This window comes from Grus americana, chromosome 3, assembly GCF_028858705.1.
Source record: "Grus americana isolate bGruAme1 chromosome 3, bGruAme1.mat, whole genome shotgun sequence".
NCBI lineage: Eukaryota > Metazoa > Chordata > Aves > Gruiformes > Gruidae > Grus > Grus americana.
In genome coordinates, this window is record NC_072854.1 from 54,493,118 (window position 1) to 54,565,206 (window position 72,089).

The window sequence follows — 72,089 nt, forward strand, 5'->3', positions numbered from 1 at the left end:
GACTCAGTTTTGCATAAAGAGAATAGTCCCTTGACTTTAGTGGTTTGCTTCTGTTAACACCTATTTAGCAGTTATTTGCAGATAGGCTAGGTATACAAGAACAAGTGTTGCTAATAGAGCGGCTTGGAGTATCTGCAGAAACTCTCAAGACCACTTCTTCAAGGGTGAGCATATTCTCCAACCTCAGCTCTATTCTTGGATCATTCACAGGGAAACTGGAGATGTTTGTATAGCTGCCCAGGGAAAAACTCAGCTGGCCTCCTTACTTTTCTTTTTCTGGATGCTGCCCACCAAAGCACAGTGTAAATACACAAATAGTGAAGTGGCTGTTCAGTCTGCAAGCTTGTAGGAGCACGTACTTATATGAATACAAACATTTTCTCCCAATTTGGCAAAGGAAGAAAGAATACATACTGAAAAATGGCATTTTAAAATCAAGATAAGCAACCTGAGATAACTGTCTAACATCAATTCAAGAGAGAGGTAAGCACAGGAAATTTTTACTTCCATGTAGCTACATAAGGTCAGACTATGAAGTCCCTACCTGCAGTTTACCTCCAATACCTACCGAGTGTAGAGTCTCCCTGTGTTGGTAGAGGATGGAGACATGTGAACTGTGAAGAGGTTAGTGTAATACATAAAGATACATAAAGATAGTTTATTTATTTTGAAGATTGCTCTCTGGGGAGAAAAACAGAAGCCATACAAAACAGAACAGGTTTTCATTTAAAGATCGTAAGAACAGGAAATAAGTAAAATACTCAAATGTAGAGAAACAGACAGATGTGTCTGGCTTTATCAGCCAGAGGCGGAGCAGGAAATACTTTATTAAACATCACCATCTACTGGATGAACACATTTGTTCCTTACAAAGGGAACCTTGAGCTTCTATGCCAAATTAACTTATCAGACAAGCCTCTGCTTTCGCAGGTCTGACACTGCTTGTACAGTTATTGGCAGGCCAAGGTTTGTGGACCTTTTCAGAAGCAGGTTGGAAAAAGATTTTCAGCATCATGAAAACAAACTCAAAAAGTTCAGGGTGATATAACACAGGCTGTGAAAAGTTTAATAACCCACAATGGGAACTTAAAAAAAGAAGATGGGGGTAGTCAGGCAATAGCATCCTTTGGGTAATCAGTTTGTTTACTTTGGGTATGTTTGTGTAGATGCAGACACACACACGCACAGCATGGAGCTGCATGGCCATCTCCCTGGCTAGCTTGTGCTGACTACAGTTCCATAATTTTGAACATTATCTGCTCACTCTCTTGGCTGTACAGATAAAGTTCAACAATATTTGTGTGATTTTACAGCATCGGGACTAGCAGCGAGGCTCACAGAGCTTGCTGAGGGCAAAAGGCACTGGTGCAGGTTGCCCTCCCCTGCTGCCACCGCTGCGCTGGCCCTGCTGGGCGGTGAAGGGTGCCCCTTCCCTTCCCCTCGGAGGACAGAACTCCCTGTGCTCTCATTTAGGGATGGCCCTTTCCTTGCCCGATGCCCCCTCTTTGCATGTCTCCCCACTTCCTTTTTTCTTCAGGCTTCAGAGAAGTCACGGCACTGTGTGGCAGCAAGGGATGATACAAGTGTCCTCTGCTGTGGTAGAAGAGAGATCTAATGGAGAAGTCCTAAAACTCTGAGGGTCCTCCTCTTTTCCTTTGCTTTCTCTAAGGCTTTGTTTGGTTGCATGCACACTGCCAGTGACTCAAGCCACCAGAACTAAATAAATTCTTTAGAGAAATTATTTAGATAAAGTTACTGAGGTATAAGCATCTTGGGAAGGGCTTGGGGGAAAAAAAGCTGCAATAAACTGGCAAAGAAATTTTCCTTCTGGTGAGTGTTGTTCTAAAGCCATCATTGCAATTAATTATTAGAAGGAATGACTGGATAACTATTTGAAACAATAAACCTAAGGTTATGGAGGATTATTCAATGCTTTGATCCTTTAATTCACAGATAGAGATTTCTCTAAAGAAATTTGTGTGATTAAAAAACTTATTCCTGGTTATATCCTTCTAAAAGGCATTGGCAGCATCAGGGCTAAATGCACACGGACTTTTAGCTCAGTGCACTGATTCTGGTTTTATTATTTTTTTTGTCAAGAGCAAAATACTCTCAAAAAGTAAACACTGAGATGTGGCAAGGACCAAAAAAAAAAAGGGAAAGCTAACTTGTTTGAATTGTTAGTAGTTAAAAACATTCCTTGTAGTGAGTCACAGGAAATCTGAAAAGGAGCTTTGGAGAGAGCTAGATTCACGCTGCATCAAGGCAGAGAGAGTGACAAGCACTGAAGATAATGAGAAATTATTATTTCCTTGTGGAATACTGGTATGTACCATACTGTACTTTTATTGTACTGTCAGCATATTTAGAAAGAAATAGGTGGTAGAGTCTACCAAATAGTCCTGACATCAACACTGTATCAGAGCTTCTGTGCAGTTCATTTGTCTTGGGAGGACAGTTTCCAACACTTATGCAAATATCATGAAGTTACACAGGAACAGATCAATAACAAATTGTATTTCTGTTGCTACATTTATCTTCCACAGCTTTTTCAGTTCAACACACAGAATGCCTCAAGTAGTTTGTTGTTACTGGCAGGTCACACTGATATAAATAAAGTTGAGAACATTTTGTTTCAATGTGCTGTGTTGGCAACAAGAAAAAGGAACGTTGCAGCAAGATGAAATGGTGGAATACCTGAGTGTCAATATAAAAGATATTTCACATGTAAATCATTGAAAAATAATTCTACTGTGCTGCAGAGCACATGTATCTAAGCATTTACTCCAGGCTGTATAACAGAATCTGTTGAATTTTGGTGGGATTACACCATTAAAAAATTCACCTAAAACTAAGCAAGACCTCCTAGGCTCTCAGTACAGAAAAGGAAGAGAAACAGATTTGCAAGAGGACAATTTGTTTCTGTTGGTGATGTGCCTGGTATGAATTATCCCTGGGAGACACCTGTCCTTCTCCACTGACTGTAAAGGGAGACTGAGGTGACCAGATTAGACTCAGAAAACTAACTAACTCTGAGACAAAGTTAGACAAGAAGTATCATAGAATTGTAGAATCACAGAATGGAAGGGACCTCAAAGATCATCTAGTTCCAACCCCCCTGCCATGGGCAGGGACACCCTCCACTAGACCAGGTTGCCCAAAGCCCCATCCAACCTGGCCTTGAACACTTCCAGGGAGGGGGCATCCACAGCTTCTCTGGGCAACCTGTTCCAGTGCCTCACCACTCTAACAGTAAAGAATTTCTTTCTAACATCGAATCTAAATCGACCCTCCTTCAGCTTAAACCCATTACCCCTTGTCCTGTCACTCCACTCCCTGATAAACAGTCCCTCCCCAGCTTTCCTGTAGGCCCCTTCAGGTACTGGAAGGCCGCAATCAGATCTCCCCGGAGCCTTCTCTTCTCCAGGCTGAACAATCCCAACTCTCTCAGCCTGTCCTCATAGGAGAGGTGCTCCAGCCCTCTGATCAGCTTCGTGGCTCTCCTCTGGACTCTCTCCAACAGCTCCATGTCCTTCTTATGCTAGGGACCCCAAGTACTGGATGCAATACTCCAGGTGGGGTCTCACAAGAGTGGAGTAGAGGGGCAGGATCACCTCCCTCGACCTGCTGGTCACGCCTCTTTCGATGCAGCCCAGGGTATGGTTGTCTTCCTGGGCTGCAAGTGCACCTTGCTGGCTCATGTTGAGCTTCTCATCAATCAACACCTCTAAGTCCTTCTCCTCAGGGCTGCTCTCAATCCATTCTCTGTCCAGCCTATAGTTGTGCTTGGGATTGCGCTGACCCACATGCAGGACCTTGCACTTGGCCTTGTTGAACTTCTCGTGGTTTGCACAGGTCTACCTCTCAAGCCTGTCAAGGTCCTTCTGAAAGGCATCCCTTCCCTCCACTGTTTTGACCACACCACACAGCTTGGTGTCATCCACAAACTTGCTGAGGGTCCACTCAATCCCACTGTCAATGTCACTGACAAAGATGTTAAACAGCACCAGTTCCAATACTGAACCCTGAGGAATGCCCCTTGTCACTGGTCTCCACATACATACACCTTGGGTGGACTGTCCACTCCAGCAGTAGGGTTAGGATTGCTCACCTGCCGTAGCTTTTGGTCTCCCTCCTGAGCAGAGTTGCTGCTCAGAGGGGGTCTGTAGATCTCAAAAGAGGATTGAGTGAAGGAGCAGTGTTGTGCTGGGATAGTCAGTTTTTTAATCCTGGGAACGGGAGAAGAGGACAAGGAGGACAAGGAGGTCTCAGTTCCTTCTGGCTCACTTTATTCTGCAGCCTGTACCAAACAACAAAGTCACCAAGAGCTCAAATGTGGAGTTAATGATGGGAAAAAGAAAATTATATCCCGGGCCAACACAAACCACCCTGAGCCTCCCCGGCCTCATCTCCAGACAGTTCAGAAGTGCACAGCACTGTTTGATTCTAGTGTCAGGAAATGCGGAAACAGTGCTTCCCATCCCGGGTCTAAGGTACTGCTTAGCAGAAACCAGCTTCCTGACTAACACAGGATGGGAGCTGTACTCCCAGCTTCCTGGGAAACTGAAACCTACCTCTTTGCTGTGGCAGCAAGTGTTCGAAACACAGATGAGAATCGGCTTTAGCCTGTTGTAAAGGCTTTTCTTTCTTATGACATTACTAGCTTAAACATCTGGGTTTTTTTAGGCAAAATATGAAACATCATGCTCTAAAATTACTGCTTCTTTGATTCTTAAGACACCTATAGAACATCTACCTGTAGTCAACTGAAGTATGGGGATATTCTCCCCATCTGCTGCATTATTTGTTAGATGCTGCTGCGCTGATCTGCAAACAGTGCAAGGAGAAAAGCAGTCCCTGATGCAGGAGGGTTATTCTAAGAGTCCATTCTTCTAAGCATATTGAGGCTATAGATGGAACATAGCTTAAAACTTGAGTTAGATCCTCAAGATTTGTTTCTAACATGGAATCAGTTTTGAAACTTTGGGGGTTGCAGCTCAGAGATGTTTGCTAAAAAGGACTCAGAGCACTTTTCTAGCCATGATACTAGCCTTGGAAGATAGTACAAGGATAAGAATGCTAAGCAATAATGAAAGCAGTGTGTTTTGTTTATATGAAATATGACCTTTCCATCAGGATGAATGCTTCTGAGATTACATCAAACAACAGGAAACTAAGAATTAACCCCTTGAGATAAAAAGAGTGTGCTAGTTATTTTGTAAGAGACCTTTTCAGTTGCCTCAAATCAACACCTTCAATAAGCAGGTGTGAGAACTTCTCACATTTAAGGTCCAGTAAACAGAAGACAGACTCATGAAGATTGGCTTATGCTGGAATAGATACTTCAGAATGCATTAGTGAGGCAAAGGCTCTAGGGAAGTCAGGCAAATGAACAAAAATAATAGCAAAGGTGTCACTGCAGGCAGAGTTGAACTCTGGCTCAACAGACTGGTAAATGGACTTGAAAATGGAAACGACATGGTACAAAGAGAATGGCAGGAACTGGATGGAAGCAGGAATAGTCTGAACAAAAGGTAACAAAGACTGAAATAAATAAGATTGAAGATGAAGACCAAAGCTAGGGAAATTGTTTTAGTTACAAGACTGCGAAGGTATCATTATTTTTGAAGAAGTTACAAAGAAAATTGCAAAGTGACAAAGAAAATCACCTGAGACTACAAACCTGTGGACAACTCCCTGGGTTTTTTCCCTGGGTTCGGCAGACCATATTTGGAGTTCCACAGTGCCAGTAAATTACCACAGATATACCATGCAGGTACCAAAAATATGACAATTAAAACTGCTCTGAGAACTTCCTGACAGCAAAGCACGACACGGTGACAGCTGAGTAGGTATACTCTGAGGAATGGAAAAGAAATCTTCCATGGTGACACAAAAAGGCAAAAATAAGTTCAAGCAAAGAGAAGAAGTAAGTTGAAAGGGGTTGGGAGGCAGGAGCAACACTGGAAGACACATGGAGATGCAAGAAACCAGTACAGTCGATTAAATTTTACTGTTTGTTTTTAGTAATGAAATGACAGAGAACCAGAGAGGAGACGTGATAAAAGTCCTCAAATACCGAAAAAGTGATGAAAATAGAACAAGAGCAATTGTGTTCTTAGATAGAAAAAGAGAAGCAATGGACACAAGCTGAAGGGAGATTGTTTGACACTAATAAACATTTTTTGTGATGATCTGGGTATGATGTGACCCTCCATCACTGGAGATCTTTAAGAACAAATGAGAGAAACAGTTTTGGGAATCACATAGGTATATGATACCTGTCTGTAATCCTGCCTTGCTTCCATGAGTAGGGAGGGGATGGACAAGATGATCTCTTCCAGTCTTTCAAGTCTTTCAGCACTATATTGTATGACTGGGAAAATGAGAGTGAATGAGATAACAAGCAAAAAATTCAAGAACGTCAGCAGGAATAAGTGGCAGAGGATAAGACAGTGAATTTGAAGACTGTATGTCCACGTTGCCAAGCACACCTACAGCACTAGTATCAATAGGTGGGACAGGCCCATAATGACAAAGTCATAGGCTGGCTCAGCTGACTAGCAGACAATGGCACATTAGATTTGCCCACAAAAGATTCACCACACCAATTAGTAGCTGGGAGGTTTTATTATACCATAGAAATACTGATCCTTGTGGGCCAAATTCTGAAGTACTCAGGTCAGCCAAAAGTCACAGAGAAGTCAGAGGGTCAAATGTGATTTCACTGTAACCTCAAAACAAAGCCATTGAAACCAGAAGCCAAACTGTCTCAGTGGGTTGTGCTGAGAACTGATGCACTGACAAAGTCATGTATGGACACAGGCATATGGACAAACTCACATAAAGCATCGCGTACAAAGTAAGAAGGCAACATGGGAACAGTGAAGAAATATTTGAATAGAGCAACCATGAAGTGTATTTTACACAGTTAAGGGGAGAGATGTAAGTGGAAGCAGCAGCAAGCTCAGGCTAAATGACATTTTTTACTCTGGGACTATCTCCTAGGTCTTTCTCATTTCTGAAGTCCACCATTCATACTTACAATGCAGTTTAGGGCCTTTTGGCAGATAAGGCACACCTGAGGCTTTGTTAACCATGCATGCAACAGCTGATAGCTGGTCTGTAAATGCATCTGTGCAGGAGTGGAAGTGATAATGTTCTGCTGCCCTGTACCGCCGGTGGGATCAATGACCTGAGGTGCAATGGAAGACTGGAAGAGAGCAGAAGGAACAGCTCTTGACAAGCTTTGTGTCAGTAACAGCCCAACACTACCTGATTGCTGGAAGAATGCCTCTAACATCCATCTGACACTGCCTCTCAGGGCTGCTTGCACTACAAGCCTTACTACAATTTCCAAGCCATTATATGGGAGGCATATAATGCCCAAGATTTTGCTTTAATGAGGACATACTAAAACAGTGGCTGTAGATCATGCTAATTTTGCATCCTATTGACAACTTTGCTCTCTGGAAAAAGCAGGAATCAACTTTCAGTGATCGTCCCCCGCCTTCTCTCTCAGTCAGCATGCTGAAATGGAGCAAAACAAAGACACATACTTCAGAAACATGATTTATTTGTACAAAATCAAGACGTTTTGTTCCAACACCGACATAATTACACTAGGAAATAACGAAATACTGCCAGTGACAGACGCTGCCCAGGAGGGTCCCGCGGCCTGCCACCCACAGCCGGTTCTCCTCTTGGCCTTCGGAGTGATGCGAGGAGCGGAGCCCCCGTCGGCCGGCGAGGATGAGGAGAGCCCCAGCGGCCGCCCTTCACCGCGCAGAGATGAGGGGAGCCCCCGCGGCCGCCGCATTGCCCTGCCGCGGCTGGGCGGCGGGCCAAGAGCTACTCCCTGACACAAGCGAGAGGCACCGCCGGCGGGAGTTAATCATTAAGTCCCCGGCTGATCCGCTCCTGACCGGCTCCCCTGAACCTCCCGGGCCTTCAGCCGTGCCCCGACCCCTCCCGGCCAAGCGCGACTGAGCACCGCGGCGGGCGGGGAGGCGGGAGGCAGGTACGGGGGAGACCTCTCCGCTGCCGCCCGGCAGCCACCTCCGGGACCCCACACAAGGCGGAGCCCCCTCCGTGGGCGCGGGGGAGCTGCCGTGAAGAGGGAGTGGCGCCCGCGGGCCCGGCCGCCTCTGCCCGCAGGGGAGCCATGCAGCCTCCCTGGAAGGCGCCGTAAGGCACACCTGTCCCCCGCCGCCGCCACCCGCGCGTCGCTCTCCTCCCCTTCACTCTGCCGGCGTTGGCGCTTGGCTGACACCGTCTCCCGCCGAGGTGCCAGAGCCCCGCACAAACGTCCGGCGCGGCCCATGCCTCAGCCGGCGCCCCCCGCGCCCTAAGACCGCCGCGCCCGCCCCGTCTCGTCCTGTCCCCTCCCGCCGCCCATGGGCGCCGCCTGCGCCGCGGCGGGACAGAGCAGGCGCCGGTGAGGAGCATGGCCAAGGGACCCGAGCAAGAGGACGCCTTCCTGCACCTCCCGGCCGCGCAGGCAGTGTCCTCCGCCGCGCAGGAGGATTGCTACGCGGACTTGGTGGGGCGAGGCTTGCTGCCCTACGCCGAGGAGGGGCTGTGCGCCGCGGCGAGCGCCGAGAGGGGGCTCCCGGAGCCGGTGCTGCCCGCCGGCATCAAGTCAGGTAAGAGGTGGGGTGCCGGCAGCGTTTCCTTGTCAGCCCGCGGGCAGGGCAGGTGCGGGCAGCCAGGGCGAAGCGCGGCGGGCGCCCGAACCGTCGCTGCTGCTTGGGACCGGGCGGGGACGCGCGGTAAGGCGGGTGCGGCTGCCTGGCCTCGGGGCGGCCGGGCTCGTCCCCTCAGGCAGCGGCGGGCAGGGCGGCCCGTTAACGGGCGCCTGCGGGGCCGCGGTCGCGTCGGGAGGAGGCGGCGTGCTGCCTGGCCGTAACGATGCCCTTGGGTTTCTCTTCTTGTTCCCTCCTCGGCGCTCAGAAACACACTTTAACAGCGAAGCCCTCTCCTCGGAAGAAGAGGATGCAGATACTCGCGACGGCGCACTAAAAGCCGCGGACCAGAGCCCGTCTGCGAAGAAGAGCATCACGCAGATCATGAAGGACAAGAAGAAGCAGACGCAGCTCACTCTGCAATGGTAGGGCTCCGGCGGCGAGCCTCCCCTGCCCGCCCCCGCCACGGAGTCACTCGGGGCGGCGGGCCTGGCCGGCCGGCGGGGACGCCCCGCCGCTGCCCCCGGCAGGACCGAGCCCGTGTGTCCGTCAGGCCCAGAGGGCCATTTCTTTAAAAGCTGAGCCGGCAAGGAGGGTTACATCTCACAGCTCTTTTAGAAATATTTGTCATTTGTGAGGTTGTGGGATGTTGGGTTAGTTGTTTTCAGGTAAGCCTCGTCTACAAATAAGGACATCCATCCCCAAATTTCTGATTTTTTAAAGTTAGCAAAGGTTTATCACTTAACAGAAATCTCTGTCAGGTACTCGCAGTACATGGCTATCGATGAAATGTATTGAAAGAATGTAGAAATGAAACATTACTTAAGAATTACATTTGTGAATGGATGTTTTAATTATCCTTAAAGGCTATGACTGTTAGATTTTCACTGTCTTATAATGTATTTTTTTTACATTCTATTCTACCATTCATGGAAGCCCTTACTCTACTTCATTTTATCTGGGCAAAAATTAACCAAATAAGAGGTCAAATTCTGCAGACATTAATTGATAAATGTTTCTATTAAAACACACTTGAAATTCGGGAGGACTGCTGTTGAATTAAATGGGAACTTAGTTACCAAATGCAGACTGTAAATCTAGATTTTTTTTTTCCTTCTAACTGAAAAATGAGAGTAATCCAAATTACCCAGTTTCTTAGTCTAGTTTCATCTGACTTCTGAGCATAAATTGTAAGGATTTGAGTCTGGTGAGTCAGTGCAAAATTATTCAGTATGCAGTATTTACTACACAGTATTTTCTTACCATTTTGTGTATTTTGAGAAATAAATTTATTGTACATCATCCCAGGAGTAGAAAATAATGTAAATTGATAAAGACAAGAAACAGGACAACAGTGAAATACCCAGCAGTTACCATGAGTTCAGTACAAGTGAAGACAGCCAGGTTTTTACTTCAGTTTTTAAAATTTTACTTTAATGACCATCACTAGGCACTCGTATTCTGTAAACGGATTGGGAAGCTACATTAAAATGCACCCCCTTTAGAAAGAGCCAATTCTTTGCTTTTCAGTATGGTTTGGTCAACAAACAGTTTCAGGTCCAGCGTGGGAATTAAAAAGCAAAAGTAGGAAGAAAAGAGATGTTAGCCTAGATGTTAAAGATACATCTGGGGATGGATGGTGCAAGTTCAAGCCCTTGCTCTGTTCAGAGGACAGACTTAAACCCAAGTCTTTTGTAGTCTGGTTAGTGCTCTTATTTTCAGAGCCAGACTGACTCTTAGGTGATGATAATTTAATTATTTATATAAAGCAAAAAAGTCCAGATATTGAAAAAGATCCATTAAGAAAAGATACCTGGCTGCAGGTTTTCCATATTCTGCAGCTCACCTAATCACCAAGTGTGGAGTCAGTCTGTAGGGTTTGTCTTGTTCAGGAGAAACTCATCTATGTGCTCTCACGGTATTCTTCAGTAAAATTTGAAAACAAAATAAACCAAACCCAAAACCCAGGGCAGTACTAAAACCCAAATAGAAAATAAAACTGGGACATATGGCATGTTGCTTCTTACTCTGGCAGTTTCTTTCTCTACACAGGCTGGAAGAAAACTACATTGTCTGTGAAGGAGTTTGCTTACCAAGATGCATCCTTTATGCACATTATTTAGACTTCTGCAGAAAAGAGAAACTGGAACCTGCATGTGCTGCAACTTTTGGGAAGGTAAAGAGTAAATGCCTTCAAAATTGGTTAGATTAATTCTTTGATAGAATTTAGTACACCTGTGTCAAAATTCCTCTTAAATTCACATGTTTTCTACAGCTAATGTACATGGAATCAAGCTAACTACACTGTGTGAAGGGATTTCATGACATCAGCTTTAGGAGAATGAAACTGAAATTCGCTTTGATTTATTGCCATTTCATACAAAAAAAGGCATTCTTTCTGAGAGCTTTTTTTTCCCCCCTTTTTGATGGTGGCATTAATAGGGTTCCTTCCACAAAACCAGATCTGACATGGAAGACACTTTTAATTATGCTAAAGGCAGTGTAAAGTGAGATGTGACACAAGAAGCAATACAAGAAAGAGAATAAAAATTAATAAAACAAAGAGCTCCTGAATGAAAAATTGTTGATTCATCCTCTTTTCTACCTTTCCCTACAATTAATCCTGAAATCATTTAATGAAAGGGAAATGTGAACTCTCCAAATTAAATCCTGAGTAGTGAGTGAAACAGGAAACCAAAAATGCTTCAAGGATCATCTTTTTTTAAACACTACTGAACTAGTCATTGTTCATACACAGCAAAATGCATTAATTTAATTACATAATCATAATGGATGTAAAATCCAGTTCATGAAATGTTCACTTACTAATTTTTTCCTCTTGAATTGGATATACTGAGTGTATGTCTAATTTTCATTACATATTTTCAGTATGAATGAGGAAGACAACAGGTTTCTATTTAAACATTGTCTTGACAGTGATCTATCTATTAGATATATCTATTATATCTACCTCTATTACTGAATTACTTTTTTACTTAATAAACTTTTTGGCTTAAGTATCATTCTTTACAGGAAAAGTAGGATGTTTTTAGGGCACTAATCTCAATCTCAGGAGTCCAGTGACAGAATGTTTTGCTTGACTTGTATTAAATCACATAGCATGAAGTCTTTTTGTGCAGCAAAGAGCTAACAAAAACATTCATAGGGTTTCAGTGAGCATAAATTTGTTTAAGACTGTCCAGCACTTTGATAGTGGAGGACACAGAAATACCGATGAGGCAAATGCTTACTCACTTTAACCTTCAGATCACATTTTTCAAATCAAAAATCAGTTTATTTTTAGTTTTTTGTCTTTGAAAACAAAATAGCTAGAGGCCAGATCTTTCCCTGGTTCTGTTTAGATCTCTGAAGCAAAAGATACAGTTCTACTTTAGGGACCCAAATGGGACAGGATTCCAGAGAAGAAAACTAGATTTTATGTTCTAGCAGTGAAAATGGAAAAGAAGAACAGGTGGGAAGGAGTTTATGGGTGGGAAGACTGGAGGTACATGGTGAGGCAGACAAGGACAGAAGGACCCCTGCAGTATAAAACCTGCTTAATTGTTTATGTTTGGCATAAGTGTTATAAATATTTATTCACGGACTGCATTAGACCACGTATTTACAATACAGTTTTTTTCCATGAACAGATTGCTAAGGAAGTACACCAGTGTTAGAAATTAATACAGTTATTTTCTCTTTAGACCATTCGCCAGAAATTCCCTCTCCTTACCACAAGGCGGCTTGGAACAAGGGGCCATTCAAAGTAAGGCACAATTATCTCTGTATCCACTTGCAGAATACATTCTAGGAACGACGTATTTCCACGTCTTCGTAATATGTACTAATTGGCAGGGGGGGTTATTCAGATGATAAGCTGCAAGTGGTAACTTTCATGTACATGATGAAATTGATACAGAGTTTGAGTTTGAAAACAGTACTGCAGGCATAATTTCTAAAATTAAACTGATTAAGCTTCTAAAACGTATTATTATTTTTATAGAGCCATGCATTTGTTGCAAATATATGTCAAAATGTTATATATAAAAAACCATTATATAGGACACATATCTGTTACAGCTGTTCATCTTTCTATAAATAATGTGCAATTTAACTATGATTTTATTTGCTTTTTGCAAATCTAACAACTTTCATTGTGTTCTCTACATAACAATATGGATTAATTTAAAGGCACTAGAAAAAAGTCTTAAATTGTCTTAAATTGAGAAGGAATATGTCTGTTCTTTGGTGTGGGTAATTTACAAAAATTCTGAAAAGTACACAACCTATAGTGCAGTCATTTCATAAATAATGTATCCACTTAATTTGTATATTTGATCTGTGGAATATTAGGCTGTGGGAATAGATCACAGGTAATTATATATCACCTGTGGTGAAATTTTTATTAATCCTGGTTCTGGCATTAGGCTTTTGGCCATGATAAAGTTATTGTAAAACTGTGGCGAACAGTGGTAACAGCATATTCCCTTATATTCAGCCTCCCTCCTATGTCCTGATATTAAGACTGCTGAGGAAGGATTAATGAATTGTCCCCAGTCTGGTTTTGTTTTTTAACAGAGGAATGCTACTTCTTAAGGAAATGAAAAACTGTGTGGTGTATTGATGTAAGGAATGTAGAGAAGTCAAAATAATGCTCTAGGGTATTGCTAGTGTCAAGCTCTGAGTTAGGTAAGTCAAGGAAACTTCTGTCCCTGTTTGAGGAGTCACAAATGCAACAGTTCTCTGTATTGCCTGAAACCAAGACTGGCTCTGAGCTTTTCTGAGCATTGTGCTTTAAATTGTTACTTCAGTGTTTATCAATATCCATTTCCAAAAAATATTTAAACCTAAATACTGTGCCCATACCATTCTACATAAAATAGGACTAGTTAAATAATTTTGTTCTTTTAAAGTAACTCTCCAAAAACTTAATGGCCTTCAATCCCAAATCAAATTTAAACCAGATCCTTCTCTGTGTATTTCTATTGATTTTACAACAGGTTTTCCTAAAACTAAGACATTGCTACAAGTAGCAAATTAGGATAGATATTGTGTCCAACTTTCTGTGTACACACAGAAATTAAACATTTGTTATTAATGCCTATATTTTAGAAGATGCAGGCCTTTAAATATGTGAGTATCCCTAGGATTTTTCTCATGCTTAAAATTACAAATGTGTTTATGTACTTACTGAATAAGATTCATGAAACTATCCTTGACTTACAGAAGAAAGCACAGAGTCGATGGTTTACTGAAAAAAACCCTAAACCCCAGAAAATTAGCAAAGAAATATTTTGCTAATGAATAAGATAGAAAATCATAATACTGGTAGTAATAGCAGAAACTTAAACATTCTGGTTTTTTTGGGAAAATCTTTATTTTGAATGACTTAGCCTTGAAAGGCAAAGTTACTCCTGTCTTTCAGTAATATATAAGAAAATTCAAAATGAAAGGAGACTGAAAAGGAAAAAAAAACCTACAAGATTGTGGCTTTACTAAGTGCTTTGCAATATGTTAGGATGATGCATTGTTTACTTTTATAATTTTGGAGAGTTGTTTCATGTTGTTATGCTTGGTTTTCATCCTGCCTTAGAAATAGAAGAAATAGCCAGTTAATTCCACCTTAGTTTTGTTGAAGAATGCATCAGAGATGTTATTTGTGAATTTTAGGTTATGTTGCAGTATAAATGAAGGTAGGAAAGAATTTCAATTCCAGATTTTTTACGATGACATCTTACTTCCTGTCTCAATTATTTATTTTAAATAATCATTGATAAAAATAAAATCCAAAGGAAATAAAGCCTGCATAGAATATTTTTCCTTTTTAAACAGAGGACAGTTCTTGCATAGTTTCTGTCACGGATTTGTAATCCATTGATTTATTTCAGGAGACAGTATATAATCTGTATTGTACAGAGGAAAACTGGAACTGAAGTTCCTTTCTGTTTTTGTAGATGACCTATAGATGCTGAATAGATGGGTTTTGAGGAGAGTTACTATTAGAAAGGTTATTTATAGGGGAAAAGAAGGATTTCATGTATTGTCTGCTGTGGTGAAGTTCAGCTATGGTTACAGGCACAAGCTGATGTGGACATTTGCTCCTGGTGTTGTATTGAGTATTTGACAGAAATATTTGACAGCCTGGTAATTAATCAATGCCTTGGTTAAGTCTTAGGTTCATAACCCAACATATTTGGAGACCCACTTTCAAGTTTTAATGAATTAGATAATACAAGGGGAAAAGTCTCCCAAATGCTCATTATATTTTTGATCTGACATATCTAATAAATTGATAAACAAGATCCAATCAAGGTCCAAACTTCCATAATGTATCATGTGTCTGCATAATTTAAAGCACAGTAAGTCAATGTCTGTTAAGTAGAGGAGTATGTTTCAAACCTAGTTTTCGACATGAGAATCTAGCTACAAAATTAACTGCATGTGACACTATATTCTCCTTTTCTCTAAGACATTTAACAATATTAGCACATAAATACCTCATGCCCAACATTTCTTTGGCAGATCCCATATCCTTACTGACCTTGGTGGTATTATGTGCCATATTTTCATATGGATTAACTGTTCTTGAACCATTTCCTCAAAGGGATGAGGCATCAGCAGTTTTTTTTGAACACTTGGCATTCATTTTTCATTTTTTTTCATTGGAGTTTTCCTCAGACACTTTTCCTCAGCAATTCTCATTTCCACTAAGATACATTTACATTGTTCTGGCTGTGCAAAAAAGACCTTGCAGAAGGCACAAGTGACAATATCTCCAGTTCAGAAACTGAATACAGCAGTAAGTAGTCATAGAGAAGTGAGGGTATAAATACCTCTCTGATGTCGTGAACCATATTCCCCTCAGAACCACAGCCTCACTGAGTAGCAATTCATTTCTGCTTTCACCAAGTAGCAGTTAGTCACACAAATGCCATTTGCAGAAGTATTTCCATTAAATTAATAAGTAAATTAATGAACTGTTCATCAGTTTTGGTAAATGACTAGTTACCCTCTGCTTTTATGTCAGCATGGACTCTAAATGTTGTAAGCTGTTCCTGTAAGCTGGGTTACTGGGACTTGTACAATACACTTCTTACTAGCAACTAAATTATTTTTTTTAAGCATGGTAGTGTAGTGACATTGTTTTATTTCTGTTGTTGCTATCATTATTTCGGTATAATGTTAGTAGGAGCAGTGATAGTAATAACTATTCCCGACAGTGATATTTCGTATGGCAGTATTGCCTAGGAGCTCTGATCAGTGTCCAGGACTCTACTGAGCCAGATGCTGCAAAAGCATGAAAGGAAAAAGACAATTCCTCTCCAATGGAATCATTGTTCTTATGTTGCAAAGAAAAGCTAACTCCCCAGGAATAAAGTGCCTTACTGGACGCTGCATGCATACACAGTAACATATCACTAGAGCCTGGCTGTGGTCAGAAGAAAGCAAAGAAAATCAGTTCCCTTTTCCATCAGCTTCAAGGTGGCAGAAATTGTTTTTCTCCCACACCAAAACAAGGCCAAGCTCTTTCTAGCATTCTCATGAACATGAATTGGATTTGAGAAAGATCTGCTGCTCTCAGGGGTAGGATACAGGTGCTGCTCTAAGGGGTGAAATACACAAATGTTAGTTCCTCCTCTGATTCCAAGCAGCATTTGTCATCTCCAGTTCTGGGCAAAGGAGACTTAAAAATGGGTCTAATAAATCCTAGAACTTTGATCCTCAGAGTCAGTGTCTCTCTGTGCTTTTACACCCAACAACCCATTTGTATAAAAGTATCGATACTAAAACACTCATTTAAACATTTGGCCAATAAGGTGCAACACATTGGACACCATTTCGTTAACAAAGTTCATTCATCTCTCATGCCCATGCTAATCACTCCAGATTGCTGAGTGTGGGGGAGGTTTTCTATATCGCTGCCGAGTGGGAGAAGATCCATTACAATAAATACAGCAAACTGCTTTTAAATTAGTATTTCATAAGCAACAGTTCTCTGTGCAGCAGGTTCTGAATCCACCTTTTTGCATAGATAATGTGGTCACTGCTAGAATTCAGCTATAATCTTCACGGTACATGAATTACCTGGAGCAGCTATTCGGGAAAATGTACATACTGCTCAGAACATACACACAGAAGACTGTTTGAGCTCAAGTTACAATTTAATTTCTTTGTAGACTTTGATCAATGATGAATCTTAGCTTTTATCCATCATGTCTGAAAACTATTATCTTATTTATTAGGAGTGATTTAGTGGGTTAATAAAACTGATATGGCAGCTGGCCCCATGATAACAAGTTATTGCAAGTCCCTGAACAGCTTAAGCCTATCATTTTCTTATCAGCTATCATTTGTGTCAGTGTATGCTAAAATCAGGCCTACTAGTTGCGTAGGAACATATGTTACAACAAACCACTGAAATTAAAAGAGGAAGGCAGTTCAGTTTGTTTTTTAAAAGGTTTGTTAAGAAAATTGAGAATAAGTTCTTTATGATGTCTGGTTTCATTTTATTAACTATAGAATAGAAGTATAACATAATAAAATACATATATACTGTACATACACATAGAAATATGCATATGAAGAGACAGAAGGAGAGTACTTGAAGTTGTAGGTTAAAGATGTTATCGGTATGTCTGCGATGGGTATACTACTCTCAACAGGGAGCCCAAACTAAGCTATTCAGCTAATGACTTTGGCTTGTAAGAGAATAAAAATCTTTGTACCTTATTACTCTATGAAGTATGCTAGACAGAGCTTGAAAAGTGCAGATTATAATTTTTGTAATTGTTTCTGTGTCATAACTGGAAAGCTGCATCTTCTAGTAATGAAAATTCAACTACGCAAATCCCTGAAGGAAATCAGAATCATAACTGCTATGACACACTGAATAGGTACTGAAAATATCTATTCTCTACATAATAAAATGTCACAATGGTAAATTCTGATACCTTGCGGCATTCCAGAGCAGTAATTCTGCCTAACACTGGAAACTTGAGAGTCCAAATCATACAACAGTTCCTGTTTCTAGCCCAAATATGTTAATATTGAATTAGAAGTTGAATAATTTAGATGTTGAATCCTAACTTTGTAAAGAAGAAATGCTTTCCTTTGCCTTTGGCCCACTCCAATTTTAGCAGGAGGGAGTTCCAAATTTGTGGTGATAGTGTGAAGTTTTATTTTTAGAATTTAAAAAAATGGCATTTAGAATTTAAAAAATGTGATTGAAACTGGGAGATCTGGGGGTGCTGGAATGAGATGTAGGTAACTGCTTGCTTACATGGCCAATGACAAATGTGCAGATAACATTGTTAAAGAAGTAGTCTTCTATTTTGTTTTTCATCCTGTTCAATGCACAATCTTTGCAATGTCAAGACTAAGTAAATTCTGTTATTTCAAAGAATCCATACCTGTATATTTTTAATACCTCCTGTGTAACATCTAAAGTTACTTCATTTTCATTAAAGAAGAAAAAATGTTTATACCTTTAGCATTTATGTCAGAACTCTGTCAAATATTAGGAATTTCCAGATCCAGGTCTTTGGCCCAAGTCTGTCTGTTTAATACTCCTAAACCAAATGTAGTGGTTGAAAACCTTCAGGACTTGAACTCACAATGTAGGTGACACTGTACTGTATGTGAACCAGAGGACAACAGCAACATCGAGCATTATGACTTTTAATGAAAGGTCCCATTGGCATCCCAAACCACCTTGAGGTGTCACTTTGCTTTGGTCAGCCAACTCTGACTTTAATGGATAAAAAGTGAGCTATTACAAGCAGATGGTCCTATGTCCGAGCCTCTGAGTATTAACAGGAATTTAAAAATGATCAGTTCACCACATTACCATTCCTCAGAAAAATACTCTTACAAGGCAAGAAAACTAACAGGAAAGAAATAGGTGAGAAACTTTTGGCCTTGCTATGGGTTGCCAGTACCATTGCGATGTAGTGGTATTATGTAGACTCATTAGTTTCAGGCAAACAGTAAGAGCTATGACATTTAACAGCAGCCACTTTCTGTCACGTTTCTTGGCTGTGAAATCCTGAATGCACAAAACAGACTGTTCAGAAACAGAATGACTATTTCAGCTGAGATTTTCAAAGCTACCTGGGCTAAGCAAATGTATCACCCTAATAAACATTTTCTTAAATATATTTTATATCTAATGCCTTTGGTCAGCTTTGTAAATATAAAGCATTTGAGGATTTTGTGACTGTCTCATACAAGAACAAACAGTAAGATTGTGATTTTTTAATGGTCATTTTGTTGATGTGTTCTATGAACTGTTTGCTGGCGGCTTTGTCTGAAGAGTGTGTTTCTTTAAGCTTTTGAGAAGTTTCAGTGAAATTAGTGCAATGCCTTGCAAAGTGTTACCTCTTTGTGAGGCTTGGTTTATATGCAGTGTACTTGAACTGCAAGTTTTACTTTGAAACAGTGCAGTTAAACCAGTTGCCATGGTGTTTTCAAGCTAAGTTTGGTAAAAACCAAGTGAATCTGAGTATACTGTCCATAACATTGTTAGACAAATTTGGTTTTACACAATCAGTTTTTAAATCCATTGAGTAGAATTTATAAGACAGGCCCTATCACCTTTGATAGATGAACTCAAGCAAACTTTGCTATGACCGGTAAAGAAAGAGCTGCCCCCAGCTTGCTCTCCTGCCCTTCTCCTGAAGGTCACGTCTTTTGTAGCAAAGTCAGTGGAAAGCAGTAAGTATCTGCCACATAGCCAGTTTTCTTAGCACCAACCCACCCTCTTTAGTGTCTTGGGTTAAGGTGTTGCGTTCAGCACTGCAGAGCCTGAGCAATAGACGCGTGTTTCCTTCTTCCAACTCTATTTGGGAGCAGTAATCTCCACGAGAGCAGCAAGGGAGACAAATGCGAACTGCTTAAGTGGCTAAATAATTCAGAGTCAGTCAGCCTACAACCTGAGAGAAGAAGGAATGAATGACATATTAGCATTTTTAGTCATAGGATGCTGAACGCTAATTTATAGGGTACACAGGCCACTTATTTTCAACTAAGTGCTCTGTGGGACTCTCTAAATATAACAGTGGTGAACCTGATATAAAATCAACTTGGTAGATCAAACCCAGCACCCTTTCAACAAATGAAGTAAAATGAAAGAGAATGCACATTAGGGAAAAGAGATGTAACATGTTTCTAGGAAATTTGCTGTTCCAGCTAAATTATTGTAAGAAAGAAAGTGTTTTAAATTTAAAGAAGATCTTATCCTTGAATTTTGGATCAAATCATGACAATACTGTTTTCTGTGAGACCAGATTTTGTTCCATGTCAGTAAGAGAAGTTTTCAGAAAGCATTGAAAATTGACAGTTTGCTTTACTTGACACGTCACTCAAACACACCTCTTTTTTTTCCACAGGTATCACTATTATGGAATTGGCATTAAAGAAAGCAGTGCATACTACCACTCTGTGTATTCTGGAAAAGGCTTAACCAGGTACAATAACATAACTTCTGAGACTTAAGTCAGTGAAGGTCTAACTTTAACCTTCCCTTAGGAAGGTATTTGTAGGACACTAATTTTTGTTGATAACAGAACTAATATTGCTGCATATCTCAATGTCTGGCATTCCTAGATTTAAGTAGCACTTTGCTGCCTAAAGACATTAATTTTGTTTTAAGAGGTTGATCTAGATCTTTTGCTATTGTCTTCCAGTGTGGCCCCACCGCATTCAGTGTAGAGCTGCATCAACTTATAACAGCAGAGGATTTGTTCAAGTTCGTTTGAGGCAGCAAAGCACTTTTTGCAGAACACTTGTCTCATTTTATTTGCTTGAGTGTCACCCTCTGAGTTCTTTCCCCAGGACAGCTTCCCATTATGAAACGTCTGGAGAATGGTGTGAAGCTGGCACCTGTGGGCAGGAGGGAGGGGTCAGTGTAGATTAATATTTACAGGTCCTTTGACTGACTAATATCAGTTTAAACCTAACCCAGGAAGCTCTAATTATATTTATTTAAGGGACAGCTAGCAAGGTCAATACGTTACGATAGCTGCCTGTTGGTTTGCCAAAGATTAATAGTTCGTAAAACAAATGTCTCTGTTCACATATGGCTTGAATGACGACTTTCATTGTCTACGGCAGTATACCTGCATAAGTGGAGACTCTGAGAAAGGAAAGGAATAAATGAGTTTATAATCACACATAGAAAATTCAGCTGCTGGCAGATTTAGGTTATATCCAAAGAGACTTTTTCCAAATAATAGGACAAGTGTAAAAATTGACGGTAATGTTGCCAATGATGCTTAAAAGGAAGGATCTCTCCACTGCAGGACTTAAGGTATAGTAGACTGGGATATACCATCTCCTTGTCCAGTATTTATCCAGAGCAGCAGAGGTGTTGCTGGTACACAGTGAGATGAGGTTCTTTCGTAACACAGAATTTTCTTGAACAAATTGCTCATTTAATTGACTAAAAGACAAGTTATTTTCATTTAAGGGAATACAGTAGCTCTTACTCCTCAACTTTATGTCAGCCAGTGCCCTTTTCATGTAAAGCTCTGTCCTTGCACTATCTAGCAGCAATGAATGCAAAGAAAGTGGAGATTCTGCAAAATTCCCCATGGCTGGATTTCCAACGGTATACGCTCACATAAAGATGGCATAGATACTCTCTAAGTATCTATGTATTTATAAGTATCTATAGTATTTTCAGGACTACTCACTAGATTGACTAGATTCACTATTTAGGAACCTTTTCTTTGTATTAGGACTTGTGCTCTCATGTATGAGATGTTGAATTTTCAGGGTCCAGCAGTCAGACTGCCTCCCTAGCTGATTTAGAACAGAAGCTCGAATGCTCATTTTGCACGGTCTGGGCCATCACTTAGGTTGGATTCATCTGTGTGAAGAGAATGATGCAGTAGCCGGGGGTTAAGAACAAGCTTCTGGGTAAAAAAAGAGTCAGGCAGTGTAAGGATTCAAAACTGATTCAAAATCTCCCAATTGCTGACTGCTGCGTATAATGATCCATCATAAAATCTGTCCTTTGTCTGATACCTGCTCTGGTAGGTGAGCTATAAAAATGGTTCCTGGGTCAAGCTTGGGGCAGAAATAGGCAGGGAAAATATATGGGTTGATAATGGCGTCAGATCACATCATGCCCGTGCATTAATATAGGCGTATGGAGGCCTTTACCACAAGGCTTGCATGTTAGATGGCAGCTTGTCAAACGATTAGGAGGGGCAATGGGCCTCAGTTTATTTGCCTAAATATAGGTCTCTACTGCCATTTCAAACTTAATTGGCATTCATGTATTAATATTTAGGTAATTGAGCCGAGTACAGTAGTCCTTAAGTGCAGGGTTGCAGATGCCTGAATCCTTAAATTCCACTGTAAATTTGATCTCCTGATTCCTTTAAATATCAAGCCTTGCACTGTGAAAGGAGCAGACCTAACACCAAAAATTGTTGGTATCCACAGCACTGTGTGTAGGGTAGCTTTAGCTAGCAATTAAGGCTCTGGAGGAGCAATGCTAGCAGATGCTGCCTCATATTTTTGCTGTACATTCTGTGTACATTTTGCTGCACGTGTGGAAATCCATAGTCCATAACAAATACATCCAGCTATGAAGCTAATTAGTTCCACGTTGTAATCAACTGAGTGATGCCTTCTTTCATACTCATCTATCAACAGTTCAGGGAACTCTGTAGGTAACATGCTGGGTCATCATGTGATGGGAACTGTCAGGTGCCTGTGCCTGGCCTGGGCAGGAGGAATTCCACAACCGCTCAGCCTCTGGTTTTCTTTTCTGCCAGCAGAGCATCTCAACAGCATGAAATCACAATATTGCCACTAATAATTATAAGACTTCATGTTGCCCACAGTATCTTATCAGTTGGCAGCTAGCAGAACAGGAAATAATAATCAAACAACATTTATCATTATACTGATCCATTAGAATCTCTATCATTACACATTCCCTAGTTTGGTAGTTATAATTTAAAATGTGTGCTTTCTGATTTCTGCACTGAAGAGTTGCCTGATAGTCCAATGACTTCATTGGGAATCTCTCAATTGGACTCTTAATAGGACATTCACTATACTGCAGCACATTTTTGACAGTTAATGAATCTTTGATGTCAGAAATGCATTTCATCTGCATCAAAACAATACTGTGGTGAAAAAGAATGGAAAATCACTATGATTTCTTCATTTTCCTGAGAAGTGTAAATTCTAGGTATATTTTTTGTACTCTGAATTTGCTCAGCTGTATCAAAAAACTTATATATTTCCTGGTAAAGACTTTACAGACTTGCACCTGTGCTGCCCTTTTGATATTTGTGAAGTTGCAAAGATCCAAAGAAAAAACTGAAACTGGGTTTTGTACTTTACTGTTTAGTCAATTATATGAATCTTCATGCCTTAGAAGACATCAGTAGGTTTCCTGATATCCTTAGGCACTTGCAAACCAATGGAAGAAGTTAAGAAAAAATAATGATTTTTATTATAATTACATTTGGAGAAATGCGATCATTTCTAATTGATCTGTTTTGTATGTATATTTTATATGTGTATATTTATATATACACACGAACTCTAAAAATGTTCTGCTTATGAAAAAAAAATCAAATGTGTTTATTTTCAAAGGTTCTCTGGAAGCAAGTTAAAGAATGAGGTAAGTGCTGTAATCTGTTTCCTTTCACATCTGTTATAATCCACATATTATATCACCTGTGGTTTTCTTCACATTATTTTTTTTTTAAATTACATCAATATTTTTCATTAAAGCTCAGACAGCATAATCTTTTTTCATGAAGTTGAGTATTTGCTCCTCTAAATATTCAAAGGAAAATAAGACTGGATGGCACCTTCTGGGGTTCCTGTTCCAATCCAGTTCCCCCTAGCCACAGAGGTTCATAATAGAGTCTCTTAAGGAAAGAATCAAACTCTAGCTTAATTTTTTGCATCCATTACTTTTGCAGGAGGGCTTTTCCAGAATCTCATTTGTCTGATTGCAAGCCAAAAGATGGTGTTTTTATTAAACTGAACTTTGTAGCTCCTGATCAGGACTGTCTTTCTCTATTTTTTGCTCTTTTCAACCCGGTAGTTTCCCTGTCAACACAACTTGTTAGCATTTCAGCTGGAGTCAGTTTCTCAAACATTTCACATTCTTGTACTAATCCCTGTTCTCACTAGTATAACTAATCACTTCCCATGATGACACCACGTCAAGTATTCTAGTTAGGTTCAGATAGATTAGGTAGGTCTTTTTGCTGCTTTGGCTTGCTAGATTGAACAGGCAGCAGCTTTTAGTCACTGCTGATCAGCCTTATAGCCTTTCACTGTACTTGTTCCGATTTGAATATCTTTATAGAAAAAAAATCATAAAGTGTTGTAAATGGCATGTCTCCAATTTCTAATGGAAATATCCCTTCTGATGAACCCTAGAACTGCGTTTGGTTTTTGTTTGTTTGGTCATTTTTCTTCCCACAAGTAGCCTACATTTTCACTACTGTACACTATGGTATAGTCACTGTCATTCTGGTCATATTTATACCAGAAAATTATGGATTATTGTATATTAAGGGTTAAGGATTGCTCCCAGGATTGATCTTTGACACTGAGTTCAACTGGCGTGGAATAGCCTGCACATCCATATTATTAAACGCCTGAACCTACCAAACAACGTAGGCACATCTCAGCCACATTGCCACAGACAAAACTCCCTAGCATGCAGTAACTGTTGAAGCAAGACTAGGAATTGTTTGGGAAACTGCTAATTGGCATGGCCTGAAAGAATGCCAGGGGCCATTCTGAATAACATGGTTCCAGTATTGCTTGGGAATGTATCCTGATACCATTTAATTTACCAGACTAAATATACCTTCTGTGATCAACTGATACGCAGCAAGTCTTTCTCCTTTTTCACTTCCAGATAAGCAACTCCTAGCTGATAGCAGAAATTCTTATTGGTCCCTGAGAGTGTAGCTTTGCTCTATTGATTTTCATCCCCTTTATTGCCATTATCTCAAAGCCATCCAGATCTTTCTACATGACCTCTTGGTCTTCCTCTTTATTGACAATTTCATTAGCTCATGTCAGCCAATTTAATCTATGAAATGTTCAATAAGATCAGCCCCAAGTCTGATCTTTGAGAAGCTTCAGTCCCTTTTCAACCCAGTAGTTTCCCTTTCAACACAACTTGTTAGCATTTCAGCTGGAGTCAGTTTCTTAAACATTTCACATTCTTGTACTAATCCCCATTCTCACCAATATAGCTAATCATTTCCCATATGACACCACGTCAAATATTTTAGTGAGGTTCAGATAGATTAGATCTGCTGCATTTTCCCAATTCAGGTAATCAGCTATCTTATCCAAAAAAGATAGTGCTTTGCTATGGGATATCCCCAATCAAGGATTCATGAGCACTATTACAGCATTCATTCTTTCAGAGTTTTGGGATGGAAAATTTCTGGTTCCCTTGACATAAATGAATGCACATTTACTTCCATCTCTGATGTGGCATTCCCAGTCTGTTTGGGAATTGACAGTCCCACAAACCTGTCTTGTTTCTGCCCCAAAGTTCAATACCTTCATCCTCACAGAAAAAGAATCACAGAGAAGTTGGTAGAAATAAGTGAGAAAGGGCATGTGAGTATGATTTTTTTGATTGTTTAGATCTGTGTTGTCTGAAATTATTCAGGCAGGTCTTAAAAGAAAAAACGTCTTTCATGGTCAAAACTTAATTTTAACAATCTTAGCATAATGAAAATTTGTCATCATACTTTCCATTAAAGTGAACAGGTGATACATCCTTATTCATTTGCTTGAAAGTACATGCAATTAGGTATTCCAGAAAGATTTACAATGATTGCATAACGTGTAATTTTCAGTAGGAACATAAAGACATTGAAAAGATGTTAAAGCACTGATTGTCTAAATATACTGAGTAAATGGCATTTGAATGAACACTTATTGAGTGCCAGGGACACTGTTTACTTCTGGTATGTTTTATCACATTTTCTAGTATTCTCTCTGTAGGGGGAGATATCAGCAAATTCTTTTATCTAAACCAGTTAGTGCACCATTAGAGTCTGCATGGTTAATTAGGCAGATAATATTACTGTCATTATCTTAATGTTAAATGGCCATTAGAAACAGATGGCATTAAATTGAAAGGGCAAGTGGCAGTGGGTTAAAATATTAAGCCTAGAACTGAGGCACAGTCATATAAGTCCATTAGCAAGGTAAAAAACATTACAGATTATCTTCTCTTAAACCTCCCACCACCATCACTGCCTTCTTTTAAATGAACTAATCCCTTTTAATCAGAGCTTTTAATATATTTCATGGGTAATTGCATAATAAAATCATTGAGATACTGCTGTTATTAAAAAAAGAAAACCTCCTGATACTGATAGGCAATTAGAAAACTGCAAAAGTATTAACATGAAAAAGTACTAATGTTTCTAAATTTCTACAATTTCTTTGACTTAGGGCTTTATATGTATTTGATGCAGATAGCACAGGCAAAGTGTGTTTACGTAATGTATGCTTTTGTTCCTTGCTCTCTGTTTTGGCAGACACATCACCCTATAATAATAGGGATGTATATATAGTGAATAAGTCAGTTACAGCTATAGTTTTCTGAATTCAATATTTGAGAGAATTTTACTTGAAACTTGCTTCCAATTCATGAGTCAAGATTTATAGGCAAATACTGCCTTTGGCACACTTTTACACTATATGTTACACTATACACCCGATATTCCCACTTCAGTGAAATCTGACTGTATGCAAAGGAGTAGGAAAAGGCCACTCCAAGTACTGTTCAAATGCATCATGCGCAGTCATAAATTCCATCCATTAGTACAAAGGGAATCTGCACAGAAGTAGTGGATTTACTGCAGGAATACACAAAAGGCCTGTTCAAGGCTCTGTACACTGCCTTGACATAAGGACTGGGTGGGCTAAAATGGAGCAAAGGGTTTCAGCCAAATAGTCTTCTCTAGATTTGAATGCAATCCTATGAGAATGAGTAAAATTCAGTCAGTAAGGACAGAATCATAATACAAATTTTATTGCTTCTCTTGAGAATGAGGATTTAATCTTCATTATAGCATTTGAGAGCTTAATAAGCATATTGTGGTGTGCATTATAAGCATAGTAACACTACATCACTGCAGAATGTTACTGCTCAGCTTTACTGAGTAGACTAAATCAGATTTTGTGAGGAGTTAGGTTAGGAGTCTAAACAAGGGTTGATTTACCATATATTGCCTCACTGTCAGTATCCACACATACAAGGCTGCTGCTTGTTTCATTCTTCAATCCCATCCCTCCAAAGGCTAGCATCTAATAATTATTCAAGATCTTTTCTCAGTCTGTAACTAGTACAAGATGTGTCTATGGTATTTCAGATGTCACAAGCTAAAGAGGCTTAAGAGGTGAACTCTAAGAACTGAAAGGAACTCTCAGATCAGCAGAATTTAGCATAATTCAGGAGGAATTTATCTTGTCTTCAGGTCAGCATTGACCATGTCTCAACAAAGTAACTGGAGAACACTAAATGTCTGGGAATGTCATTCTTATTGAGATATGAAACCAGGGCTTCATGTCAAGTCTGCCACAATGACAGAGAGTTATATAATAAATACTTAGTTCAGAAGTGTCCGTAGACCCTACATACCATCCAATCCATAACATCATAAAGTATTGTCAAACTTTGTGATAAACTAAAATAGTGGTTAGCATAGTAAAACAGCAGAAATCACTGTTCCAGTGCTATCAGAGCAGGAAGAGAGCAGGGGAGAATAATAATATGTCCAGTACCTTGCATCCTTGCACTAGGAAGATACATATTAAATAAAACGTAGGGTCTCCCTGAGGATATCACAGTCTTTCCTGTAGAGGAGAGTAGTATTCTACTCTAGTTTTTAAACATAGAATAAATCCAAAGCTTGTAGAATTACATGAAGTAATGCGGCTCAAAGACTGCATCTCTCTGAAAACTCTGTTTGGTGGAGTTTAGATCTAGGCATATATTTAATTGCCTTCCTGAGCTGGAATCCAGATCTGGATAAGCATCAATATTTTGGAAGGATTATCTGAATGTAAATATTCTGGAACGTTGAAAGACTCATGAGATACTATACAAGTTCAGCATGAATTGTTGTTTTCAGTTTAATCTATATTAGCTTTTTCAATGTTCCTGTTTTTTTCCCTTCCATTTCAGGGTGGTTTCACTCGTAAATATTCTCTGAGTTCCAAAACTGGAACTCTCCTCCCAGAGTTTCCAAGTGCTCAACACCTTTTGCTTCAAGGGTGCATTTCTAAAGACAAGGTAAAATGTGAGCTACTTCTCTTCTGACTTGCAGATCAAAAATTGCCACAGAATGTTTCTTCATATCTTAGCCTTTGAGGTATTGACATGAAAGAGCCAGAAATGTCCATAATCAAACAGAGGTGACTGATTTATAGAGGGGGCAAACCTTTACTAACACCGATTAACTGGCTTTCCACTGGAAAGGTGGTTGAATTATTTACCTATTAACTGACCTAGTATTTTACAAACTGATGGTATGTAAGACCGGGAGAGCAAAACAAACAAATAACTGAGAGTTGTATTCATTCCAAATGCCTTTGGATTTAAGGTAAATTTTGTTCTGATTAGATCAGAACAAATAATTCACGACAAATAATTAGATGAACTTTACTCTTTCATTAATTGTTTGAAAAGAGACTGTGAAACTCTGAGCATATGTGTTTTTTCTTTAAATTAGTAAAATCGTATTCCTCGAATCAATACTCAGTATTGCTTATCCTAAGGGTAACTGTTTAGTTAGAAGTATTTCTGGCGTATGTTTTATGTCTTTGCTTGCCTTGTGTTATATCTGTGTTGTTTCTGGTCACATTGCAGGCTGCTACATCCCTGAACTGTGCTAGAAACCTTTTGGTACACATTGTGAACTCTCCAGTTTAGCCTCCAGTATGGGTCATGATGGTGGCTGTCTTGAGATATGTTGCTTAAAAGCTTTTTGTTTTATGAGTCCTTCCTCTTAATTTTGTTCTGTGACAGTAGTGAAGCCTAGCATTCCTGTTGTGAGGAGCTAAACAAAAGGAGCCATCCATAGTACAGAGATCTTAGCTGGAAATCTTACACTTCCTAAAGAAAACTCAAGAACTGGTATACTCAGCAGTGTGCATCATCTGCTGCTATAGTCTCCGCCAGTGAATTGACATCTCTCAAATATACAGCATTCTCCTAACATTTAAATCTGAAAAGCATTTGAGGTTCCTTGCAGGCCCACCACAGCAGTGCAAGCAAAACTGAATGTTACCACTCCAGCAATGAAGAAAAAGATGCAACTCATTTTCTCTTCATTCTTGGGTCAGCAGCATATAATTCCTCTGATGATGGGACCTGATGATGGGAGAGTCCAGCAGGGCTTTGCGGGTGACTCTGTCTGGGGACAGACTCATGGAGTTATGAGAAGACTGTGGGAAGAAAAGATGAATTTCTGTGTGTCTCCCTCACTCTCTTTCCTTGCTGCTCTTTCCTCATTCCTTGTTCTCTTATTTTCTGTTTTCTTGCCTTACTGTCTTTCCCCTCCTTCAGCTTATTTGACCAAGGATTATTGACCTAAGATGTTTAGGTACTCTGTTGAAGAGAGCCCATACATGAAGTTTGACTCCTGCATTAAACTCCTAAGAAATTGCATGTAACTGAAATCTCTGGAGAGTCCATGAATATATCAGTCTGCACTAAAATAGATTGATAATTTCTGCATTTTATGTTTCTGAAGAAAACTTACCCAAACTTTAAATTTCCATCAGCCCCTTCCAAAAAACCTCTTGAAAATGTTCTTAATCTTACTCTTTGCCATTGTTTTTCAAAGATCTGTAGTTACAGAAGCAGCTTTGAAAGTCAGCAAGGTCTGTTTTCAAAGAAATCCATATGCTAAACCTGTTGAAATAAGGTGGTACTAGATTCGTTCAAAACCTGATATTGGTTTGCTGGAGAAGTTCACCAGCTCTGTGATTCTGGACTATGGTCTTTGCTAGCATTTTTCTTTCCTTAAAATACTTTACAAAAGTCTTGTTTTATAATTTGCTACAAATTTTAAAAATTACTACCATTTTTTACAAAGTCTTGTAATACCTCTGCACAGTTATTAAAATAAGGGAACACTCCACTCAGATAAATTAGCTTGATGAGATGAAAGGGAGTTCTGCTTTTGAAAGTTCAGTTCGTGTAAGGCAGTGATTAAACTTTGACCAAATGACTGGCAGCTATTTTCTCATTTGTCCAACTAGATGATGGTTCAGAACACTCATAGACGCCTATAGTAGCCTAATGATTAACTTGCACTACTCTTTGGGATTAATCTTAGCTTTGGAAAGGTGAATTTACTTTACCATTTGACTGGTTAATCTAGCTATTGCCTTACTTTGATATCCACATTTTCACAGTGTATACAGACTCAGATGCTACATTTCTGACAACAGCATTGAGACTTGAAGATGTCGATAAAAACTAGAGATGAGTGACCTCCTCATCATTTCTGGATGTACAGAATGCCTATTTGTAAATATGCATTGTAATACAGTTTGTATTCTGTATTTAAATACTAGCTACAGAAAGCAGAAACCTAGATCACTATAGCAGTAAAGGAGAGAGCTAAGAAACTCTGTTTAATCTTTCTTTCTCCCAAAATAGGTAGATACTCTTATCATGATGTACAAAACACACTGTCAGTGTGTCCTTGACAATGCAATTAATGGGAACTTTGAAGAGGTAAGGTTGTTTGAACACACATTCTTGGTATATATGCACAGGGAGCCAAGAAAGCATTATTTATGTCCATGAATCTGGTTCCTCCTCCTTTAGATTCAGCATTTCTTACTACATTTTTGGCAAGGGATGCCTGACCATCTTCTTCCTCTGCTTGAAAATCCCATCATCGTTGACATCTTCTGTGTTTGTGACTCAATACTGTATAAGGTAAGTTAAGCATTTAGCTACATGGATAATCTCAACCATGTTACAGCTTTTGCTTGTGTAAAAACAGTGTTGAAATTAGAATAACAGGATGCCATGACTGCTTTCTGCCTCTTACCTGTGTAAATCAGCAAGGATTCAATTGAAATCAAGAACATAAAACTAGCACATACAAGAGCTGAACTCCAGCCTCACCTCTGCTGCACACTTGATGTGTGACTACAGGCAGCACACTAATAAGTGAAATCCTGACCTACTTGCTGGAATGTAGCTGAAAGAAGTGTGTGTTTTTGGTTCACTGACAAGGCTAAGTTCAGTCTGGATGAAAACTGAAGTCTTGATTTTACTTCTCAGATTATTGCAGTTTCTATCAGCAAAGAGAATCTGTGGCAGATCAGCAAGGTGATTCCACCTGCTACTCACAGGTTATGTCAGGCCATGGTTTCATGTTACAGGGCTGGAAGAGTACTGGGTTAAGATATTCCTGCCTCTCCTGCCTGCTACACTTCATTTCTGTTCCTATGCTTCTAAATGTACCAGCAAAATTGCTGCACGCTGAAGTGGTTTGGGTTTAAAAAAAAATTTAAGGAACATTTGTTTTGCAGAGTTTTTGTGCCATATGAGTTCTTTCATCTAGTTCACAACATGATCAAACAAATAGTTGAAACTAAGTGAAACTAAGGAGTATTGCAAGGTCAGGATTAAGCGATAGAGCCCTGGGGAAAAATAAATAATGTCACCAAAGATTCCTGAATTTTTAATTTGGAAAATCAGATCAGTTCATTAATTAACAGCTGCAAAGTACTTTAAGTTCCTCTGATAGGACGTGCCATATAAATAGAAAAGGATTGTCATCCTCTCTCTAACACATTTCATGACCACATATTAATGGGAAGAAATAACTATTGGTATAAGAGTAAACACCAAGCAGTTAAAGCAAGAGACTTGGGGCTGTTTAGCACTGAGTGTCTTATTGTCATCGATTTGTCATTCTTTACTGTACAAAAATATGGGGAAAAAAATCCAGAAGAGATTAAAATACATATTTCTTAGAAGCATATCAAGCTGTAAAGTAAGAAGAGGTGTTTTAGCAGAGCGAAGTAAAGGTGATTAGCATCAAAGATCATAATTACTTCCCTGGAGATGAGCCATTAAGCCTCATTTACTTGTAGAGGTTATATTGTACCTTGAGTTTATGATTTTTTCTCCTGCTTTAAACATGCTGTTGCAACAGAGCCAATCTTAACTTGATTTGTAATAAAATTTTAATGTGACAGAAGAAGAAATACTACAGTTGCACTAAATGAGAAATTTAATAAGACAGAATTTCGCAGAAGTTCATAAATTTACTGTCATGCCTCTTCTTTGTCTGTCACTATTTCTCAGTTATAATCATTTTAGATATTCTGGACAGCACAGCTGCCAGAAAGAAGGAGGAATTTTATTGTGTTGTTATCAAACCATTTACATTAGTAGTGGAAACAAATTTTTGGGATATAGGCTAACAACTTTGTCCTCTGCAATAACATTCCCCAGAAGGTATGCCAGATGGTACAGTTTTTTGCCAAAACAGTTCCACACCACATTTAGCTATAGGGGATTTGTCCTAAACTCTGGACACCTTCAGTGCCACATGCAGTATGGCAGAAAGAAGAGTCAGGTGGCTAACAGCACTCAAGGACTTGGGAGATGCTTGAGTATCTGCTTTACTGAGACTCACAGTGATGCTAGAAAAGACAAAGTGTTTATGCATCTCACTTCTACTGATTTTCCTACTGTAAGACATGAGAGATAGCACTTTCTTGTTTTACTGGCATGCAGGCATACATTAAGAATGGGAGCCCTCTAGGTATATAAATAGCTCTTATGTTCCTATCTAATAGTGGTGGGAGAAATCTAGGTATATAAATATCTGGACAATAGGTTGAATGGCTTTATTCTGTATACATTTCCTGTCCTTATCACTTTGTAATCTAAGTAGACGAGACAGACATGAATGAATAAATGGCCAATGGAAGCTTGATATAATTTTTGTTACCTTTTTGAAGGTCCTTACAGATGTACTCATCCCTGCAACAATGCAAGAAATGCCAGAAAGGTAGGTATTTGACACTTAAATAATGCTACATTCCATTTGTTAGGCATATTCCAGGTAAATAGCAGAAAATCTGTATTCTAGAAAAAATTTCTCACAGTATTTATACTCATTTTTAGAACAGTAGAGTACGTATGGCAAAATACTCTCAGCTCTGAGGATGGCTATAGAGCATCCTCAAAATATGACACAGTATTTTAATGTCCTAAAGCCCTAGAAGGTCAAAACAGAAACAAATGTACTCATGTAGTTTAAGGAAAAATAATTGTTATGTTTTTTTCAGAATACTTTTCAGGTTTGTATCCTATGCATCACCATAATATCTAAGCATTTTCTCAACAAGACATTAATAAAAGGATTATTGTAAGTTACCTTACATCTTTCCTTTCCCTTGAAGGGCATCTTGTTTGGGGTTTTATATCTGACTAAGGTCTTTAGCTTCAGAGAGTTCTAATGTCTTAAAGCTAGTGTTTCTCAACCTATTTATTTCAACTGGCAGATGGCTTACAATTTTTCTCAGAGGAGGTAAGATCAATATATAGTCCATTTTAGCCTTTTGAAGATTGGCCATTTCCTGTTTCCCTTTGGTGACACCTGAGGAGTAATTCACAGATATGTCCAGGAGTCTGTTAATCATAGATTGAAACCAAATTATTTAAACTTATGCAAGACAATTTTTATTGATATTTCTCTAAAACACGTTTTTTTCCCTATAGTTTACTGGCAGATATAAGAAATTTTGCAAAAAACTGGGAACAGTGGGTTGTTTCCTCCTTGGAAAATCTACCAGAAAACCTGACAGATAAGAAACTGCCTATTGCACGAAGATTTGTTTCCTCCCTGAAACGACAAACATCATTCCTACACCTAGCACAGGTAAACAGGATAAGACTATACATCCAAAAATTGTCAGTTACATTCAGTGCACCTTGCTGGCTATGAGATATATAATGCATTATTTTTTTCAAGGTTCAACTTCAGCCATGGAAGACTTATATCTCGTAGTTTTATCCATGCAAGAAGGAAGTGGCCATAAATAGATCTAACCAAAACTTCAAACTTTTGTAGTAGAAAAGAGAGAAAAGACCATCGTTATAATGAACTACTATCATGGGAACTTTTGGCAATCAAATGACTAAGTAGAATATGTGGGTATTTGGTTTAGTTCCAAATTGGAAAATATCAAATTATCCTTCTTGCCTAGCAAAGGTTTGCTGTCTTGTCCATGATGTCTTTTAGTGAGCTTATTTCTTTTTGAGTTTTGACTGAAAGAAGAACGTGTAGCTGAGGGCTCCAAGGCTGTGTTGGTAGGACACAGGCATCTGCAATTAGGAGGCACCTACATGTGATGGTTTGGTAGATTATACAAAAGGATACAATGCCTTTTGGGGAACTTAAGTGCTAACAGGTGGTAGTCCTCATGAATAACTGTAGATGCACCATATATTCATCTTGACTTAGTTTTCTCTTTGATAAATATTAAGACAGAAGTAGCACGTGCGTGACATCATGAAGATGATCTGATAGGAAGGCATATTAGAAGAGCATTAGAAGTCTAATGGAAGGGAACTGTTGTCTCATCTGATCTACAAAAAACCCAACCATGATAAGAAAATTAAACAGAATATGATTCTTCTCTGAGGAGTTATTCAGGTGATCCCCAAGTGTGGGTCTCTTCTGATTTTGGCTGGGATAGAGTTAATTTTCTTCACAGTAGCTGGTATGGGGCTATGTTTTGGATTTGTGCTGAAAGCAGTGTTGATAACACAGAGATGTTTTTGTTACTGCTGAGCAGTGCTTACACAGAGTCAAGGCCTTTGCTGCTTCTCACCCCACCCCACCAGTGAGTAGGTTGGAGCTGCACAAAAGTTTGGGAGGGGACACAGCTGGGACAGCTGACCCCACCTGGCCAAAGGGATATTCCATACCATATGATGTCATGCTCAGCAATAAAACTAGGGGGAGGTGTGGAAGGGGGGGGACTGCACAGGGACGAGCTGGGCATTGGTCAGTTGGTGGTGTGCAATTGTTTTCATTGGCATCACTTGTTTTTCTTGGGTTGTACTTTTCTCTCTGTTATTTTTTTCCCTTTTCATTACTTTTTTTCTTTTATTTATTAACTACTTTTATCTCAACCCATGAGTTTTCTTACTTTTACACTTTGGATTCTCTCCCCCATCCCACCAAGGGGTGGAGAGTGAGTGAGCAGCTGTATGGTGCTTAGTTGCTGGCTGGGGTTAAACCATGACAAGGTCTCAGCATTTTACCTTGCCTTCTCTTACAGATTGCTCGGCCAGCCCTTTTTGATCAGCATGTTGTGAATTCCATGGTGTCGGATATTGAAAAAGTTGATTTGAATAGTATTGGCTCTCAGGCACTCCTTGCAGTCTCAGGGAGCACAGACTCTGATGGGGAGGTCTACAGTGAATGTAAGTTCATGGTGATATATTTGTATCATTAAAAGTAATTCACTCTTTCATTCCATGCCACACTAGTCTACTTGGACTGAGAAAAGGCACACGTAGACACTGCATTCTCTAATCTAGCTCAGTGTTAACTTCAGTAGCCTTAAGAAAACCAATTGGTTGCCCTAACATGTCCTACAAGACCAGAAGCTTGCACTGGGAAGTCATCCCAGCTAGATGACTTTAAATGGTTGCTGAAAAAATCATTTACATGCCAGTTGCTAAGTGTAATAAAATCTCTTTTGAAATTTTGTCCTAATCATATGGGGATATTAGCACAGATCAATTCCTGAAAGATGTCTCAAAAATTTCATATCATTGTGGCTTAATTTAATGAGTATTTGAGCTAGTTTACTTTTTCCTTTTATGAATAGTTTTGGGGTTTTTTTTCTGAAAGTTGATCTTTAAAAGAACTACATAGTTTTCTATAAAGTGTTACAGCTATTTTCACACACAGAATAGAATGAAGTGCAAATTTTGAGGGTGTTAGTTTTCATATACATACCTGTTGTTGAAAAAAAGATATAGCCACTTTCTCTGTTAAAAAGATAACTTTTGTCATAGGAATCATGTTGATCAGAGTTTGGGGAGCTGAAAGGAGAGCAATAGCAATGTGTTGTCTTCTAGATATTGTTACTCTGATCTGAACGTTTATTCTCTTTAATGGTTCATAATCCTATTCAGATTTTCATTTCAGTTGCTTATTTCCTACTTTTTGTGTAATTGTTTTCTATTTTTGTTCTTTGTCTTCTTTCACACTGGTTAACAAAAGAAAAGGAGAAGAGAAATAACTGGTTATTCAGGAATTTTCCAAAAATGGGAATTGGGGAAGTTAGCTTTACATTATATTTTGAGAAACTGGTAAAATATAAGGGAAACATAAGAGAGTATACGTCTGCCACATTACAGATAAAGCTTTACTACTAAACTTAGTAATAGGTTCTCAAGGCTGAATCTTGAAATTATGGAAAATATTTTATTTTCTTCTAAAACTTCATTGTCTTACAACCTGTATCATTGTAATGCTTCAGTAATTAAAATATATATGTGTGATGGATGTGTGTCTGCTTGCTTTGCTGGGGAATTGCTCATTTCTTCACTGCTCTAATTCTTTGCTTTTCCTTTCCATGCTACAATGTTGTCATATGGCTGGTGAGTGGCTTTTTCTCACATTCAGAATAGTGTACAATGATATGTTCTCCTTTTTACATGGTAGATGACTCTATTACAGTGTTCCAAGAACTGAAGGACCTTCTAAAGAAGAATGCCACTGTGGAATCATTTATTGAGTGGTTGGATACTGTGGTTGAGCAAAGGGTTATCAAGGTACCTTTCAAATGTTCTGCCTGACTCAAGACCATATCCTACTACCCTTACTCCTTACACAGTCCCTTACTTATACAGTCCTATTGGTTTCCCACATGGGATTCTCATCTCTGCTCCCATCTCCTTATTGTAACAGGGGAGTTCTTCATTTGGTGTGAAAGGTTCCAGTGTCGTTAGTTCTAATTTATCATGTTGAGTGCTGTTGAACAGTCTTATGTGTGTGACAAACTAAGAAATATCTTAACTAAAACATTGAAGTCAGCACTGTCATAAACTATACATGAAAGAAACCAACCCACCTTATCTGTGCAAGCAGAATCACAGGGGTATTGCCCAGTGAGTAAGGTGAACAAAAATTTTTCATGAGAAGCAATTCTTTCTTTCATAGTATTCAGACGGTACTGTATGTGGTATAAGTTAATGTAGCAGATGGATTCAGAAGTAGCTAACCTGCAGAAGGATTTCTACAGACCAGGATGGAAGATAACAGTTTTGTAGCTCTACAAGGTGCTTAGCTCAGTAATTGATGGTTTTGATGGGCTTCCCTCCCTCTCCTCCCCCAATTTACAAGATGCTTTATAATCGTAAGTATTACATGCATGTAGTTATACAGGAATGATTACACTATAGTTCAGAACAAAATAATTGAGTTCTGAGTTATAGCTCAAGTAAGAGATATTTATCCAATTTGTGACTCTAATGAATGTAAACTAGCAGAATAAAATGTTACACATTGCTTGCTAGTAGCTAAGCACTGGTCTTCTCATCAGGTCATGTTCTATCTGGAAGTGCAGTCTCTTACCCATCATTTTAGGGAGCATCTTGATACGAATGGATGCAAGAGGAGGAGACAGTGCAGTTAGCTTTGACTGCCTTGCAGAAGAGTGACTGCCACTTACAGAATTACCATGGGCATGTCATTTTTCCTTTCTTCACCTATTTTCCCAAATTTGAATGGAGACAGTGATAATTTCTTTCTTTTTAAAGCAATTTGAGTTTCGTAACAGTCCCTGTCATATGTGAGCAGCACAGTGAGGATCTTTGGATGATTCAGGGCAACAGAGCCGAGGCAAGTCCTCATATACACTTACCTAGACACAAAACTCAGAATGAAGCTGAGCAATCACAACTTGTTTTAGAACTGAATGATTATGGCCTAAAATTGATTCCACAACTTCAGAAGACAATTTCTGATAAACAAGCCAGGCAGAAAAGGTGACGCACTCTCCCATTCAGCACCTGCTATGTGATATTGTATTATTAAAGTTAACAGGTATGGTTCCTAGCATTGTTTTCCTGTAGTCAGAGGTAAGAAATACCTACAAGTCCTGATATGCAGCTAGGTCAACTAAGCAGAAGCTAATAATTTACAGATGTAATCCGTCCATTGCTCTCTGCCTTTCATTCATACTAAAGTGTGGTTTCTGTCAAACTCACATAACAGCTTCTTTCTGCTTGCTGTTTGAGAAAGCAATGGGGCATACATTACCACACGAACAAATCACTGCCAGAGCAAAGTGACAGTATGAAATGACAGCATTAAAAGTGTCAATATGATAGTAAACGTGCCATTTTGTAAGAGAAAGTCTGGCCAGTTTTATACAGATTACATTGAAGTACAAAGACTGATTTCTGTTCCCTGTTTATGTGGAATAACAGTGCCAGAGTGTGGGTTTTTTCCTTTCTGCCTTGTACACCTGTATATTTACAGAACAATTTGGCACCCAATAATACTAGAATATGAGTAAATTTATATACCTTTAGGGCACAGCAGAGCTCAAGTAGTAAGCAGTTTGCTTTATCTAGCATTGTAAGAGCTCTAGTCTGATTGCACTGAGAAGAGTGAATGCTGCTCTTCTTTATCACTTTGGGACACACATTGTGAAGAGAGATTGAATCAGGCAGCTTGATCCACCCTACCACATCAGCCTGAGTCAAGGACTCCTTGAACTCTCCAGCATATTCAGTTCTCCTTTCTTTTCTCCTGTGTGCAGAAAGCAAGTTAGCGTACTTAACAGGATTTTACTATTCTCTTTCAGGCAAGCAAGCAAAATGGGAGGTCATTAAAGAAGAGAGCTCAGGACTTCCTTCTCAAATGGAGCTTTTTCGGTGCTCGAGTGATGCATAACCTAACTCTAAACAACGCATCAAGTTTTGGTACCTGGGCTTTGTAAAAACACTCATATTTTGTACATATGTGCCAGCACTTGCCAGCTTTCCACTCTTTCCTCAGCAGAGGAACCTGTCCCCTTCTAAAGCTTCTTTGATCAAAGCCACAAATGCTGTGTAACTTGTTTTTCAAACTGACATTTCACAGTAAATGTTAGCAAGACTTTTTTGGTGACCTGTGTCACATGTTCATTTTTCAAAGGTATTTTTCTTTGGAATTGTTTGGTACTGCTTTGCCATTGAAGAGCTAGAAGCACTGTTTGTTTTGCTATGTCAATGGAAGTGTAACTGCATATCTCAGTATAGGAGACAGAAGATTTAAATTATTAGTTTTACATGTGGATCAGTTTGGTAAAAAATTACTGCTGTATAGGAGTTTTTGTGCATGGTATGTTTTCATAAAAGCAAAAGGAATTTGGCTGATCACCACTTATTTAATTCTGGGATCAGCAGACAGTCAATTCAACAGTTTTTGTAGCTTTTAAAAATTAGGGTTCACATGTCCATCTTTAGAAATGTTTACATTTTGGGGGACTTTTAGAAAGAACCTTTTATAAAATAGAAGACAGTAGAGCAAGTGAAACTCACTTTAAATCTAGTACATAATTTCCTAAATTTAATTGTAGGTACATTATCTGCAATTCTGAGGGTATTTGAAATGGCTGTAAGGAGACACACGTTTTTAATGTGATATATCCTTGAAATAAGGTCAAAGACTTCACTAGTTATTGTCTGGTTATTTAGCACAAGGCAAACAGAAATAGAGCAGAGGCATTCTAGAGACTTCGGCCTTATCTAGCTCCACTGTGTGCCCTCTTCAAGTATAAAGCATGTCTCACTTTCATCAGTATTTTTCTTTGATGTAATTAGTGGTCAAATAGCCTACAGGACAGTAAACAATTGAGCTAGGTGGGCCAGTGCAAAGAGAGATTAGAGCTAGAAGTTAGGCACTATTCCTTGTTGGTCTTGCCAGGTCATTTAAAGTCCACAATTATTTGTTTGTTTCACTGGCTTCTTGTAGAGTGGTGAGAGATGGTCACAAAGATAATTCAGCTACTCTCTCTCTTTCTCCTCCGAAAGGTTCTTTTCATTTGATCCGCATGCTACTAGATGAGTACATCCTGCTCGCCATGGAGACACAGTTCAACAATGACAAAGAACAAGAACTCCAGAATCTACTGGACAAATACATGAAGAATTTAGGTAACTAGAGCTTGGTTCTTTTGAATGTAGTACTGTATTTTTAGAAATTGACATATTTATTTAAACAGAGGCAGGCTTACTGTCTTCTCCTGAAGGTGTAGTTATATGCAACATTGTCACATTCACCTGAAAAGCTTGTGACCATTCACTCAGCAATTCATTCCCACCTATGGTTCGATGTCACCTTCAATGGTAACATCGAACCATAGTTCACTTAATAATATTTTGTGGGAATGCGAATACACTGGATCACTAAAATGATCTTGGATGCTGCAGGTATTTCTGATGGGCCACAAGCTAAAGTGTGAAAAGAAATATTAAGTAGCAGAAAGGGCAGGAATTCCTAATCCAGTTTTCCTACCAAAGCTTAAATATGTAATTACACCTTGAACTAGGAATGTATTAAATGTTTACCAAAACGCAAATATCCCTGCAAGGTTGGAACATAAGTTTGGAGCCCTATTTAGAATCTGGCTGAAGTATTACTATGTGGGAGAAACAAAATTAATCTAAAACAGTATCCTTAACATTTTCCATCTACCAGGCTTCTTCAAGGTTAGACAGTTTGAAGTCATATGCCCCAGGTCCTTTACTATAAAATGAATGAAGATTAATTTGGATCAAATTCTGGTCCAAGCTAATCACTAAAAATCCAATGAAACTTGACTGGGTTCTGCTGAATTATTTGTTATTAACATTAGAACCAGTGATCAATCTTTAACTTTTTGGTTGTTGTTATTCTAAATCTGCACCTTGCTGCAAGACACTTGTATAGAATTTGACAGTAGATGCTGTGCTTTTTCTTTTAATTCAGCCTTCAGGAAAAATCTTGTCCTATGTAGCAGTTCCCTTATCATTGGATACTTAGGTGAAGTACTTGAAACCATAAGGTAAAGTCATGGTTTCCACTGAAGAACAGCAAAACTTCCACTGACTTTATCAATAGTCTGCAGAAAACTGAAGAACTATTGGGTGTAACAAATGGTTTTCTCTAGATATCAGTATGAAAAGCATTCTAAATTCTTTAGGACGAAGTGTCACGAGCCTGATTCACTCTCAGTGCAATTTACTTGACTTCATTGCTGACATTTACTTCAAGGGAATAAATCTGATTCATACCTTCACTATGGTGGCTTCAGTAAGGATCTGATACTCTGTGATGTAGATCTGTGGTCAGGAAATATCATACAAACAGTTCCACTGGGAAGATCAAGACTAGAGCAATATTTGTATTCATTGACTACATGCAAAATATGGAGGCTTCACTGGGTTTTAAAATAAGCAACCAAAGATACGAACAAATCAGGCAGCTCATGTGCTGTCTATACACTAGTGGTGAACTTATGTGCAATAAGCATACATAACAGCCACCAAGAGTTTTCACTTACTCTTCCAGATGCAAGCAAAGCCACCTTTACCGCATCACCAAGCTCTTGCTTCCTAGCAAATCGTAACAAAGCTGCTCCTCTGCCCAGCGACACTTCAGTCAAAAATGAGTGTCTAGCAGAGCAAACCTACGTGTCCTTGTCAGCTAGCCAGCCCAGCAGTGTGCCTTCTGGTCTGAACCCCTTCGCCACAGGAGACAGTGAGAATATGCAGCTGACAGGTATGGATCAGTTCTTCTAGTTTCTCCTCCTCTCGTTTGTTTGTTAGTCTTTCAGTGCACAATAACATATTGCTGTAGGAGGAGCAATGACCATATGCATTTATAAAGACCTCTAGTAAATAACTTGTCATGAGCTCACCGTCTGTGCTGATTTACAGAAGGTGGCAATTGTAGAGCCCTGTCAGTAATAGATCCTCTTGGAACAATGGTAAAACTATCCTATACCTCTTGGCTTGGTGAGGTTCTTGTGAGGAGATAATGAACAGTAACACTTGGAGCACAAGAGGATTGTAACTGCTGGAATTTCCCACTGCATGTAGCAGCCTCCAAGATGGAGAATGAAAGTGGGAAGATTTATAGCCTGAAGCCACGAATTAAAGAACATGTGTTGTATAGGTGGGGAACAATGCATATGCTTTGTAAAGGTTTCAAATGGTAAGGTACACTTCACTAGAGGGTTAGCATCCTAGCAAATCTGCTCCATTCAGCAGTGCTGCAGTACAAACACTAATCACAGCTAATGCTTATTTATTCCAGGTCAGATGGAGCTGTCTCAAAGCACTGGCCACCTGATGACTCCACCCATTTCACCAGCCATGGTCAGCCGAGGAAGTGTTATCAACCAGGGGCCAATGGCTGTGAGACCTCCAAGTGTAGGTCCAGTGTTATCTGCACATTCACAGTGCTCTTCCTACTCAGAACCCCTTTATCAGACTTTGTCACAAACTAATCAGAATTACTATGGAAACAATTCCAATTACCAGGCTATGTTCAGAACTCAGGCCCATTCCACTTCAGGAGTTTACCACCACAGAGCAGAGCACAGCCGATTCAATGCCTTGAGTGAACAGCAGTTCTCCAGAGACTACTTCAGCAACAGTTGTGCTGTGTCTCCATACAATGCCCGATCCCCTTCCAGCTATGGTCCCTCATCAATGTCTCAGGACACACACAATATGCAGTTTCTGAATACTGGGAGTTTCAATTTCTTGAGCAACTCGGTGACTACATGCCCAGGAGCAGCATATCCCACTAATGCTTCCAACGGTATTAATATATATTTTCTTTTTCCCTTCTGTTTCTCTTTCCTTGCTGGAGTAAAACACTTTTTCTCTGCTTTTTTTCTATGGAAGATGTTTTTCAGCTCTTATTTATACCTTCCTGTTTTCCACTTCTCTGATGACACACAGAGATTGTAAAGCAGTTTAATAAGCTACTTCAGGATTTATTTTCCTCTGGTGAATCCTCAGTTGACCTCAAATGCATCTGCTGCACCTACGTTAATCTTTCTTTGGCACCATCGTGATGTCTTGCACAAAGGAAGCAAAACCAGGATGACCTTGTGATTTAACAGTCTCTTGAAAGGCCCCCAAAACACCTACTGTGAAATAGAGCAGGCATAAGGTAGCTTACCTCTGGAATCAGCATAATATATCATTATAGTCACAGGGTCAGGATGGTGAAATGAAGTATAAAAATGTGCATTAGCATCAGTTTGAGACTTTGGCCCTAATATTTCTCATACTTCAAATGTAAAGTTATTGTCACAATCTGCTTTGGAGTGATAGTCAACAAAACCTTCCCTCTTCTGGAGGAAAGACACAGTGGAAACGTTGCTTTTATATGGATTTGTATATGCAGTAAGTATGTATTGCCATCGATATTTTCTTTCCAGGTATACTTCCCTTGGTTGTGAGCTTCAGAAGGGAGCACTGGTCTGTGGATAGGAGTCCCCATGGTGACTCTTAGGAACACTGATTGCAGGCTACTGTGTGATTCTGAACTTAGAATGGAAGGGCAGTTCTGTACTGAAGGCACGACTGAACTCTTCGGATCTTTTTGCTCCCTTGTTACCACCCTTCTTTTGGGTCGGTCACTGCATATGTTACTGAGGTTACTAGGCTGTATGCGTACATAAATAATCTTATTCTCAAGGGACTCCCCCAGTAGCAATTACCTTTTGTCCCCGGTTATCACAGGCTCCTACCCTACCCTTTCTCTTCAACAGTAGTTTCACTCTGCTTTTTTCCAATCTCCTGTCAATAGGATATTATGGAAACAATATAAATTATCCAGAATCTCACAGACTTGGAACAATGGTGGATCAACATGTTTCTGTAATCAGCAGTGTAAGCAGCATTCGATCACTGCCATCATACAATGATATACATGATCCACTGAATATCTTGGATGACAGCGGAAGAAAACAAACAGGCTCATACTACACAGAGTCCTCACCTTCAATTGTCTGTCGGACTCCTATGTGTAAGTATAGCCAACGACTGAGGAAGAGCTATGAACTTTTTAGCATCCTAACAAGTGCTGAGTACTAAACTGTAGGTCATGTATATTTTATATGAGATGCAATATAGAGATAAAATAACTCTGTACCTAGGACGTATCATAAGATGTATTTTCCTTAAAATTGCAGGACAGTGAATTTAATAACCCTTCACTCCCATAAGGAGGACTATGATCCATTGTCCATGAGGAGTGAATGACTGACTTGAATTGCAGAAAAATCCATATTAGGAAACACTTTCTATCTATTAAGTGAGCTAATAACAGACTGGGCTCTTCGAAAGGCTCTTAAGGATCCTCACTGTCAAACAGAACAAATGAACCCTGGGTCAGGGATGTCTAGATATATACTTCCTGTGGTGTAGACCCTTCCTGTCCTGTGCTTCAACAACTGCGTGTATTAGGCAAAGCTCCTACTGACAGTGAATTTTAGGTGAAATTACCTAACCCCAAAAGTATATGCATTGAACAAATGGCAGCTGAGTTTGGTGTCACATTCCAAAAAGGGTTGCAAGGAACTAGGGCACTGTTTGTTTCCTCACAAGATTACCTCTTCCTTCTACTTACCTATGAACCTTGCACAGAAGATCAGTCATTACTTGCCTCATTAAGGTTCTGCAAGAATTCAATGCTCAGTTCTTTAAAGGATGCTAACAAGGGGGAGAAAACCCAGCACTGCCACACAGGGACTGTGCCCATCAGGTATCTTCTGTACTCTATGTTGATATGTGCCAGGTGGTGGCAGTGGTACCACCAGTGAATATGGACCTGATATGGTGCAAGATACGGAAAGATGAGCATAGTGCACATAAATAGCTTTACATAATTTTCATAGAAGATGTCTCATATGCAAGCCATAAATTTCAGGCCCATAACTGGATTTTTAGCAGAGTTCACTTATACATGGGTTTTGACCTGTTTCCTGATGGCATGAGGAACCACTGAAGAAAAGTTATAGAACTATAGGTAAATTGAGTGAAGTGTAGAAATGAAGTGAAGTAGAGAAGTGTTGACATTTCGGTCCTTCAGATGGTGTGCCTGGTAGATAAGGGTTTCCATCAGATGAAATTGGATTGTGTTTTTTGTGAAATTCAATAGATAGAAAACTGGCAATGATGGTAACCTTTTATTCCCACAGCTTCAAACATGCAAACCACATCTTCTTCCCAGTGTATGTATGGAACATCTGGTCAGTTCCCTTCTCAGGAAAATCTGGAGTCCCATGGCCCACCAAGCAGAGATATGGTGTCATCTTTACCACCAATCAACACTGTCTTCATGGGAGCAGCTGCTGGAGGAACCTGAACTGGGAGAGACATGTCAGTGCCTTAAGCTTACTTTCCAAATCAAGACATTAAGGCTATGATGACAATCCCCTTCAAGTTGGTGGAATAGAAAAGTATTATATATAGGTGTTAAAGGAGCCATTTTAGAGATATTAGCAGCCCTCCACACACAAAAAATAGCTATATTCAGATTGGGTCCTGCTTGTGAGTCTTTCAGAATTGTTCTCACTATTACGGCTTTTCAGGCAGAACTTCAGGGTGAGCAGAAAGAGCCAGTGGTTCTTGCAAGCAAGACTAAGTTGTAAAGAAATGATTACATCTATTCCTAATTTATTAAAAATGCTATTTTAGTCTTTCACTTATATCTTTTTGTATAAAAATGTTTATTTAATATCTGTGTTGCTCATTATTTATTAGGATCACAGAGTAATTGTTTACTTTCTTTTATTTGACAGATTGTCAAATGTATGTATCCTACCTCCTATGGAAATGTTTACAAGGTCAATTTTTACTATTTTAAATGAAACTAAGCCAAATTCTTAAGTTTTTTACTGTTGTGCTCTGGAAAGTCAATTTCAAATGTTTAGTGCCTACTTGTGTAAGTGGAAGTCCTCAGGAAATAAATAAAAGATATTGTGGGGATTGTTTTTCTTTTAAAATAAACCACTTTCTCTTAAAATAAACCCAACAAAATGTGAAAATGTTATAAACTAAGTAATTGCAGTGGCCTGCTACTGTAGCTGGATAACTGAAACAAATGAAACTGTGCCACAAAATGTCAAGGGATTTCAAAATTACTTGTGCTATAAGCCCAAAATTCCTGCTGGTGGAAATCCATGAAAAAAGATGTCCATCAACTTTCATGGGCTTTAGGGCAACTGTGTACATTGAGACCAAAAGTAGTAAAGTTGATGAAAAATATTGCAAGCCTCCAGACCAACTATTATAATAAACCGTTATTTTACAAGTGCCATGAGATTCAGTATGCAAACATGCATTTATGTATGTTTCTGGAGAAACCAGGTGAAGAATATTCACTAATGGTATTAAAGAGGGTGGAGATGAGAACACACAAAACAAGCTTCTTGTTACACTTTCATGAAAGAACAGATGTTATTTTATAAACAGATTGTCCCACCATCAGATTCAAATTTAGATTTTATTCCAGTCTTCTGAATTGTTTGAGGCTATTTCATATTTCCATTCAGTCCATTAAATATATGCTGGATATTGTGGATTAGATAGCAGGGTATTTTTGGTGGAAGAAAATGGGTGATACCACGATGAAGTTTTTATTTTTAATCCTGTATAACTTCCTTTACTGTTTCCTATCATGAGAAGTCTGACTGCAGCAGAAAAGTAATAAGGAGCATTAACTGGGCTAGCTCACAAATAATTCCTGATATGAAATATTTTATGCAGTAATGAAACACCATACTTCAGTAATTGAGATGTAGAAGACTCCAGATCAATTGCTTCCTAATTCAGGGCGAAGTCTTATGTTGCAACCAAAGTTTTGGTTTCAACAAAAATTCCCAATGACATGTAGTGGTAATACAGGCTGCTCAAACAAGTATTTATCGGGCAATGCTTTACATCAAGTAAAGTACTGCAAAAGAGTTCTTTCTTCATGATTATTCAGAACAGCATATATTTTCCCCTTAAATTAGTCCTATAAAAGTCAAGTTCCCTATCTAAGCCAGTCACCTCTGTCGTCAGTGAAGAGACATAGATCCCTCCCATTTGAAGTGAGTCAAGATGGGGAAGGGGAGTACGATGGTAAGGGTTATGTCACTATTGGAAGGGATACGTCACTATCCTGAAATGCTTGACTCCCTCTACTGACACGTGGCATGGCATAAATAATTACTTTGAGCTGGAAACTTCCACATTATTGAATTTATGTGAGAGCAATATGTAGTACTTAGAGGAAGTAGGCAGCCACTAGCAGACAGGATTTTAGTCCATCAGGCCCTACATAAAAAGCACAGCTTGTGGTACATAGTGACTCATGTGCTTTATATGCATCATTTCCAGTAATTTTCTTTTTTTTATGTGAACCGTTTTGCATTATGGGTTTTTTGGGGGGCATAAAGTACTTTATCTGCACTTTATCTGAGATAAGAAACTATTATATCATTAAATGTAGTGATTCTCGTGATGGCTGCAAAACCGAGTTGTATGTATCTCAGTGTTGAAAATTGCAGCTCATTATCAACAGCAAAGAGCAGTAAAAAATATTCTAATATTCAAATAGCCAGTTAAGAGAAATCTCTCATAGTGTTGCAGAACAAAGCAAACCCATAATAATTGTAACTAGCAAAACCAAATAAGAAATTTTCATTTTATGACGATTAGTTCAGTCAAATATATGGTTTGAGGAATTCAGTAAGTTCTGTCTGTGGGAAATGAAATAATTCCTAGCTTTTCTGGATACCCCATGGGAAGATTTTTACCTTTGGTAGCATAGCAGCATTACAGTAAATAATATGAAGAATCAATGGAGTTGCCACTTGGTGGTCTTGTATTACTCAGTTCAGCTGCACTTTTGTGGATGCATTAATATGTTGGTTTTAATATATACATGCCAGAAAATCTGTGATAAAAAATTGTATGTATTGAGTACAATCAGTATCAAAGGAATATTGCCTAAAGAGGAGGGGGGGAAAGTGCTTTGCTTTCTGGGAAGGAAAGATGAAAATGAAATCCTTTTGATCTATTTGCCAGTACCAGTGAATTTGAACTAGTGCTAGAAAAGGCAAAAGAGAGGCGGATGAACAGGGCAAATCTGCTGCCACTTCTAAAGTAAAACTGATTCTAATGCAAACTATATCAATGAAGAAGAATCAATATTGGAGAAGAACAGATTCCCTTGTGTGCCATTGTCCTGTGCCTAGCAAACAACGGGGAAAATTACAGAATTCGTGCTGGAAGAGAAGCACAGTTCTACTTTGAAGACGATTAGGACCATTGCTCTAGACTAAAAATTAGGAACAGAAAGTTTGCCTTCACTTTTAAATGTGTACTGAAAACACAGTGAAATTACTTGTAAAAAGTAAACCTGTGTATCATACTGTCATCCCACAATCCAAATGCATCTTACTGGTCGGATCAGCATCCTGCCAGCTATCTCTGTTGAGTACGTGAGCGGTCGGTGGTCACAGAGAGGAAGGGGAGTTGCAGTGCAGCGGGCAGGGAACCTTATATTTAAGACAATTAGAAGAACACAGATATGCCAGAATGGCAACAGATGTTTCATATGACAGTGCAGTGCTGTTTCCCTCAGTGTGGGATCAGAACTGAGTGGACTTCAGGCTTATGGAGCAAGTGGTCCAAAGAAGAAACAACTACAAAAACACCCACTCATAGAGAACTTAAAGAAAAACTGTAGAGATATTATCACTCTTAGAAGAGTAGATATTTGACACTAAAGGAACTAAATGTCTTAGGAACAGAATCAAAGACCAGGCAGAGAAATGCCAGAATCTGTTGAAGTAAAAGAGTGACAACACAGGCCATTGATGTCATAGCTCTGGACAAAGTTGTACTCCTACAGGCAGGGAGACTCACAGCACCCAATACTACTGCGCTAAAATAAAAGGTGCCATCAAGCTAAACTTTAAATTGTTGAGACTGCTAGTGATTAGATCTAGGTATTGCAGGAGGCCTTACCTGGTTTTGATAACTGGGAAGAGATAGATTAGACTTGGTTTTGGGGCCCATATGCCCCAGGTTGTAAGTAACAGCCTTTTATACTAATAGTTTTGGGCTATGGTCTAATTTGAATCATTAATCTACCTGTAGGGATTGGATTACATTTGATATTAGCTTTGGGGATGGAGTCTGGACAAGGGTGGGCTGGTTGGTATGGGCCTTATGACTCTTACAAATGAGGATGTACAAAACTATACTAAATTGCCAGTCTGAAACAGGTCACAGATCTAGTTTTTACGATGAACTTTGTAGGATTTGGGAATAGCTATAACCGGGCTTACGGGCTTGGGTTCAGGCTAGTATGTTGGATGAACCTGCATCATGTCTGATCTTGGCTTATGGCTCTTGCCAGTTGGGCCCACATGGTATGCTTAATTTAACATAGTTAATTCAGGGAAATTTGCTGCTTTCTTCTTAGGGATGTACTCAGAGTGGAGCTTAAATTGGAGTTAGCTTTGGCATCAGGGTTAACTTCAGGGGTTGGCTCAACATTAACCTGGACCAAGAGTCAATATTGGATTTAGAAGTGGGCATCAAGCTCGGCTTAATGCTGCTGCTTAGAGGGACCCACAAACTATGCTTAGTTCTAGGTAAAACAGAATATAGGGAGACCAATATAGATTAATATTATAGTCAGAATTATAATTAAGATTTACTTGGGCAGGAACTGGTGAAAGTGGATTGTTTCTGCATTTAGCAGGGGTTGTTGAGCTTATATGAAGCCTACTGCCAGACCAGGTTATGATTCCTTCAAGGTCTAGTCTTAAAAGCAGACTTACATTGATTTGAAATTTATATTTGGAAATGAAAGAAGATGAGCCATTTAGGTTATAGGCAGGTCTAGAAGAAACTGAGACTAATTTGAGGTTTTAGATAATGGAGACCATATTGTCAATCATACTTCTGAGGCTGGCACTGAGGAATTTAAAGTCATGGTTGGGGTTTAGGCCAACATGAAGCAATGAATCTGAACTAATTATGGATTTAAGACCTGCAAGGATCTATGCTTATTATTGAAATTAGTAAGAGTCACTGACATAGTCATTAGCTTCAGCTAAAAGTTGGAATAAAAGGATAGGACTAAGTTGGAATAAAAAGCTAGGACTAGGTCATTAATGGTGTGAGCCAGGATCAGTGCATGTCTAAGTAGTCATTAGCTGAAACCTCTCTGCTGGAAGAGATGCATCTTTCAAAGCCTAAGATGAGAATGATATCCTTAATGAAGGACTGTAGGTATCTGTAGCCTCTAGAGAGGTGCTGCGTCATTACTAATGATGAGACCTCAAGTAATCAACATTACTGGGATGGTGAAAGATCAGGAAAGCAGGAGATCCTACCACAAACTATGCTGCTTCCATGGTCACCAGACATTTGCAGCAATTACAAGGCTCAGCAGAATCACTTCTCAGCAGGACCTGAGCCTGCCAACGGAGGCATGAGCAGAAAAAACAGGAGAGAAGTAGGTGGGATCTGAAATGGAAGGAGGTGGAATATCATGCCCATTACATAATTAGTGACACGAAATACCATTTCTCTACATTTTGGGTTCTTTGTTATTTGCACAGTTTTTTCCCATTTAACAATGGCTGCATGTTACAATGCTGCATGGAGCAATGGTTACACAATTGGAAACACGTAAAAGATTATCTTAGTGGCTGAACTAGGAAAATCTACTTCCCTTCCTTTTGGCTTGGTTGATTATTATCCTTGATCAAATAAAGGGCCACATGTTCATACTGCCCTTGTGCCCTGGTTGCTACAGTAAAAAGAGACATACAGTGAAATTGTACATTTAGAGTTTGGTATTATATGCCTTTTTAATTCTTGTCATATTTAGTTTTCTCATATCATTCACTTTTGTTCAGAAGCTGACTTTATTGATTAGTCACCTGTTTCGCATGAAGATACATAGAGAATTTAATTAATTAATTAAAATTGCATGTTTAGAAAATCTCTACTATAGGAAGAAATACCAACTGTATGTAATACAGGGGTGGGCAACAAACAGCCCTTCCTTTTCTCTCTAATATGGTCTTTACCAAGTTTCATCTTCAAGGTATGATCAGCCTTCAAAACCTAGCCCAGCTGTACAGCATCCTCAAACAGCACCTTTACTTTGACTCTACATGTTTTTTCACAGGTAGGTGTGCCATCCACTGACTGATGCGCTGGATCTATCCTCCTCCACACCCACAAAGGCTATGAGTTTCTGACAGACCCTGGCTTTCAGTTCTTGGTAAGTACATTAATTTTGATAGACCACATGGCCAATCTCCAGGCATACTTAAGACAGCAGTTATCCAGCTTCTGGCTCCTGAAAAAGAGCTGATAAATTACTCTAGATGTAACAGTTCTCTTTCCGTTCCATTTCTGAAACTACCAAAATACTCATCGTTGTATAATTAATAGTATGGATAATTTTTAAAGAATTTTAGAAGAGAATATAAAAAGTTGCCTACACTATTAAGTTCCTTCTAAAATTGAAAGGCGAATTTCATTCTAAATGAAGGATAAGTGGAATATTATAGTGAAATTAATTTGTAAAAGAGTAAAATATTGAGGATGAGGCTGAAATGGACTCGGTCCATTGTACTAGGGATGTAACGCTTTGCTTAAATAAATAAATACAAACCAAGCTACAGATTTAAGTTTGATATTGAGCTATTCCAGCTGATCATGGTGTTCGCTCATTTGGAAGAAAATCAGATCTCTGATCCTGCTCCAAAGTTTACATGAAGCAGAACAGTGCCACCAGGAGAAACTAAAGGCATATCTATATAGTTAGCTTGGTTTGCTCCTCTGCTTTGCAAAGTGGTCTTTATCTCCTGGTTATACAGTCCATCCCATATAACTGCTGGAGTACACCCTGGCTTCGCCCTTGAGCCAAGCAGTTCCCTCTGCAGGAAAATAGTATAAATCAAAAGTTTGTCCACTCCAGGGTCCACATGTACTCTACATCATCGATGTGAACCAGATTTTCCTCGCCAGCCCTTCACAGTCTTCCAAGAGTAACCTCGCATGTCTCCTGCTGTCTTCAAGGAGCTGGGAATGAGGTTCATGCTACTTCTGCCACCAGTCAAGGCATGATCTATCTCTGAGAAGTGATATGCCCCAAGTCCTGGACAACTCAGACACAAGAAAAGCTGAACTATTTAGGCCTGGAACTGTGTCCCTCTCTCGTCTACCTCCAGGCAAAAGAGAGTTTGGCAGGTGTCTGTCCCTGAGGGATGCCTTTGCTCAGCAAATCCCTTTGCTTAGCACTTGTTGCTCACATGATTTCCATGTGAAACATGAGCCTCTCCACGTATCCTATGGGGATTCTAGATACCTCAGTTGAGGTTGAGAAGTTTGGTTGGCAACAAGACATGTGGCAGTCCTGCAATTAGTACATGACAAGCTTTAAGTCCCTTCATGGCTGTTGGCTCTGGTAAATCTCAGTGCGGTCTGTGAGGTCAGGGCAAGATGCTTGCCCACCTGCTTGGGCTACTCCGTGAGCCCCAGCACCAGGCTGGCGGTGCCCCTGCAACAGTGCAATCAATGAGAGTTAACACCAACCTCCAAGAAATACTAGTCACTTAGCAGAGCAGATTGAACTGGGCATCACATGGCCTCTCAGCTGAAATTGGATGATGTCCAGAGAGTGTGCGGTGGAAAAGGTGTGTTTAATCAACATCTGGCTATGCATTACATGTCCTGGTGGCTAAGCTGAGAGGTGACCAGAGGGATAAGCTAACAAGTGCCCGAGCACTTTTGAAAATGGAGTTTGGAGTTTAGCTTTATTACCGCTGATGTGTGCAGAGCTTTTGATACATATGAGGATCTAATCCTTAATCCTGTAAGTAATAGAAGATACCTTCTAAAAATATCCAGGCATCTGATTTATAGAAGACTTACTTCTGTAGCAATACTTACCTATCTTCACCCTTGCAATGCTGAACAGAATAACACATGAAAACGTAAAAAACCCATGACACCGCGGGTCCAACATTTGAAGATGCTAGCCTCTGTTCTTTCAGCTTATTGACAATTCAGAAGGTAAGGCAAGGCTTCCACATCTGCATTTAGTTTCTCAAACAGTTCTTCCGAAGTGTTGCGCACTCAGCAGTTCCTGCTGACTGGCATTAACGAAATGGCTTTGCCAGGCAAGTGCATGCTGGAGAGCCACGGAGATACAAACAAAATTCACAGAGTGGGGGTGGGTGTCTGTGGAGGGGGGACCTGGTCTTGCTTCATGTCACTGGCCTACGGCAGCACCGGGTAGAATGCCACACTTTTTCACAACAACTACAGCATGGTACCAGGGTCCTTGTTTAGGAAAGGCAATAAATAGAAACGTGCCATTTCTTTACGAAGGGGATAGAAATCAGTGAAACCCAGTATCATTGATAACGGTGGTTATTGCTGTCAGACGGGATTGAATGAAATGGAATTTAATCCCACCTACAATCATGCTGCATTGATAATTTTCTTTCAGCCTCCAGGAATTTTGAAGAAATCATCATTTTCCGGAGACAGGTTGGGTGGGGCAGGCCATGTAAGACACACCACGGCGTGGCCAGCCCTCTACCCATACGCACAAATGCAGCCTCAGGAGTCCTGGTGTGCTTGCTCTGCTTAACAGCAAAAATCTGCCTCTCTCAAGTACTGCTTTGTCTGCTGTCCCCAAAAAGAGCTTCAGAAGCTACAATGTCAAACAAAGTTGGGCTGAGATCAAAGCATCACACAATGTGTGTGATGGGCACAACTGGATCCGATACTTAGATATGTAGACCACTTTCATCTGTCCTGACAGAAAATTCTTCTTTGTTTGGCAAACTAGAACCCAGGGAAAAAAAGTGAGTTCTGCTCAACACAACTGGGAAGATTTCCTGCCACTTGTGCCTCCCTCTTTTTTCTCAATAATTCAGGTTTATGTGATGAGATGTGAGAGTGCTTTTCTCTCATGCACTGGTCAAAAGAGCTCTGCCGAGCTGACTGCCAGGAAGAAAATGTAAGTGAACACACAAAACTGAGGCAAGATGAAGCAAAATTAAAAGACATTTTTAAGTAAGGGATGCACAAAGATGTTTGAGCTAGTGATTTAAATTCAGAGCGGTAAACCAGAAATGAAGAATCCAGACTTTTGATTAACTTTATATGTGTAAGATAGGACCCCCCCTAATTTATCTGAGCACATGTTCAGCCTGCATTTGGATCTGCTGAAGCTGCAGACCAAGCCAGCCCAGTGAAACGAAACAAAAGATTCTCACACAACTGAGAGAAAGGACAAGATGCTGTTAATTTGTTTTACTGATGCAGAGAAAGACAGCCCAGGTTTTAATACCTAGCAGTATTACCATCATAACTGTTTCAGCTAAGATCGCCTTTTTTGCATTGACTTAGTTACACTGGTGAAAGCCCAGAATTTGGTGTTGCCAAGTGCTAATGCTCATTTTGCTGGGAATGCTGGATCATTATATCCCCGGGATGCTTTGCTAAGGCTTTCTCCACACTGACTTTGTGCAACTTGCAGGAGTAGGCAAACACTGAGTGATTTGTCCAAGATTATACCGGCAGTGGTGCTACCATTTGAGCAGCTTTGAAAACTTCAGATCCAAGGTGTTGGATGTCCTGGTCAGCAAGGAAGACACATAGGTAGGTCAACAAGCACAAATAGCTTCACAAAATCTGCTGCTCTGCCTTCTGCCTTAAGCCCTTCTCCTGTTTGCTCCACCTGAGCACAGAGAACTCTGTGGTTCCCCACATGAGCAAGCCCGCTCGCCAGGCTCTACCCTGGTAGAGCTCAGTCTCCATCCCCTTTCCTTACTTCTCCCAGTGGAAGTCCTGGGCGAGGGTCAAGCAGTTAGTGAGGAAAGAGAGGTGCCCCCCTACAAAGCCCTCTGCTTTGCCCCTGGGACCAGGGGACAGGAGGAGCCAGGAGTGGAAGTCCGACATGCACCTCCCCTCGCAAGGAGCAAAAGCTCCGTGAGCTTTTGCATGTTGTCTTAGAAAAAGGAAATTATCCTCATTTTCCCTTTCTACCTCCATCGTAAGAGGGGCTTTGTGATTAAAAACATGATGATGTTTTGTTCCCGGAGAGGAGGGGTGGAGCGGGGGGTGGGGAAATCGCCCATGTACCATAACAGATGGTTTAAGTACAGTGATTACAAAATCCTGAAGTTAAAATAGTTTAATTACAAAGTCAATACTGCCTCCAACCTCTGCTAAGCCTTTAGTGTAAAAACAACAGACGGTATAGTGCAAATGGTAGGACAATATTTAACCAGAACTTTGCATTAGCTACTGCAGTACAGCTCTCCATCAGGCCTTCAGCAAACGGAAGATCAACTGATTTTCCCAGCTTGTATTTGTTAACCATCTCTGCTTCAGTATCAATGGGTGGCTGTGAGAGAGTCACAAACAAACTTAAGGAAACAAACGGCAATACTATACTGCAAGCTGAGGCTCAGCAAGGTTGTATGTAAAGTCCAATATTGCAAGTATGCAACTGAGACAATTATTAGCACCTTATGAGGAATTAATTCAGAGACAAAAAAGATGAACAGGTAAAGTTATTTATATGTAAAATGAAAATAAAATTTGGTGAAATAAGCAATGTTTTACTTTGGACTATAGATTTTATAGAAAAAAAACCAGGACACGGGAAAGCACAGGGAAAGGAAAATTTGGGGTTGATTTCATAGAATCATAGAATGGTTTGGGTTGGAAGGGACCTCAAAGCCCATCTAGTTCCAACCCCCCTGCCAAGGGCAGGGACACCCTCCACGAGACCACGTTGCCCAAAGCCTCATCCAACCTGGCCTTGAACACTTCCAGGGAGGGGGCCTCCACAACCTCTCTGGGCAACCTGTTCCAGTGCCTCACCACCCTCACAGTAAAGAATTTCTTTCTAACATCTAATCTAAATCGACCCTCCTTCAGCTTAAACCCATTACCCCTTGTCCTGTCACTCCACTCCCTGATAAACAGTCCCTCTCCAGCTTTCCTGTAGGCCCCTTCAGGTACTGGAAGGCTGCAATTAGATCTCCCCGGAGCCTTCTCTTCTCCAGGCTGAACAACCCCAACTCTCTCAGCCTGTCCTCATAGGAGAGGTGCTCCAGCCCTCTGATCAGCTTCGTGGCCCTCCTCTGGACTCTCTCCAACAGCTCCATGCCTCTCCTGTACTGGGGCCCCCAGAGGTGGATGCAGTACTCCAGGTGGGGTCTCACAAGAGCAGAGTAGAGGGGCAGGATCACCTCCCTCGACCTGCTGGTCACGCCTCTCTTGATGCAGCCCAGGACACGGTTGGCTTTCTGGGCTGCAAGCGCACACTGCTGGCTCATGTTGAGCTTCTCATCAATCAATACCCCCAAGTCCTTCTCCTTAGGGCTGCTTTCAATCCATTCCTCGCCCAGCCTATAGTCGTGCTTGGGATTGCGCCAACCCATGTGCAGGACCTTGCACTTGGCCTTGTTGAACTTCATGCGGTTCGCACAGGTCTACCTCTCCAGCCTGTCAAGGTCCCTCTGGATGGCAATCCCTTCCCTCCAACATGTTGACCGCACCACACAGCTTGGTGTTGTCGGCAAATTTGCTGAGAGTGCACTCGATCCCACTGTCCACATTGCTGACAAAGATGTTGAACAGTGCCAGTCCCAGTACTGACCCCTGAGGAACACCACTCGTCACTGTTCTCCACTTGAACATTGAGCTGTTGACCACAACTCTTTGAGTGTGACCATCCAGCCAATTCCTTATCCACCGAGTAGTCCATCCATCAAATCCATGTCTCTCCAATTTAGAGACAAGGATGTTGTGTGGGACAGTGTCCAATGCCTTGCACAAGTCCAGGTAGATGATGTCAGTTGCCCTTCCCTTGTCCGCCAACACTGTAACCCCATCATAGAAGGCCTCCAAGTTTGTCAGGCACGATTTGCCCTTAGTGAAGCCATGTTGGCTGTCACCAATCACCTCCTTATTTTCCATGTCCCTGACCATAGTCTCCAGGAGGGTCTGCTCCGTAATCTTGCCAGGCACAAATGGCACAAATTTGATCTTTCACATGCAGGGAAAGCAGTGACTCTATACGGCATATAGTAGGAATGTCTCACTAAGCTGTTCTCTTGCAGCTGAGAGCATTGTTCTTGGTCTTTACTGAGTGCATATGGATTCTACATATTCTTTAATAGTGACAAACCCTCTCTCCGTTGGCTTGCGTCCCTTATAAGCATCAGCTCAAACATGGAGCCGAAAGAGTGAGAGGAAGTCTGGCTCTGCTTTGTTAACAATATGCTAAAATCTGGTCCCATCTGCTTCCATCATGACACAGCGTAAGATACCCACCATCCATGCTAGGTACGAAACGCTGTGAGGCACTGCTCGGTTACCAAGCTGGATGGGTAAAAGCAGGGTCTGGCAAGCTGGTGACAAGAGATACGGACTCATGAAAGTAAAAGCAAAAGTAGACAAACGGGAGATCATCTTCAACACCTTTCCTCACCACTGACCTTCACTGACCCCTAAGCAAAATCAGAACTTAAAGCAAGAGGGAAAACGGGCTCCAACAGTGACACTCCAATACAAAGGAGTTCTCACAATTCTGTTACACCTTTATAATTTTTTTACAGAGTTTGAGAGATGAAGAGTAACTTTGGGTACCTGAGATCATATTTGCTAAGTCAAATAAGAGGTTCCAGTAGCTGATCTGTTTCCCTGGCGTTCTTAATAAAGAACAGCATTCGGGACAGAGAGCTGCACTGGCTAAAATGGAGGGGAAGGGATACCCGAGTGAATCTAAAGGAAAATCCTCTTTAATCAAGAGGAAAGAGGAAACATTCCTAGGGCCTGATCCTGCAGATTGTGACATATTCCATTCCTGCTTTTATTAAATTAACTTTACATATATGAGTAGATTCATTGACTTTCAATTAAGACTAAGTGCAGGCTGAAGCGCTTCATTTCATTAGCATGGAACTGATCCTCGGTAATAAAAGAAAAAAACGTAATGTTCTGTTGGAAATCATAGCATGACTCTGGCATAGCACTGACCACACAAAAGCAATTTGAATTATTTCTTTATGTGAATAGAAGATATTTGTATTTTTTCCTAGAATATGACAATAAATGGTTTTGTTACTGTCTGTAATAACAAATAGCCCTTTAGAGCATACTGTAGAGGCCTTCTGAATTTCTAGTAATTTCTTTTATTCTCCTACTTGCCTCCCTTTTTTACCCTAAGCATGTTGTTGTAACTAGGCAATCAATCCAAAGAAAGAAGGCACAGTCACGGCATTTAAAAAAATCTTAGCCCAGGGCAGGACCCACAAGTTTGTGTCAGATCTCAGCCTCTCCCCATAGTGCATGTGGGACACAATTGCCGTGTCTGCTCTCAGGATAATTCTGTATTTAAGCCAGTCTCAGCGCCCAGTTCTGGGAGCATGCTTCTTCTCCACCAGGAGAGGAAGTTGGCCCTGGGCCCCCCTTGCCCGGGCAGATACCCTGAGGGAGAAGCTGTGAAGTGAAAGCACCACCTTCTTCTCCTGATCTCCAACGGGAGCTAAGGACCAAGGCTGCCTTCTGTGAGGAGCCGATTCCTACAGGTGTAGGATTCCTACATTAGGTAGATCACATACATAGTGATGCATAGAGGGTTGGTACCTAAAGCCAGCCCTTGTCTCTCCTGCACTGGCACTTTGAAACTGACTCTGTTTCTTTGGCCCAATATCACATTGAGTGTCCACTTTTTGGACAGGGCCTTGTATCCAGAGCAGGGTACGAGAAAACAGGTTGATTAGAGTGATTTCAGCCTAGAGTAGATACAGCTAATCAGAGCCATTCTATGAATATGACAGTTCAGCTGGGAATTTTGGCCATCATCATTGCTGGGTAGGCACATTACCAGGAAAGGCATGCTAACATAGCAGCTACAGTATTTTTCAAGAAACACAACTCTTTGGAAGAAGGTGGTCCTGGTGATCAATTATAATAGTGCTATTAAGCCAGGCTACCTGACAATAGCTGTTTCACACGAGGCACCTTCAGGATAACCTCTGTGGGCCAGCTAGAAACCATGGCATCCAAATTCTGCCTTTCTCTGCCACACTAAATGTTGATTTCAGTAGGGATTTCATGAGTAGATCAGGCAGAATTTGGTCCTAATGACTGGAGTCTTGACTTCACACACTCACAGGAGACTATTCCTGCAGCAATAATTCTTCGTGGGAGCTCTGCACTCTGAAGACAACTGATTTCACTCTGAATTCATTGGCAACACTTTGGGTATGTACTGCCGGCACAAGGACTATCAGTGCCATCATCGCTGTTGTTGGTGCTCTCCAAGCACTTGGTGACGCTGCCTGGGATTACGGCCCTGCTGTGCTGGCAGCTCCTGGGGCGCAGGAAGGAGGAGGAGGAGGAGGAGGAGGAGGAGGAGGAGGAAGACAAGTGGTCACCACCCAAGGCTCACCCTCTGAAAGTTTGGAGGTGAAATGGCAGCACGGGCTTGTTCAAGGCCTCACCGAAAGCAGGGGATCTGAGAGCAGCCTGAAAGATACCTGTGCATTAGAAAACAAAATACATCTTTAATAGAGGAAGATATGTTTAAAAAAGTGAAGCAGTGGAAAACCTGGTGTTGTAGACCTGACCTTTTTTTCCTCCCAACAAACATTTACCCAGGGTTGTCTCATGACTGGTCAACTTCTGTAATCCATTAGAAAGTGATGCTGTTGCATGACATAATCAAACACCAAATGCAGCAGAAAGGCCATAACTATATCTAAAAAGCCTTTGCTTTGTCAAAACCTTTCACTAATGCTGGCAACAAAATTATTGAGGTCTATAATGAGCTGATCTCTTGTCAAATGAGCCTTCTTATGAGCAGTGTTAAACTTTATATCTGGTTTTAAATTAAACACTTTGGGTTTATTAATGTTTCCTTTCCTCTCCAAATTTCTTCGTTGAGAAGAGGTGCCAGAGGAAATGTACTAGCAACAGTAGGATGTGAAGTATAGTTTAGAATGCATTAAACATATGTTGATGGGGCCATTAGCAGAGTTTATAGATACCACCACCTGTCTCTTATTCCACTTGCCATTACTTTAGTGAGAGAAAACATACTGTAAGAGAGGTGGTATGCTACCATTAAATCTTTACTGCTGTATTAGAAGGAACAGAGTAGCAAATTCATGCCTTATTACTAAAAAGATTTTCCAATAATGTCTGACTTACTGAGATAAATAAACCTGAATAAATAAGGGAGGTAGGGGCTAAAGAATAAATATCACTCTGGTTTTGGATGCAAGAGAGCCACTCAATATCCGAGAGGGAAATACTTTGTTATTATAAATGTACAGCGGGGTGGTTAACGTTTCACTTGTTTGTTTCAAGCTAGCAAGCGTGTCCCTTAAATCGTTATTGCAAGATGCACTCTTAGACCTACCAAACGTAGGTAGGGTTTGCTGCCTTCAGGCAATACAAACGAAACGAAACGAAACGAAACGAAATGAAATATAAAATAAAATAAAATAAAATAAAATAAAATAAAATAAAATAAAATAAAATAAAATAAAGTAAAATAAATAAAAATTAAGGTAGTCGCAGGCCGCCGGAGCAGGCGATACTGCCTCGGCCCTGGGGCGCCCCCTGGCGGGCTCAGCGCAACGCTGGCGGCCCCCGGCGGGCGCTGGGCGGGGCGCGGATCGCGGGGCGGGGCGAGGGGCGGGGCGAGGGGCGGGGCTCTCGGGGCCGCGCAGCCGGCGCCGCGGAGGCTCGGCCGGAGGGGCGGGGGGCGGGGGCGGTCTGACGGCCGCGGCGGTGTTTCTAAGGGAAACCCGAAAAGCGCTTTTGGCGTCACGGGAAAAAGGGACGAAGCAGCGCGGTTGCTCCACGCAAGGGAAAGGAGGAGGGCAAGTGGCAGGGAGGCGGCTGGTGCCCCACGAGGGAAAAGAGAAAGATGGAAGCCGCAGTGCTGAGGCGGGGAGAGGGGAGGCGATCAGGCAAAGACCCGCAGGGCTCAGAGGTGTCCCTCGGACGTGGGCGAATGGTGAGTGCATCAAAAAAGGTGGGTTTGGACATGTCAAAAAAAAAGCCTCCCTAAAAATCTCGGCTGAATTTCCCAAAAACTTAAATTCAGAAATTTTCCTCGCCTGCCCAGAACGGGCAGAGCCTTTGCCCGGCCCGTCCTGCGCCAGCCGGGGCAGAGCCGGGAGCGCCCTGAGCAGGGGCGTCCGGCAGCTCCGCTCCTGCCCCCGGGCCAGCCTCGCTGCACGCTGCTCACGGCTGTCCCCCGCAAAAACACTCGGGTCAGACAGAGCAGGCGGGAGGAAAGGGACCTCGCGTTCCTCGCAGAGCGGGCACCGGCACGGGCGGAGGTCAGAGGCCGTTTGCTGTCCGTCCTGGAAAGGAGAAGGGAAAAGGTTGGTAGCCTTGGTCTCGGCCAGCATGCAGCAGGGGAAGGCTCAGATTTGATCAGGAGATGGCAGCACAGTCCTGGAAAGCTGGAAAAACTGCCCCACACACGCTCCCTGGTAGCAAAATCCCAGGAGGCTCAGGGAAGCGAAGCACCCCTGTGTCCACAGCAAGAAGAATTTAAGAGGGAAAAGCATGTACGTGTCCAGTATTTCAACTGAATTGCAAAGAACTCAGATAACTGAAATTGCTGCTGTGCATCACGGGAGTCCTTAAGCATGACGCTGACAGCACACCCTTCTCCAAAATGTGGCAACATCCCACCATAAAAAAAAAAAAAAGGGCCAGAGATACCACTGCAGACTTCATTGCTTCAGTGCTGCTACTGGTTCATATGGAAGCATGCATATATCACCAACAGAACCATAAAACTTCATAATAGAAGATAAAACCGTAAAATTTATCTTCCCTGTTTTCCAGTATTTGTTTTAAATGGGTGAAAAAGCAGATTTAAAAGTCTTCTGATGCAGTTTTGCTATAGTCTTTGCTTATTTCATTTAAAAAAAAAAAAACAAACCTGTAGAGAACATAAAGTACCTGTAGCAAGCCTGTTGCTAAGTCAAACAAACCTGAGCAAAACTAAAGTCGCTACAGCCAGGGTGTTTCTGACTTACTTCTCAATAGGCTTTCAGTCGGGAGCTGCAGGCGGAGGTATTATTTTCAAGCCGTGTGTTTTGCTTCTCTCCTGTCCCAGACTCTAGGCTTGGTCAATCCATGGTTGCGGAATTCCCACAGACCCGCAGACGTTGCCAGGAAAAAACCTTCCAATTCATTAGGTGGTGCTGAAAGACTTTGCTGGAAGTGCCGTCCTGTTGACCCTGTCAGCATTTTCTAGAGCTGGTCCACCTGAGAGCTTAATGAGGGGAGGTGCTACTAGAAAAGCTGTTTGGAGTTCGTTTGGCACCAACTCTGGCACTTTAGCCAGATTCAAGATCTTTTGGTATTCAAGACCTCTTGGTATTCGCTGAATATACAAATCAGTGCACTTAGCCCCTTTTTTTGCTCTCCAACATATTCATATATCCATCTCATTTTTTGACACTTTATTTAGTATTGGAAACATTCAAAGAGCGTAACAAATGGAAATTTAGGGTTTAGCCAGATTGTATCAATTGTTGGTATTGGAACATCAATGGAGCTCAAACACGTTTCATTTGGCAGGACAACTTCACAAAAGCATTTGATGTTGAATCACAAGCTATTTTCAAGGTTCATACACAGAAAAGGGTTCAAATACAAGCAAATTAGAGCCCCAGTATTACTGAAATATGTTCTCGTTTCCTTTCCACTTGCCAACTATTTAACCTGGTCAGGAGACAAATTCACGTGGGATTAATTCTATGGAGCCAACCTCAGATTCCTCCTGGGTTTCCTTGAAATGAGGTATCCTTCGCTTCCTATCCTGCACGGTTTTGTAATGCAGCTGCACATTGTTGAAAAACTGCCACAATTCATGGCGGGGTGGCTGGACTTCAGCAATGAGAGAAGTTATTTGGAATACATATATCTATATTTGCATGCTTGTGAAGCTTACGTGTCTGGCTTGTTAATCTCTAGGAAGCTCCTTGATGGACAACGCCATGATACGCAGTGGATGGCAGTTAAGCCATGAACCTGAGTAAAGAGAGGCTGATCCTCAGCCCTGTGAACTCCAAAGGAACTTTAGAGTATTTTTGTAATTCAGAAGACTCCTATATAGAGCAGAAAAATGTGTAGAAGATGAAGAGGTGGTGAAAAATCCTCTCCACAGCCAGTGACCCCTGCGTGCCGTGTAGTGTAGGGATCACCTCTTAGAGCCAGGTGGCCTCGGGGGTCTCCTTCTCTTTGCACAGTGCACCAGTGAGAGGTTGGACCGTGAGGAGCCGGCTGAAGGCAGCTCCTGCCACCACTCCTGCTCCGTGCCTGTGGGTATGCCCAGGCCACGCACTGGTGGGCACAGCGGGGAGCACGCTGGGCTGGCGTTACAGTCATTCTTCCAAGGTTTTAGACTTGCTTGCCTCCTTCTTTCTTCTGCCATGTGATAGAGAGGGAGCATTTTGCCTGGTAGTATAAACACTTTCTGTTTTGGAGCGGGATGACAAAAGGGAAGGAGAAGCAGAGATTGTGGCTGTAATCTCAGTGCTCCAGTCTTTCCCGGGAGCTGGGGCACGTGCCTGCACAGGTACCTCAGGAGGATGGGACTCAGTGACTGCAAAGGGCTCAGCAGAGCCTGAATGACTTTTGCTCCTGCACATAAAGGCATGATGACTGGGAGAGGGAAGAGCTGGGGCTCATTCAGATCCATGCTGGATTAACTAAACACCTGTAGCTGCAAACCAAACTCACAGCCCACCTAGGCTACAACATGGGAACATGAGCAACAGATTTGCTTAGCAGACAGCTAATTGGGAACTGAAAAAAACCTCTCCTTGCAGCACATAGTGGCTGGCACAGAAATGTGCTCATCTGTGCTCGTTTGATCCTTAAAGAAATGTCTCGTTGCCTCCCAGATGCACCCGTTCTGTAATCACTTTTGGTGTCCCTGTGCCTACACAGGTCCTGAGAAAACCATGGAGCAGAAGCCCACGCTTTTTCCGTCTTTTCATTTAAACCCAAACAATGTGTCCAGGAGCATTTTTAAGCTGACATGATGGACTTCTCCTCCAAAAGGCCGGAAGGAGGTGGGTACAAAAAGCCTGATAACACTCCTGACCGTACCCCCTCTCCACAGTGCCGGATGCAGAGCAGACCCTTTGCACGGCGCTGGGTTGGTCCCCGGGCCGGGGCAGCGACTGCGTAGCCTTGCTAGCCATCGGCACGGAAGCTGGGAATGGAAAACAATTTCGACATTGGCAGCCTGGAGTCCTGCCCTTCTCAAACACATTTGATGTTCATACATGGTCTCTTGGCTGCTGCTGCTGGGGACCATCTGTTGGGATGGCTTCGTGCCTGATCAAATGGTGGTATGCCAGTTTCACTGGGACGTGAAATAGATGCCAAACAAAACTCGTCTGGTTTTACTTCTATTACTTTGAATTCAAAGCACATGCTAATACTAATCCCCCTTTTAACACTGTTGTTGTGCCAGTTAAACCTTCATTTTTTCCCATTATCTGCCAGATTTCTACCACGTATTTAGGCGCTTAACGAAATCCAGCAGAAATCGTCGCTGTTGATTTCACACAAACAGGGCACTGTTTGCAAGGGTTTGGTGAGAGGTGTTAGCGCTAACGACAGAGGTGAATGTGTGAGAGTTTCCTATACACGTAACACAGGATCCTTGAAGGAGCTGGAGTAGGACATTTCTTTAAAAATTGCTCCTGAAACCACATCCAACTATCATAGAATTTTCTCCTCGATGAAAATGTGACTTGTCAGTTTAAAAATGCTATGGAAAACTAGGCACAGTTTTTTAAAAAAAACCCTCTGTCAAATGTGCAAAGGCATTGAGCATTATGAGAATACTAACGTGAGATGCTTGACAGACATTTTCTTTTCAAGGCACTATGAGTTCACCATAGCTCCGACTCTGATCTATAGTAAAATCTTCCGTGCTGTGGCTGGCTTTGCCGTCTGGGTTTATATGACTAACTCCCTGTGAATGTTCCACATTCAGAGAAGTGTGTTCCTGACCTCAGCCAAGATGAATATTATTGTCAAAACTGCCATCATTACAGCTACTGTGGGTTTTCAGATTCCTCTAGTGTTTGTGGGGAAAATCCATTGCTACAGATGTTCCCTTGGATGATGGATTTTCTCCTCTAGTCCCATAGCAGGTCAGGAAAGCCTAAGGGAGCATCCCCTGATGGGCTTCCCTTTGCTCTCTGTCCTTCTTCTGCTGTGCAATGCTAAGAGGTCGGGTATCTAGAACACCTCCTGCCACCTCCTCCTCTTCCTCCCTCTTCCTCCAAGGGGGGAAAGGACAAAGCCTCTGTGCTGGCCTCCCCTGGCCGGACCCCCGCTGTCTGCAGAGTGGGCAGGATCCAGATGTGCCAACTGAGGTTTGAGGTTCCTGGTTTTAGGAAGGGCTGGGATTTGACTACTCGGTCAAATGTTTAATTCCTCAGCTTCTGGATTCAGAACGATTTCAAGCACTTCATTTTGTTGATGCAACAGATTCCGGTGTAATTATCATTTAATAACCTTAATTAACTTTTTTAACACCTTGCTTACATTGCCTTCTTGTATATTCCTAAAGTAAAAGTTACTATGGAAAAAAAGTTAAGGAAAGTTGGGGAATGTGAAAGTTAGTTTCTGTTTGGTTTAGCATTGTACTACCAAAAAAAAAAGAGAGAGAGAATTATTTGAATCTCCCAAGTAAATATGGCAGGGCCAGGAGCATAGGCCAGTCGGTGGCATGTGGACTGGCCATAAAATTAAAAATAAACTTAAGAGTAAATGTGCAGCTAAATGCAGACTGTGGGGATAGGATGTGAACTTCAGCTATTTCCTGGAGCTAGTGCGGTTCCAAAGTTTAACAGCTTTAGCCTTTGGAGACCCGGAGGCGTGCATACTTGTTTTCAGTTTCTCCTCCTTTCATCTCCCCCCCACTTGGAGCCCTACCACCTCCCAGCTGCCCTGCTCGATCCATCTCTCCCTGCAGAAGGGCACTCCTCTCGCCCTCGGACAAACGAACGTCCCACATGGCTCTCGGGGCAGAGCATCAGCGCTCAGCAGCAGTGCCTCCCTTACCGTCCTCTTGTGCTCCGGCAGGATTTGGGGGCAGATTCCCATGCTGCCCTCCAGGCTCACCGGTCTGGAGAGGATTAACTGCTACCTGCCGAGTACCATCCAGGGAGATGAGCGACTGCCAGCTGCTCTCTGGGCATGTTGAGTCACGCCTAATAATTAAGCTCTTTTTATGACGAGTTTCAGTCTTGAAGTTTCTTTTTTTTATGAGATTTTTTTTAGTTGTTAAAACAACCATAGATGTAATGGCGAAGGGTTAATGGAAGAGCTAAGACATCCTTATCTCACAGGGGCTGTATGATAGCAAAGAGATATTTTCAGGCATAAATTTGTTATTAGGGGATGTACTACAAAGCTCGAATTTATCTCACTAAGCCTAGCTTGAACTTTGTCTTCTTTTTGCTTGTAATCCTCGTGCCTACATAGACTCAAGGCCAAATTCAATTTAGGAACATGTTTTTAAAGCGTATCTTGACATGTCTCTCATTTATGGTAAAACTTTAATGTCATGTTCATTTCTCCTAATACCGTATGATAGTTTTCTTTGTTAAAATAGAAATGCATGTAAAAACAAATTCTAGTGCAACTCCTTGAATGCGTTGAGAAATCCTCATGAATGGTTTTTCATCATTCAAATTACATTGTTCCAGTAGCGCCAATCTCCTAACCCAAATCTCCAAGACCTGTACATCTCCCACTTCTCCCTGTTTGTCAGTGGCACTCAGCAAGGTCCTTTCCATTAAAAGCTTTTCTTCCTTGTCACCTGCTGAAATCCTCCAATTGCACGGTAACAGACAAAATAGCAGAATAGATAAATAGCAGAAGAAAACTGGGGCACATTTTCATGAACTTTCAAGAAGTTTGTTTACAGTTCTGAAATGTATAGGAGGAGGATGAGCAAAGATGTGTACACATAAACCTTATTCATTCTAGTTCTTGATTTTGCTAAGAGGAAAATGTGTTGAATAGAGTTGGAGAATGGAAGAACAACGTAAAATGCAAACATGACAGCGGAGGCTTTCTTATAGCAGGCAGAGAGAAAGAAAAAAAACACTATTGGAGAGAACAGAATTATGGACTTTGGATTTCTACATGCAGATACCTGTGCTTGGATTATCTGTGCTACAACCACAGGTGTGATGAGATGCACACTATTTTTACTGTCTTTCAAGGTAAATTCAATACACGCTTTCACCTAACAGTGCCCCTAATTGACAACACAGTTAAATTTATCATAACGTAAAATCCATAGTAACATATGTTCCTTTCATAGTCTTTTGTTTCACTCCTCCTCCCACACCAAAAAGAAACATTATCAAGAAAGGAATGATAACAGGAAATAAACACTTAGCCATAATCCCTCTTCAAAAATGTTCATAGCATTCCCACCTCCTTAAAATCTTTCCTGAAATGAATCCTAAGAAAATCCATTATGCATCCCTGCATGAACATTAGGTGTGCAGTTACCATGCAGCAGGTAATGAACTGTAGGTTAAAGTTCCCATGGCACAGCAGGGTGAGTTAAAGACACTATGGCAACCTTAATACACAACATTTTCTATCTGAGTGCTTATAATTAGTTCCCTATTAATTTACAGGTGAACAAACTTTTACTATGTATATGTATATGTATATTCACCTCACACATGTGTGATGTTTGGGCTTTCTTCTTTCACACAGAATACGTTAGCAAAGTGCTGTTGTAACTAAATAAACGTTTCTTTGTGCCAAAACTTTGGTGCTACATAATTGTAATTTATAAAAAATATATCGGCCATTGCAAAAGGCTGAATTCTGGGTAGCAACAAGCAACGTCTTCCAGAGCTGAAACCTCAGCGGACAAGAGCTACAAAGAGGCAGAAGAGAACTTAATATGCTCTTGTAATAGTATTTTATTTAACCATAAACCCTTAAGGTCCCATTAAGAACTGGGGTGATATATGAAAAAAATGGTGCCTGCTTTCTGTGGCTTGCAATCCACCTCTGTACCAATTTTCCATACACACTAGCATCCAATAGTATTTTATTACAAATGTGGTAAATAGCCTACTCTCACAGCAGATACAAAAAAAATCTGGTATATATGGTATTTGTAAGTGTTCCTAAGAATTCTACTTACTGGAAGGGTTTTTTGGTTCCCCCAAAATAATTTCCTCTCTGTGCTGTAAGTCAGGGAAGACAGAGAAGTCAGAGGCTCACACAAGGAACTTGGGAGAGGAAAACACCAGATTTCGGTTTCTCCTTTTCTTTTTCTCTGGCAATGAAGACTTAATTGCAGACAGATTTTTCCATATGATGCCTTTATTTTTGCATAACTTTTCATGCAGCTATGCTACCACTGACCCCTTCAGGTCCATCGCTGCTTTGAGCTTACGAAACTATCAATCCTGTAAACGATCTACCAAACTGACGCCTGTAAGGGGAAAATCCCTCAGCGTGCTTAAGCCCATGTGGTAGTAAGTGAAGCAGTTCTCAAAACAAAGGGGCTAGAGGTAATCCTATATTTGGACTACTGATCGGAGTTTCATCACATGAAGTAACCCTTCATCAGTACAATCAGTCTTCAAAATGTTTCAACAGCTGGGGCTAGTTGTCACTTCCAGAAGAACATTATCACCTGTTAAGGAAATAGGACATTTGGGAACACGCTTCGCTAGCAATTCAGGGAGATCTTTCTTCCCAGAACTGAAGGGGGGGGGGGAAAGAGTGCGATTTTTTTGAGCTATATCATCCAGTGTGCAAAACCTAGAAGAAAAAGTATTTTGTAAGTGAATTGTTTGAGGAAGCGTTCCTCTGAAGTGATCTTTTCTGTTACAGTGCTTTCATGAGCAGCCTGTGAAAATAGCAGCTTTGCCGAGCGTGTTAATAACACTGGTTTGTACATTGCAACTGTTTCATGGGTCACCAGCGAAGATGGAGTTCATTAAAAGATAATTTAAGTTCTTCGACAGTCTGAGTTATACTGGGGGAAATCCAATGTAAGCCAATGACTTCAGGTTATCAATTAAAAAATAAAAGTTTTTGAATAAACTTAACTCTGCCTCATTGTACACAGTCTGAAGTACATTGCGACACAGCCTTGAAGTACATCACCCTGTGCTGCTACACCCCCACCCCAACATGGGTTTCAGCTGATTCTGATGGGATGATGAAGGGACATTTAAAATACCCAATTTTTTACATAGTCTTCAATGCATGACCTTTTTCACAGTATACAGCAAATGACAGTACCCCAGCACAGCATTCATGTCATTCATGGTCAAGAAACCTTAATTATTTAGCCTTTGTAGGCATCTTGCTCTCCTTCCTCCAGAGGGCAATTCACCTGACCTATTTTAGACAACTGCTCAGGGTGAGATGTGTCTCTTGATTTAGAGACCTGCATTTCATGTGAAATGATTGAGTTAGTACCTTCAGCTTCCAGATCAAACACTGAAGTGGTCTAGGATGATCAACTCACTCCTTTTCTTTTTTTTTTTTTTTTTTCAAGATCTTCCAAGTTCCTTGTCTCAAAACCCACAGTCTCCTGAGCATTATTTCTGAGAGTTTAGGGCTATTGCTAAAGTTATGAGGTTCAGTGAAGAAGTTAAATGGGTGAAAAGAAGATACCAGACTTGAAGAAGAGAGCTAATTAAATGATCCAGTGATGTTTTCTGAACACTAATACATGCTGTCATTTATTCTCAAACCTGAATTACTTGTCATAGCTTACTACTTTGGTAAAAATGATGCCCAGTTCTTCGGGCCAACATTACAATTCCTGATTAAAACATCTTCAAGTGCAGGATGGGATCAGCACTCACACCCAGATCTGGGCCCAAGTGCGCTATGTATGGCCGCTCACACTAAAAATGAACTGAATTTCTGAATTCCTTCAACTGAAGTCACTCCAGAGTTTGTTCACTTCTTTAACTGAGTTAAAACAAATTTTTTAGTCTGACTATTGGTTGACATTTATTTTTTCTCCTTAATTGTCTAACCATTGAACTGTGGTAATACAACAACTGTATGACAGGGTTTTCTTTAATCACACACATTTTTCAGGCACTATTCAGGGAAAGAGGAAGAATGTCTTGTTATGGTACATGAATTTTGGGTGTCTCCTTCTTGCTCTGCCAGAGGCTTCCTGGGGAGACCGCCTGAAGTCCCTCAGAGTCATCTGTACCAAAGTGCAGTCCCCAGTTGGGACTTTGTCTCCTCTGTGCTTTCTTGGTCCCGGGAAAGGGACAGGCACGTCCCCAAGGGTGAGCCCAGCCTGCGGCAGGCTGACTCTCCCCTTGGAGGATGCTCTTCTCTCAAGCTCTGTGCGACTCAGCTTCCTATGTGTAAATACGAGTAGGGATCCTCCCCTTCCAGTTAGCCTGGAAGTTCATAATTACAAAGACTGTTCCTGCCAGAGTTATTCTTTGCATCTATACCGGGTCTCTGTGGTACATCTGTGTTATAGTACTCGTTAATTTTGTATTATACATAGTTAGCAATATTGTCTATTAGCACTTGTATTAAAATGTTTGTGCAATGTTTCCTCTTTCCACTCATTTACCTTTTACACCAAGAGGTAAATAGCATTGCTTTTTTTTCACATATTTGTCCTTCAGCTAATCTAATTTTTTAGTGCTATGAGCTAGAAAATGTGGGGAAGTGCCATGTGATTCAGCAGTGAGAGTATATTCTGATCTGTATGGTGGGTGATGGATCATAAACCCACTTGCCTCCAGCACATGCCTCCCAACCTGAGGGGAGCCGCAGGCTCTGGAGCGGTGCACACCGACTCCGCCATCAGGCATTGCAAGCATTACTCTCATCAGTGGTAAATATCTGGGAAATCTCTCTGTATTTTTGGCACCGTAAATCATATGCTCAGCTATAACTTAGAGATAAATTATGGTGCATTCAGCTGCCATTAGTTTCAAATTAGCAGTGTCATTTAGATTTCTTTTTGTATAAATATTATTAAAGCTACAGATTCCAAAAGTTAGGACGTATATTAACAGAGTGTGCTCACTAATCCTGGGAAGATCATGCCTCCTGTTCCATGGGATTTAGGCTTGTCTCCGATTCAAACAGATTTGTGGTGTGAAATGTTAAACGGTGCTGCTGGTGACTAGTTACTCACAAAGGCCAATGCCGATACCTCATTTTTCTTGTCCTCGCACACTCTCAATTGCACTGGAAACTGCTCCTTTGAAAACAAAGCAACAAGTGAAAAAAGCCACGGTGTTTTCTTCCATGGTTAGCCGCCAGGAGTTGGCAGAATAAAAAACCTGGACTGAGAAATGAAGATTTTTTCTGTTCTCGCCCCTCGCCATACCGCAGGGGACTCATGACCTGCAGTACGCGCGGGTGGATTCAGACGTAACCCAGCTCGTTGTGCCCTTCACCCTGAGCTGCTTGCTGCAGCCTGTGAGGCAGGACTAGCGCGGAGCCAAGTGACAGGATGCTGACACCGCTTTCTGGTGGCCACCGTCAAAAAAACATTTAATTTATACGCTTTGCCATATGCGTACAGCGAGTTCCTTTGGCCCCCGTCAAGACTCTGGAACGGAGAGCCAAGTCATGTCCCTTGGCTTTGCTCATCCTTGGCAGATGTTCAAGCTTTCGGCTTGCCTTGGAGTAGATGACATTCACGTACAGCTATCCTTTCTAAACGTTCAGCCTTCAGAAGATAGTTAGTGGTCTCTGCTACGTTAGAGTGGTCCTGTTTGAAGGTGCTGGGTTTGAGGCCTGAGCACTTTTCATCCTTATAGAGAGTGTCACATAACTGGGGATGGCTACGGGTCCTGCAGTGCATCAGATTGAATGGAAACATTTTTCTCATAATCAGACTTTTCTGAATTACTTTTTTTTTTTTCTTAAGAATGAGAGAGACAACTTAATGCTTTCAAAAAGAACTAGTAATGTTGATTTGTGCTAGATAAAATTCTTCTTCAAGATGTAAACGATCAGATGTTGACAGTCATTCCTCTCAGGTACCAAGCCAGCCAGATATGTCAGCAGATGTATCCCTGTTAGCGCTAAACTGAGACGGAGGCAACAGATGCTACCTCTCAGCAGGGCTTATTAGACCATGCTCAACAGCATGCTGACATAGTTACGTGGTATCCCAACTTCTTCTGGCCTGCAACTGCTTAGCTTATCGCAAAGGCAGAGGAGCA

General features: G+C 40.9%; 1 protein-coding gene across 1 annotated transcript; it reads left to right on the forward strand.

The window, feature by feature from the left end:
- Positions 1 to 8,217: 8,217 nt before the first annotated feature.
- RFX6 (regulatory factor X6) lies at positions 8,218 to 45,687 on the forward strand. The gene is made up of 19 exons (XM_054821165.1): positions 8,218 to 8,645; positions 8,953 to 9,109; positions 10,737 to 10,860; positions 12,389 to 12,450; positions 20,072 to 20,149; positions 23,301 to 23,328; positions 27,892 to 27,999; positions 30,376 to 30,453; positions 30,547 to 30,660; positions 32,706 to 32,755; positions 33,469 to 33,628; positions 35,037 to 35,181; positions 36,434 to 36,543; positions 38,583 to 38,700; positions 39,793 to 39,915; positions 41,312 to 41,521; positions 42,059 to 42,568; positions 43,568 to 43,786; positions 44,961 to 45,687. Exons 1-19 carry the CDS (start codon positions 8,447 to 8,449, stop codon positions 45,125 to 45,127), a joined length of 2,760 nt encoding a protein of 919 aa, XP_054677140.1. The 5' UTR covers positions 8,218 to 8,446; the 3' UTR covers positions 45,128 to 45,687.
- The last annotated feature ends 26,402 nt before the right edge of the window (positions 45,688 to 72,089 follow it).

Excerpts from the sequence above, each read along its gene's own strand:
- RFX6 (XM_054821165.1), top strand. The coding sequence starts at position 8,447 with ATGGCCAAGGGACCCGAGCAAGAGGACGCCTTCCTGCACCTCCCGGCC. Across the intron at positions 9,110-10,736 it reads ACGCAGCTCACTCTGCAATG|GCTGGAAGAAAACTACATTG; the intron begins GTAGGGCTCCGG and ends TTCTCTACACAG. Across the intron at positions 35,182-36,433 it reads TGGGGAGGTCTACAGTGAAT|ATGACTCTATTACAGTGTTC; the intron begins GTAAGTTCATGG and ends TTTACATGGTAG.